This window comes from Daldinia loculata, assembly GCF_022478755.1.
Source record: "Daldinia loculata strain CBS 113971 unplaced genomic scaffold F4817scaffold_88, whole genome shotgun sequence".
Lineage (NCBI taxonomy): Eukaryota > Fungi > Ascomycota > Sordariomycetes > Xylariales > Hypoxylaceae > Daldinia > Daldinia loculata.
In genome coordinates, this window is record NW_026054942.1 from 47,379 (window position 1) to 119,467 (window position 72,089).

At 22.2% G+C, this 72,089-nt stretch overlaps 10 protein-coding genes across 10 annotated transcripts; 4 read left to right on the forward strand and 6 right to left on the reverse strand.

Annotated features, from left to right (window-relative positions):
- Positions 1-16,423: 16,423 nt before the first annotated feature.
- On the forward strand, positions 16,424-17,825 carry F4817DRAFT_295644 (uncharacterized protein). Its single transcript, XM_049299738.1, has 3 exons — positions 16,424-16,449; positions 16,506-16,845; positions 16,898-17,825. The coding sequence occupies exons 2-3, from the start codon at positions 16,581-16,583 to the stop codon at positions 17,740-17,742; spliced, it is 1,110 nt and encodes a 369-aa protein (XP_049154189.1). The 5' UTR covers positions 16,424-16,449; positions 16,506-16,580; the 3' UTR covers positions 17,743-17,825.
- F4817DRAFT_295618 (uncharacterized protein) lies at positions 17,605-18,561 on the reverse strand. Its single transcript, XM_049299737.1, has one exon. It carries the CDS (start codon positions 18,451-18,453, stop codon positions 17,908-17,910), a length of 546 nt encoding a protein of 181 aa, XP_049154190.1. The 5' UTR covers positions 18,454-18,561; the 3' UTR covers positions 17,605-17,907.
- Positions 18,562-19,481: 920 nt separating this feature from the next.
- F4817DRAFT_362252 (beta-lactamase/transpeptidase-like protein) lies at positions 19,482-21,608 on the reverse strand (the record flags this gene model as incomplete). Its single annotated transcript, XM_049306509.1, has 9 exons — positions 19,482-19,516; positions 19,547-19,549; positions 19,759-20,333; positions 20,448-20,540; positions 20,597-20,715; positions 20,749-20,852; positions 20,913-21,026; positions 21,083-21,437; positions 21,471-21,608. 9 exons carry the CDS (start codon positions 21,606-21,608, stop codon positions 19,482-19,484), a joined length of 1,536 nt encoding a protein of 511 aa, XP_049154191.1.
- A 1,233-nt stretch (positions 21,609-22,841) lies between these two features.
- Positions 22,842-23,171, reverse strand: F4817DRAFT_320794 (uncharacterized protein; the record flags this gene model as incomplete). The annotated part of the gene is made up of 1 exon (XM_049301222.1): positions 22,842-23,171. One exon carries the CDS (start codon positions 23,169-23,171, stop codon positions 22,842-22,844), a length of 330 nt encoding a protein of 109 aa, XP_049154192.1.
- A 2,458-nt stretch (positions 23,172-25,629) lies between these two features.
- F4817DRAFT_320795 (uncharacterized protein) lies at positions 25,630-26,051 on the forward strand (the record flags this gene model as incomplete). The annotated part of the gene is made up of 2 exons (XM_049301223.1): positions 25,630-25,786; positions 25,843-26,051. The coding sequence occupies 2 exons, from the start codon at positions 25,630-25,632 to the stop codon at positions 26,049-26,051; spliced, it is 366 nt and encodes a 121-aa protein (XP_049154193.1).
- A 1,577-nt stretch (positions 26,052-27,628) lies between these two features.
- Positions 27,629-30,846, forward strand: F4817DRAFT_352894 (glycoside hydrolase family 92 protein). Its single transcript, XM_049305280.1, has 6 exons — positions 27,629-28,163; positions 28,224-28,237; positions 28,368-28,802; positions 28,851-29,814; positions 29,871-30,020; positions 30,081-30,846. Exons 1-6 carry the CDS (start codon positions 27,958-27,960, stop codon positions 30,718-30,720), a joined length of 2,409 nt encoding a protein of 802 aa, XP_049154194.1. The 5' UTR covers positions 27,629-27,957; the 3' UTR covers positions 30,721-30,846.
- F4817DRAFT_352896 (uncharacterized protein) lies at positions 30,847-31,744 on the reverse strand. Its single transcript, XM_049305281.1, has 2 exons — positions 31,524-31,744; positions 30,847-31,464 (listed from the first exon to the last, which is right to left on the reverse strand). Exons 1-2 carry the CDS (start codon positions 31,566-31,568, stop codon positions 31,012-31,014), a joined length of 498 nt encoding a protein of 165 aa, XP_049154195.1. The 5' UTR covers positions 31,569-31,744; the 3' UTR covers positions 30,847-31,011.
- Positions 31,745-39,242: 7,498 nt separating this feature from the next.
- On the reverse strand, positions 39,243-40,524 carry F4817DRAFT_352899 (uncharacterized protein). The gene is made up of 2 exons (XM_049305282.1): positions 40,258-40,524; positions 39,243-40,170 (listed from the first exon to the last, which is right to left on the reverse strand). The coding sequence occupies exons 1-2, from the start codon at positions 40,438-40,440 to the stop codon at positions 39,370-39,372; spliced, it is 984 nt and encodes a 327-aa protein (XP_049154196.1). The 5' UTR covers positions 40,441-40,524; the 3' UTR covers positions 39,243-39,369.
- A 543-nt stretch (positions 40,525-41,067) lies between these two features.
- On the forward strand, positions 41,068-41,283 carry F4817DRAFT_352900 (uncharacterized protein). The gene has a single exon (XM_049305283.1). It carries the CDS (start codon positions 41,085-41,087, stop codon positions 41,241-41,243), a length of 159 nt encoding a protein of 52 aa, XP_049154197.1. The 5' UTR covers positions 41,068-41,084; the 3' UTR covers positions 41,244-41,283.
- A 103-nt stretch (positions 41,284-41,386) lies between these two features.
- F4817DRAFT_352901 (heterokaryon incompatibility protein-domain-containing protein) lies at positions 41,387-43,988 on the reverse strand. The gene has a single exon (XM_049305284.1). It carries the CDS (start codon positions 43,916-43,918, stop codon positions 41,843-41,845), a length of 2,076 nt encoding a protein of 691 aa, XP_049154198.1. The 5' UTR covers positions 43,919-43,988; the 3' UTR covers positions 41,387-41,842.
- Between the last annotated feature and the right edge of the window lie 28,101 nt (positions 43,989-72,089).

Genomic DNA, 72,089 nt, shown 5'->3' on the forward strand with positions numbered 1-72,089 from the left:
GTAAAAAATTAAATTTAAAAGTTTAAATAAATTATCTAGTAAATTATTTATTTATAAATATTTATTGTATTTAAAATTTTATAATTAATAAAGTTATATTTATTTATAATATAATTTTTAATAAAAATAATATATTTTTGGAAAATTTAAATAATTTTAAAAATAATTTATTATATATTTTTAATAAAAAATATATAATGTTTTTATAAAAAATTTAAAAAATCGTATTTAATACAATAAATATACATAATGTGTTTAATTTATAAAAAAAAAATAATAATCGTAAAATTTATATAAAAAATAAATATATTTATAAAAATATATTTAAAAAATAAATAAATATATAATATAAAAATTTAAACGATAAAATTTTAAAGGAAAATTATAATAATAATTGTAATTAATAATTAAAAACTAGGTTTAATTAATTATAATACTTTAAAACACGTTTTAAACTGTTATTAACTTTTAAACCATTGTTTTTTACAAATTTTTTACACAAATTTATTTAAAATATAATATACGTTAAAATAATAAAGCCAAAAAAAAAAAATAATCTTTTAATCACGTATATTAAAACCTAACAAACCACATTTAATATAAACTGTTTAAAAAAATACATAAACTAGGTTAAAAATAAATCAATTAATAAAACTTAATTTTTAAAACTATTAAAAAATTTAAAGTTTATATATAAAAAAAACCTTTTTTTACCTTTTAAACATTATAATTAAATAAAAACTCATTTAATAATTAATCTTTAAAATTAAATAAAGAAAAATTATTTAAAAAGTTATAAAATAATTAATATATAAAAAAAAATATTATAAAAAAACTTTTAATATAAAAAAAAAAAATTTTAAATTATATATAAACGTATATATATAAAACTAATAAATATAAGTAATTTATTAAATATAAAATAAAAATAATAATTAAAAATAATTAATAATAAAAAATTAACGCCGAAAAAATATATATATTAATTTTAATATAATTAATATTTTTATTAACGTTAAAATAAAAGGAAATATATTTATAAAAATGTTATTTAAATATAAAAAGTTTAAAATAATATTTAAAATAAAAAAAGCGATTTATAATATAAAAAAATTTTTAAATTTATAATATAATAAATTTATAAATAAATTAAAATAATTAAGTTTTTAAATAATTTTATATAAATTATATATTTATTGTAAAAATAAAATATTATTATTTTTTTATGTAAATAATTTGGTTTTAATATATAAAAAAAAAAAAAATTAATAATATAAATAATAATTAATTAATTAAAAAAATATTATAATATTATTAAAAGAAAAGATTTTTAATAATATTTAAGTATTATTATTTTAAAAAATTGTATAAAGTAATTAATATAATTATTTTAATTTAATTATTTTAATAAAATTAATAATTTAATTAAAAAAAATATAAAACAAGTTTTATTATATTTTATAATTAAAAAAAAACTATTATTATGTAAAAAAAAAGTAATATTAAAATTTATACATTTATACCAAAAAAAAATCGGCTTAATATTATACGTTATAATAATTATTAAACCAAATATAACTTTTATATATTTTTAATTAATACAATTTTTATTAAACTTAAAATTAAAATATTATAAAATAATAAATAAAATTATTAAATATTTTTATTACATTAAAATATTAAGATTTTAATTAAAAAAAAGTAATAAGTTTAAAGTGGTAAATAATGCGTTATTTATTAATAATATAATAAATTATAAAAACTTTTAAATATATGTAATAAAATTATTTAACGGAGTCATTAAATGGTAAACGAATAAATAAAACACAATTACCACATTAACCATAAAAACAAAATTATTAACTTTATTATAAATAGTAAAAAAAACTATGTTTATTTTTAAATTTATTAAAAAATTGGAAATATTTTTAAATAATTTTACAATTACCATATAATGTAATAATTATTAAACCATTTAATTAATTTAAAAAAATATTAATAAATTATAAATTAAATTAAAATATATAAACATTTACAATTATTAATTATGTTAAAAAGTATATAAAAGTACGATACGTGTAAAATATATATTATTAAAAAACATAATTATAAATGGTTTTATTAAAATATTTATAAATATATTTTTTATAAAATTTAAAAAGTAAATAAAATTAGTAAATATTAAAAATAAATTAAAAAAAAAAGTTTTAAAAAATTTAATTAATAAAATTAAATAAGTTTTTTAAAATTTTATAAATTTATTTAACGGTAATATTTAAAAAAATATATAAAATGTATTTTAATATATTTTAACACGTGATTACTCGTCACGTATTATTTAAACATTTAAATTCATTTTAAATATTTATAAAAAAAATAATAATGTTTAATTTTAATAATTAATTTAATAAATCAATTTATTTAACAAATATATATTACTTTAATTGTGTACACAAGGCAAATAATCGAGTTTATACTGTACCCTTAACGTTACTATTACCGTATTAAACATAGTGTTACCGGCTTTTTCGATTTTGGCACAAATGTCCTAACCGTCCACCATAAGTTGTTCAAATGTCAAACACCAAACTATAAACAATAAATCGATTTCAACGGTTTATTGTTTTGCTGAACCCTGTATAAACCCCAACCCAGCTGATGTGTGGGGGATCGACAACTGAGACAAAGAAGAGTAGAGCTCTAACAACATCTTCTATAACAATAACTTACAATATATTTCGTTTATGGAATCATTTAGTTAATGCTACTACGTACGGTACCATGCATAGGTACTCAGTGTTCAACTGTTAGGTAATATGTGGCACGGCAACTTATAGTACTGCATAGCCTGAGTCACACAGGTTCTATGCCGTACTAATAGAATGTGCTGACAACACATACACCTAAGAGTAGGTAGAGCCAAGGAGTATAATTTTGATTGAATTAAGCACCCGGCGGTGACGCGTTGGCCGCCGGGTCCCAGGGGGAGTGGCAGCGCGGGGCGTGAGATTGTGACCATTACCCCAACGGCCTCACGTGTCGAGGATTTAACAGTCTTATTCTCACCTATGCCAAGTTTTCCGCTAGGATCGGGGACTTCTCCAGCTCACGACAATCCGGGGAAAGCGTCGATGGCTTCCGGACTAGGTCGACTAGATGTCGCACATGAGGTGTAAAAAGGCGGTTTTAGACGAAGATCATGGGATCTTAGCGTTGCATTGGCGCCGCGCGTCCAAGCCTTTTCACAGTCCCTCTTCCTGGTCCCTCTGACTAGTTTCACGATATATGTTAGTATTCCGTGTAAATTGCGCCGATTAGATGCCGCCTTCATGGATAGAGTGTGCCACACAAGGTCTAGCCGCCCAGGTGGCCTCGGGATGACGGAGTGGCCCCAACTGTCGGTAAGCCTACCCATGGGGAGCTACTACTATATGCCGTGCTACCCCGCAATCTAATCATACAGAGAGCAAGGTCCGATGCTAGGGATTCCTATAGATTTCTCTGCGTTCTAACTGGCCTCGTGGTTGCCTTCCAAGACCGAGCTGTCAGCAAGGCGTGGCCCATCATGTATGGGCGGATATTACACCTGAAGATATGAAGTCATTACCGTATGCCTAACCAACGCCCACTTATCTTGCTTTGTGGCAGGGCAGGAACGTTGCAAGTCCACTTGACGAACCAGCCTCAGGTCGTAAACGTCGCATGCCATAGCCCTTGAAAGGCTCTAACCTCGTGTTTCTTCCCAGGGTTGCCCTTTTGTCCGAACAGGAGGTTCTGGGCGGTTGCAGCCAAGAGACGTCAACCATGAAATTCTATGCTGAACTTATGAGCTAGAGACGGTGCCCATATATCCTCTGAGGACCTGCCGTATTGGGCTATTTCGTGTCGGGGTAGTAGACTGTCGACATATTGTTATACAAAATATAGTGGTGTCTTATAAGAACGCTGGATCTAATGTTCACATGACGAATAGGTAACTAGTAAGAAGTAGGGTAGTATTTCTGCCAACGCCGCTTCAAACCTCATTTAGATGACAGATGTAAGAAGTTAACTCCAAGTCAACTAGCATCGCTAATTATGATGCTGAGGGCTTATTTTTGGATTATTGGTTATCGGGCTTCGGGTTTTAGAAATAAGATAAGACGGTAGCAAGCAACTGAAACGGACGTAGGATGCTTGATACTCTGCTGGCTAGCGAGCGTTGTAATTGCAGTGTAATGTCTCTGATGTTGCGCAGAAGCCGCCAAACGAAGTCAGCAACAACGCATTGTACCTACATTGCATTGCATTGAATCTGAACTGACGGTGGGGGCCATGCAGCATCTTCTTGCATCCATGGGCCATAATTTTGACCTTGCTGCCGGGAAATATTCGTGCCGCCGGTGCTCCAGCAAATTTCAAGGGTGAAGAGGAAGCATCATAACATCTTCCATGTGGGTTAGAACATCTGACATATGAAACCCCCGCGAGCAGTTACCATTCGGAATGGGTCCAAGTGGAATTATGCCTGGCAGTAGGGATATGTGCCCTGAATACTAAGAACTTTATCAGTTAAGTTTTCACATGTCGAGCTGAATCGATGAATCGATACGTGCCAGTTCTGATTAGTCCGTCATACGCCTGGTTACTGTGATGTACGCTAGCAGAATATGTTCCTGCTTCTCTCATCCTTCAAAGGCGCTCTAGTGCTCAATAGCAGTAACCCTAATAATTGAATCGCATATAATTATTACTGAGTGGGAAAAGCAGATTCAGGGGTTGATATTCTCCGAGGATCTGTAATACGCCATTGCCGTAGATCAAGCTAAATAAACCCCGTTAAAATTCCCCGGCACCGGCGTGTATATTGTTGTCTACTCGACTACAAGCATGGTTGAGTGAGCGTAACAACTCGCCTCCGAACTATGTTCAGTTCAATGTCGAAAGCCTCGTCGTGTCGAGATGCAACGTGCCACAAAGCCAGTCCGACATGGAGCTGAGCTTTATGCTTGCCGCATTATCCAGCATCCCGACTCATCGAAGAGAACTTGCGGTAAGAGGCTCGGACAAGAGGCGGTCGATTAGCAAGGAACATACCTAATGAATCAGAGATGATCAGGATGCGAATGCACGAATAAGATACGGACAAGAAGGCTACATTATGTACTAGATAAAGTTAAAATAGTAGACATTAAAATAGTAAATGCGGCTTTGTCGCGCTACACAGTGACGACGGGTGGCTTGCTTGTGCGCATTACATATGCAGGTAGGTTACCGCGCCATCAAGTTTTAGATGATGTTCTTAGAGAGAAATACGGGGGTGGCTTTGCTTGGCTCATGTATGAGAACGTAAGGACGCATGAAGCAAATTAATGCCGTTGCAGGTAACAATTATCGAGAGGGATAACAGGATCCTTTATTTTAAAACTTGTGAAGAATGTTTTGTACTCGAGTTGGAGAGTTGTTCGAGAAAAAGTTGGTTGAGGATTGAAGATTGAAGCTTACTATGGTGGACCATTAGTGCAACTGTGCCAAAATCAAGAAAATTGGCTGCATTATATCTAATAAGGTAATATAATACATTATGGGGCTGGGGGGGTCTATTGACATTATGTCAGCAATGGTGTCAGTATAATTACATAATTACAGGCCCCGATACTATGTCAAGACCATGTCAACAGGTCGATACAATGTCAGCAAGACTTGTTGTACCGATTTCATTGCAGGTATTTACAAGTCAGTATTAATAGATAGTATGTCAAGGTATTTATTATGTCAGAGGTACTGTTTATTTCGCCGTAATTGCCAGGCCTGTTAACGATGTCCAGGTAGCCATTATGTCCACAACAATGTTAGGAATTTAACACGATGTTAAATATTTAACATAATGTTAGCCCCGGGTATATACAAGTTAATTAAAAGTTTATAATATATATATATATTGTAATACGGTAAACTTTAATCGTAATAGCCTTGTAATGTAATGGTAAAACGCGTAATTTATAATTTTATTAATATATAATTTAACGTAATTTTTTTAATTAATTTTTACATGTGTTTATATTTATGTTATATATATAAATATGTTAAAAGTTTTATAATTTATTATTTATTATAAAGTTTTTTTATTTTTTTATTTTTTTTTAATATTATTAAACTTTTAAATAATAACGATAATTTAATTTAATATAATTTTATATATAATATATATCGATTAAATAACCGTGATTACCGTTAATAATAATGTTTAAAAAACCATTTTTTTTTAATATATTAATATTTTAAAAATAATATAATTATAATAAAATATAATCGTGTACGTACGGTAATTATTTTAAATTTAATTATTTTTATAATTTAAATATAATCATTTTTAAAAGTGATTATATTAAAAAAAATAATTAATTAACCGGGAAATTAATTTTTAACTATTATATAATTAACATTATGTTTATATTTTATTATTATTAATTTAATTTTTAATTATTTTATATATAATATATAATATATTTAAATAATTTTATAAAAATAATAATTTAAATGTTATAATTAATATTATTTTATAATTATAATTAATGCAAAAATAATGGATTAAATTATATGTTTATATAATATATATTATTATTATATTATTATTAAAATATTTAAAGTTTATTTAAAATGATTTTATTAAAATGTTTTTAAAAAATATTACGTATTTATTTTTTTAAATAAATGTTATTTAATTTTATTATAATATAATAATTAAAAAACTGATTTAAATATAATTTAAATTATTATTTTTATATTAATTAAAATTATAAAATTGTTATAATTATAATATGCGTTACGATGTTATTTAACGGTTTATTAAATAATATTATAATTTAATATTTAAATTAAAACTTTCATTTTTTTATGTATATAAATAAAATTTTATTGTAGTGATTTAATGTTTTAAGTTTTTTAAAATATTATTTTTTAATAATGATATTTTTTGGTTTTAATTTTATAATAATATAATGTTTTTTTTTTAAATATAAAGTTTATTTGTTTTTTTGTTTAATAAATGAAATAATTTTAATAATAATTTAAAGATTTAAAAAAATTAAATATATAATTAAAAGATTTTAAAAAATTAAAGTAATTATATATAATTTTAATTAATTTTTAAATTTATTTTAATTTAAAAAATTATTTAAAAATTAATTTTTTTTGGTAAAATTTTAATATTATATTTTATAATTTATATTTATAATAATAAATTATTAAGTTTTTTATTATAATTAAAAAATATTATAATTTTAAATTTTAAAAAATTTTAAATGTTAAAATTATAAATTTTTAATAAATTTTATTATTTTTTAACTTTTATTTATAAATTATAATAAATTAAAGCAATAATAATAATTGTATAAACGGTTTTTTTATAATTTATAATATGTTAAATTAAGTTAATATAAATGGTATAATTATTTTAAAAAAAAATTTTATAAAAATTAAAAACGTAAATATTAATTTAAAAAATGTAAATAAAATTTTTAATTGGTTAAAAAGTAAATTATATAATTTTTAAATATAAGTTTAATAAAAAGTAAATTAATTAATAAAAGTTTTTTTTTAAATATAATAAAAAAAAAATAAAAGTAATATAATTAAGTTAAAATAATAATAATTTTTACGTTAATTTTTATAAGATATTTATTTTTGTTTTTATAATTAATAATTTAAAATAATTATATGTTATAAATTTATTTATATTTTTTAAAAACGGGAACGGTAAAGTAAAATAATAAAAATTTAAAATTTAAAGTTAAATTTTAATTATTAAATTATATATAAATTATGATTTTTATATTAATAAAACTGATAAAATTTTGTATGTAATTATTTATTTGTTAAACGATACGGTTATAATTACCGGATTTATTTTTAAAGTCATTAAAAAAAAAAAGTTTAATTGCGTTAATTAATTTTAAAAAACCTTTAAAAAATTAATGGAAAATTTAATTATTACATACGATTTTATCAATATTTGCGTAATTAACGAAGTAATATTTTAATAGTTATTTATAAAAAATTTTATTTTTTTTTAAATTTTTTTCCAAATTTATAATATTAATTTTTAACTTAAAATATAATAATTTTATAAAAGTATTAGTTTTTTAATTTTAAATTAATAATAAATTAATTAATTTAATTTAAATTTAAGTTATTTTATTTAAATTTAATAAATTTAATAAATAAGTAAATTTATTTTTAATATTATAAAAAAATGTAATAATTTATAAAATATATAAAAAATTATAAAATAGTTTTTTTTATTTAAATAATATAATAACGGTTAAAAATTATATAATTAAAATTAAAATTAAAATTAAAACGGTAAATTTATAAATTTAAATTTTATATAAATAAAATTTTTTAAAATTAAAAAATAAAAATAAATAAAGATTAACAATTGTTTTTATTGTAATAATTTAAACTATTACGTTTAAAATTGTTTAAAAAAAAAACCGGAAGTTTAAGTTATTAAAATTTAAAAAATAAATAAAAAAAATAAAAAAATAATTTAAAACAAAAATAAAAAATAAAACGAAAATATAATTAAAAAACGGGAAAAGGTTATTTTGGTAAATAATATGGTAATATGTATTTTTTTTAATAATAATAATATTTTTAATAATAATAATATTTTTTTTTTTTAATATTACCCGAATTAAACCTTTTACCAGTTTTAAAAATTATTTTTTTATTAATTATTTTTATTTTAAAATTGTTACGTTAATTAATATTAAAAATCTTAAACTAGCATTTTTTTTTTTTTAAATATTAACGTTTTTACCGAAATAAAATAAATTAAAAAATAAAAAAATGTTTAACTTTTTAATAAAATTATATAAAAAAGTTTTAAAAATTATTATTAATAAAATTAAATAAACTTTTAATTTTTAATATTTTAAAAATAAATAGTTGTAAATTATTATTATTGTTAAATATTTAAATAATAATAAATAATTAAATTTATAAATATATTATTTTATAAATTTTAAATATTTAAAAAAAGGTTTTATTAACGTATAAAAAATACGTATAAAAAAATAAAAAATAATAAACTTTTTAAAGTTAAAAATATTATTATTAAAAAATGGTTAATTTATAATTATAAATACAATTACTTAAGTTTTATTTTAAGTAATTTTAAACTTAAATTCGTTTTATAAATAAGTTATGCCCGTTTACGTTTATTAACGCCATAAACGCCACGTAACGCATGGCCCGTGTAATTATATTTATAAGTTATAAATAAAACGTTTTACAAATTTAAGTTTAAAGTTACTTTAAACCCGTAAAAAACATTTGGCATAAAATTGTTAATAAAAAATAAAAAACAACGTTTTTAACAATTTAATAAATTATAATAACGTACAAAAAAGCTTTTTTTTTAATGATTTAATATTATTATTAATTATTTTTTATTTTTTTAATTTCTTTTATATTTATACAACGTTACGTTATTATATATTAAACTTTAACATTAAAAAAAACATTTGGTAAAAAAAATGGTAAAAAATTAACATAATTAATAACAAATACAATTAACAATAAATACAATTAACAAATTAATTAATAATATAATATTATGTATAAAATATCTTTTATTTTAACTTTAATTTAATAATATTATTATCCAAGCTTTTTTTTTATATATTTATATAACTTTATTTTTTTAAATACCATGTTTTAACGCGTGTTATAACGCATGTTACGACCGATACAACCGATGTTACGGTTAATGTTATAATTAATTTTAACTTAAAACATATATATTTAATTAATAAATTTAATAATAAAGTTAATAATAATAATTATATAATTTATTACTTATTATAAAAACGCGTTAACATTATAATAATTATGATAATAATTTTAATGATTTTTTATACCATAAATTTAATTTTTTAAAAAACGGGTTTTAAAAAAACTTTAAATTAAAGTTAAAATATTTAAAATGTAAAATAAAATAAAAGTTTAATTGGTTAAAAAATAATATAATTAAAAAAATATAATTAAACGAATAAATATTTTAATTTTAATTTAAAGTTATTTAAAATAACTTAAGTTACTTTTGTTATTATTTATATAAATAATTATATAAAACTTATATTTTTTTATTTAATTTAATTAAATATTAATATAATATTAAATATATTATAATTACGTAAATATAATTTAAAAATTAATTAAACCATAAATACCGTTTTATTTAATTTTTCGTTTTATATAAATTAATATTTACCGTTAAAACTTTTATTATAAATATAAAACATTTTAATTTATTATTACATTAAAACAACTTTTAACCCCGTTTTATAAATTTAAATAATTATTAAATTAACTGTTATAAATATTTTTATAAGTTTTATAAATATACCGATTAATACATTTATAAATTTAAAAATATATATTAAAATACTTTTTAATATATAACCTTTAATTAACTTAAAAATTACAAAAAGAAAACCCCATTTTAAGCTTTTTTTTGTCGAAAAAAAAACAAAATAATGTTGTTTTTTATAGTTTAACGTTTTACGCGGAAGTTTTACCGGTTAAACTGTTAAAATTTTTGCATTAAACGGAATAAATAACGAAAAAAACCTTTAAATTCGATTATTATTTACTATTAATATAATAATATATTATTATTAAAAAAGCGTAAAAATTACTTTTGTAAATTTTAATAAATTTATACAAGATTTTATAAATAAAATAAAGTTTAATAAAATACCGGAAAAATTATATAAAATTATATTTACAAAAGTTATTAATATAAAAAAAACCAAAAAACAATTTAATTTAAAATTATACGATTTTATAAATAATTATATAAAAATGATATTTTTAAATAAAATTTTAAAAGAAAATATAAATAAATTTATAAAAGGTAAATTATATTACATAAATAACAAATTACGCGAAAAAATATTATATAAATTTTACGATTTATTATACATTTTTTAAAAGAAAATTATAAACGAATTAATTTTACATTATTTTAATAATGTTAAAATTAATTTAAAACTTAACGTAAATTTACTTTATTATAAAATTTAACCATATAATAATAAAAAATAAAAAATTATACAAAAATATTTACAAAAATATTTAAATAAAAGATTTATTTAACAATTTATTTTACTTATTGCATTTAAAATATTTTTAATTAAAAAATTAAATAAAAAAGTTAAATTATACGTAAATTATAAATAATTAAATAATAATATAATTAAAAACCGTTTTTTAATTCCACAAATATAAAACATTTTGGAAAAAATAAAAAACGTTAAAATTTTTTTTAAAATTAATATAATAACCACATTTAATCGTATATAATTAAAAGAAAAAAACAAATAAAAAATAACGTTTATTATAAAATATAAATTATACAAATATAAAATAATATTATTTAAATTTATAAACGCTTTAATATATTTTTAATTATATATTAATTAAATTTTATTTAATTTATTAAACGTAATATATTTGGTTTATTTAAACGATATAATCATTTATTTTAAAACTAAAAAAAAATATATAAAATATATTTAAAAAATCTTATAACGTTTTAATAAAATAAACTTTTAAATAAATATTAATAAAAATAAATTTTTCGTATAAAAAACTAAATATTTTAACTTAATTATTATTATTAATAATATTAAAATATATTTTAATAAAATTAACGTTATTTTTTAATAAAAAAATTTTAAAAATTTAAAAAAATTAAAAAGTTTTTTAAATTTTATTAACTTTTATAAACGTTTTATAAAAAAATATTTTAAAATTATTAAACCATTAATAAAAATAATAAAAATTGGTATATTTTAAAAATAAAAAAAAAATAAAAAAATATAAGTTGCATTTACCGCATTAAAAAAGGCATTTTTAACAAAATTTATTTTAACGTATTATAATTTAAACTAAAAAATTTTAATGGAAATAAACGTTTTTAATTAAACGTATAAAAATGTGTTTATATAAAAAAATAATAATAAAAAATAACATTTTATAGTTTAATTTTTATTAAAATATTTAATATAAAAATATAATTACAAAATTTATAATAAAAAACTTTTAATTATTATAAAAATTTTAAAAAAATAATAATTTAAATTAAAAAATTTAAAAAAATTTAACATATTTTTTAACCATAAAAATTTATAATATTTTATAACCATAAAATAATTAAATGTTAAATAAATTAAATAAACTAAATTTTTTAACCGTTTTAATTTTTACATTATTTATTAATTTAAATTAAAAGTAAATAAATTAAACGTTTTAAATTGTTTTTCCGGCACCGTATTTAAATTTGTATATAATAAAAAGATTAATAATAAATATTATATAATTTTTATAAAAAATCGTATAAATAAAAAGATTTTAAACAAATTATTTTAATATAAATTTAATAAAAATTTTTCCTTATGTTAATTAAATATAAACACGTTTATAAACGCATTAATAAATAACGTATATATAAAATTTTTTTTAATTTAATAAATAATTTTTATTTTAAAAAACGTAATAAAAAAAGCTTAATTAAAAGATTTACGTAATAAATTATAATAAATATAATTTTTAAATTATAAAATAATTTAAAAAAAAATATATTATTAAAATTGTTTATTTGTTTTTAAAAATAAAAATCTTAAAATTTAAATTTTTTTTTAATACCACGATTTAACCCCGGTAAAACATCTGGGAAAAATAAAGATTTTAAATTTAATATCATGCTTTTATATTTAGTTAAAATTATATAAAAACGTTATTTAATATGTAAAAAATTATTATTATTACATTTGATTTAAACTATTTAAAAGTGTATTTTAAAAAAGATTTTAATTTTTTAAAATTTTTTTTATATTATAAAAAAATATAGGTATAAATTATATAATACTATTATTAAAATATATTAAATTTGGTTTTATATATAAACATATTTTAATAATAATTGATAAATTTATAAAGATAAAGTATTTTATTTTAATTACGTTATTAAAGGTAAAAAAATTTATAAACGTTTTTATTTATAAAGTTTAAAATTTATATGGTATTTTAATATTTATTATAAATAATTAAAGTATTTAATTTATATTAACCTTTTAAATATAATTTAACCGTAAATTAAAAATAAATCTTACTTTTTTTTTAACGTTTTATCTTTAAATAAATAATTAATTAAAAAGTTTTAATATATTTATAAAAACGTATTTACGTTATTATATAATATTTTTATAAAATAATTAAAAAAATTAATTATTATTAATAAAATTTACAATTAATAACTTAATATTAAAAATTATAAAAATATTACCTTTTTTTATTAATTATAAATTTTATTTATAATTAAGTATTAAATTTATAAAGTCGATATTATCGGAAATAATTATTTAATAATAATAAAAATATTTTATAACAAATACATTAATTGTATGTATAAAATAAATTAATATTTATTTTAAAAAAATTATAACTAAAATATAATAATAATAAACTTGTTACGTTAATATAAAAAAATTAATTACCTTAAATATAAATTTAAAAACAAAGTTTTTTTAAACATTTAAAATATTAAAATTAAACAACCGGCTTAAAAATTAAATAATAAATAATAAAGCTTATATAAAGTTTTAAAAGTTTATAATAATATTTATTTGTTAAAATTATTTAAAAACGTAAAGATATTTTTAATATTTTATATATTACTTTTTATAAAAGCTTTTAATAATCTTTTATTTAAATAAGTTAAAATAAATAATTATATAAAAAAGTAATATAAAAATAATAAAATATTAATATAAAATAATAATATTAAAAATAATTATTTAAAATAGTTTTTTAAAAAAATATTAAATATAAAGATTTTTAATTAATTAAAAAAAATGTTTAGTTTTTTAATTTAATAAATATTATATAAATTTACTTAAAATCGTAAAGATTATATAATTAAAAATAAAAGTTAACTTAAAAATTTTTATTATAAAAACTTAAAAAAGCTTAAACTTTAATGGTTTATTAATTGGAAAAAATTAAAAAAAAAAAACTAAAAAAATAAAAAAAATTATAACTTAAATATAATGGAAGTAATAAAAATTAAAGCATTTAAAACAAATGTTTTATTTAAAAAAGGAATATTATTACAGCTGTAATATACGTTATAATATTATTTAACAATTTGTTAAATAATATTATAATTTAATATTTAAGTTAAAACTTTCATTTTTTTATATATATAAATAAAGCTTTATTATAATGATTTAATATTTTAAGTTTTTTAAAACATCATTTTTTAATAATAATACTTTTTGGTTTTAACTTTATAATAAAAATAATATTAATTATAACGTTTAAATTATTATTTTTATAAAATTATTTAAATGTATTATATGTTATATATAAAATAATTAAAAATTAAATTAATAATATAATTTTTTAATTTAAATAATAAAAAAAAAAAATTTTAAATATTAATATTTAATTTTATTAATTAATTTTTTAAATTTATAAAAAAAATAATTATATAATAATATTTATATAATTAAATATTAATTAAATTATTATAATATAAAATTAAAAAAAAATATATATTATTTTATAAAAAATATATAATGTAAATAATTAAATTTATATTATATATTTAATGTTATTATTATTTTATTAAATATAATATAATTAATTTTTTTAATTTTAACATAATTACATTAATAGTTTATTATATTTATTTATTATAACGAAAAAAAAAAGTTTAAAAAAATGATTTTATAAATATAAAATTATTTTATATAATAATAATAATAATAAAATCAATTTAATGCATTTTAACATTATAAAATAATTTTAAAATGTAAAATAATTTTATAAAATAAAACGATTTTAATATTTACGTGATTTTCACGTGATTTTCACGTGAAAAAATAAGGTAAAAGTTAAAAAAAAGTCGAAAATTAAAAAAACTGGTTTTTAAACTTATAACTTTTACGTTTATATAATTATAAATTTTACGATTAATTATAAAGTTTAAAGTTTTAACGTTTAAATTAATAAAATAAAATGGTTAATTTTATCGAATTATTTCGGAATAAAAATTATTTCGATTTTAAACTTTATAACTTTTACTTTGGAAAAAGTAAAATTTTAACATATAAAAAAATAAAAATTTTTTTTCGAAATTTTTATAAAATTTTTTTTTTTTTAAATTAAAATTAAACAATCGTTTTTAAAATAAAAACAATTATATAAAATGAAATAATTTTACAGTTATAAAACGGGTTTTGTAAAATAAGATTTTAAAAGTGGGGACTACGACCCACTATTCCCAAATTCTGACCAATTAAAGCCTTTAAAACCCAAAAACGTTGCGCCGTACGGAACCATTCCAATTTTGGAATCATTCTCCCAAACCCCCCTCTTCCGCTATGGTATGTACCTAGCAGTTACCCGGAGTTTAGAGTTGAAATATCGGGGGCAGGTACATTAGGTAACTTACAGGTACCTAATATAAGGTAAGCATGCTTTCTGTTGCTTCCTACCTTTGGGGTAGAGGTTAGATGTCCGTAGGTACGAAGTACATCTATATAATACATGCTTTCAATACGACGTCCGTCCATTGATCCTCATCTATCTATCTATCTATCTATCTATCTATCAACGTCAACCCTAGAATCGGCCTAGACCTCTATATTCCTACCTAGAACTCATCGTAAAACATCCGAGTAAATGTAAACAAGACTAGCTGAGGTTGGAAGATGAATGCGACTCGGGCTTCTGTGCCCGGGAACTCCCAAATCTCAAACGAATCCTCCTATTGCTTTTCGGTATAGCTTCAGCGATGGATTCGAAATGCACTGCCACTATGAAACAGTTATATAACAATAGGCCCATCTACACGTTGCCAGTTGCCTTAAATGGGGTAACGCCACGAATTTACCTAATCCTTTCACTCCTCGTAATAGAAAATGAGTCTCTAACATCTAACTTATAGAATGATCTTGTGCGGGTTCCCTATCGTGATATCTCATCCGTACGATCCGCGAATCAAATAATGAGGCACGATTGATCTCGCAATTGGCTTTAGCTAGAATAAGCCGCCGCAATGCTGTTTATAACATTTTGTGCCAGACTCATACAGCGAATGCTCGATTCGACCCGGGGTACAGGTCTGGGTTAGATTGGTCGTCGACGAGACAGGAGACTCGTCCTCTTCACATTTCTTACTCGGAAGTTTAAACCTAACGACGACCAAGAGATCCAAGAGATACGATACTACTCTATCGAACCCTTGGCTACCACGGTTCCCCATGTTCTAGGTAGATATTTTAAGCTCATGGAGCAAGTAGTTCGTAAATTTGGGTCAACCACAGAGCGAGACGACGAGGTCTTAAAACGCCAGAGACTCCCCTCGTCCTATCACTTTGTTACACATCACGGGTAGGTGTTTTCTCTCATTCATTCATTTCTCTCAGTCTTGAGCTTTCCTTCTCTAGGGCTCGGCTAGCCATTCCTTTCCCCTTTTTTTTCGTCACTCCTTTTCAGGATATATACACCGGTTTGTTTTCAATATGCTGTTTAGAAGAAAAGATGCTTTGGCCGTCGCCCTCTTTCTGCTTGCGGATAGAGCAGCGGCACGACGGCAATTCCCGCGATATATCACATTCGTGAACTCAACCACAACCGTAGCTGCCCCGAGCACAATCACTACGTCTGTATTCGACTCGTCCACCTCTGCTTCTGAGACTAGCAGTAGTATTATTACCTCTTCTCCCGAGGTCAGCAGTAGTATTACTACCTCTGAGTCTCTTACTTCGGACACTCCGACAATAAGTGGTACGAACCTTTCGAAGACTAACGAGGTGAATTAAGCTAACAGGGAGACTAGAATCGACTTTGACAGAAAGCGATATCATTAGCAGCACTTCGTCAGTAGACATTGCCACATCAACTGTGACAATCAGCAGTAGTTCATCGACAGGTGCTACTACTTCAACTGTTACAGTCAGTAGCACTTCATCAACAGACATTATTACCAGTACTTCATCAACAGACATTATTACCAGTACTTCGTCTACGGATGTTGTTAGTAGTACGTCGTCGACAGACATTACCAGCTCCGTGTTGGCAGCCAACAGCACTACGTCAACCGACGTTGCTGGCCCGACCATCACGTCTCCGCCGCTCCTAAATACAACTGCTCCGTTCCCTACGTTCGGAAATGCCACATTCAATGGAACTGTCCCCTTGACGACGCTGACGGTCAGCGTGACTTCCGTCTCGACGATCATCTCATGCGCATCTACGGTCACTAACTGCCCGGCTGCCACCGATACCGCAGGCCTTACTTCGCTCCCACCAGACGCCTACTCGACTGTCCTTATAACGAGCGTCATCGGTGTGACTACCACTGTCTGCCCGGTCACCGAAGCCCCATCAATCTCATCGTCTATCATGGAGTCTTTTACCGCAACTCCCCCCGCTGGCCCTACCGACTCTGTTGTTACCGTCACTGAGACGGGATCTAAGCCTTCTGGAAGCGGTGATAATGGCGGTGATGTCCCCAGCGTCACTACCACTACAGATGGCGCTTCGCCCACAAATGGTGGCGGCAACGGTAATGGTAATGGTAACGGTAGCGACAAAGGTGGTAACAAGCCTTCCGTCATTACCGTGACTGTCTCTGATAGCACCGGTATCGTTACCAAGACTGTAAGTTTTAGATTACCCTAGGCTTCTCGAGCAGTTACTAATATTACATTCCCAGGTGACTAACTCTGCCTCATCTGAGACCCCTATTGAGACGGTTATCACTACTACTTTGAACATTGGCTCCTCGTCCTCAGCTGTCATTCGTACCGTAACAGTCTCGAACCCTAGAGAGAAGTCTTCTGCTACTCAGCCGCCTGTCGTGACAATCACCGTCGGCAATGGGGACGGAAAGGGTGAGGGTGGTACCAAGACTAAGACTATCACCCCTCCGACCGTTACTGTCTCGGGCCCCGCCCAATCAGTTGTTACTAAGACCGTCGGTGGTGGTGATGTTAAGACAACCGTCATTACCGTTTCCGCACCAGCACCCTCGGTTGTCACTAAGACTGTTGGCGGAGGTGGTGATACTACTGTCACGGTCTCAGCACCTGGTGAGTCCGTGGTTACCAAGACCGTCGGCGGTGGCGGCGAGTCGACCGTTACGAAGACTGTTGGCGGTGGAGAGGGTATCACAACCATCGTCCAGTCTACTGTTACGGTCTCCGCGCCGTCGGTTGTCACCAAGACTAAAACCATCAAGCCATCCACCGTCACCGTTACTGATTCGGTACCATCAACGGTCACTAAGACGGTCGGCGGGGGTGAAACTACCGTCACCAAGACTATTGGTGGAGGTGGCAGCACCACAACTGTCTTCGAAACCGTAGGCGGTGGTGCTACGTCTACCATCATCAGTGTAGTCACCTCTACAGTGACCTCCACACCTGAGGGATTGTGTGCATGCACAACTGCCAACCTTAAGTTCTAAACGAACTAAGAGGCAGTGACGCAGGCGCCACATTTTCTGCGGGACAGTGTCCAGACACTTCATTTCTAGGCCCATAGACTAGATTGTCTTATGGCCATTTCTTCTATATCAGCGATATTATTCTTCAGGTGTATATATTCTAAGAGCAAGTCCTCCGATTCATTTCTCTATTGGGCGCTCGGGAGCGTCTTTTTCTCCCCTCAAATAAGAGAAGCAAGATAGCCAGGCTTGTCCGCCTGGCATGGGATGAGGGAAACACGCGAACACGTTGTACATATACGATTACAGAGAAATTGGGGGGTAAAAAAACACCACAAGAGGCCTGGGACTCTACTTTGGGCGGGATACCCGGGCCACGGGATGGCCATTTGCAATACATGAACAGACTAGCTCTCCAAAAGTTCAATACAGATTTTCTGCCAAATCTTTCGAATATTCGTGATCATTTCTGACTAACTCTTATAGACTACAATAAAATGCTGAAGTTCCTGCCGGTACCCGGTTACGATATGCCGAGAGAGCTAGGTGGGTAGCATTTCATGCTCGTATAGACCCTGCATGATGCATTATCATACTATGCAAGAAACTGGAACCCGGCGGAAGCACATATCCGGCATAACAGGTAATTTATTTACGGCTACCGGCAGGGTTACATCAAGTCTGCGCGGGATATATATATTAGGTACTCAAGGTTTTATAGAATGCTGCGAAGGTGGTCACAGGGAGTAGAAAAGCGCGGTACCGAATTTTTGTTTCTTGGAAGTTGGGAGTGGTGATTGCGAGGTAATAAGAAACCAAGGAATTGCCAAGTCAACAGGATCTGGTGTAAAAGTCAACTGAGCACCCATCAATGCGCACGGAGAAAACTTGTGAAGGAGCTGCTTGTGCGAAAATATTTGATAAGTTTATGCTGGGTGGATGGTGAGCTCAACGTAGTCCTTGAAGCTAGATCTTACTCTAGGGGATATCGGCAGTAAGTTAAATAGTCTATTAGAGGGGTTTAGAAAGCAGACCTACTACCTAAGATAATAATAATAGCCTCTTAAACTCATAGGTGAGTACACCAAAGTAAGGTGAGTCCCAACTGTACGAAATCTTACATAGATTAGACGAACTATGTTCAAAAATCGAGCTCGGTATCCTCAAGTTCAAGCACACCTGCTCCGGATACCATGTAGTCTTCTGCAACGTCGTCCGAAACCCAACCAAGTCAACACTCGCAGCAGTACTTCCCGACTCTGTATCAACCAAGTTGAAAACAATCTCCTCGAGCGCACTGAACTCGTACACGGCTCTATCCGTCAAAGCCCAAGTCAGACAGCTACCCTGCGGCCAGAACAAGAGCGCCTCCATCTGAGCAAGCTGCTCCGGCATTGCGAGCCGAGCTACCGCCCGCCACGCCGTTCTCGAGCCAGTGCTCAGGCCGGACGGATACAGCCGCATTGACACGTAAATTCCCCCGGTATCGTCGGTTGGAGAGGTAAGATAGCGAAGCCAATGTCCACGCACGTCCTCGCCGCGAACCGTCCAATGCGCAACACCAAGGCCCGGCCCATCATCATCAACAGCTAGCGTAATACTAGAGTCTCTCTGCTCGTCCCGGTAGGTACCCGCGAACCGAGCCAAAGCATCTTCCTTGCCAGCGTCTTCGATAGCCGGGAGTAATAGTTGCGTCACAAGCGAGCTTATGATCTGTGTAGTTCCAGGGCCGGCCCGAGACCCGGTAATAAGCACGCTTACGACGAGGTCGTAGTCTGGAATCAGACTGAACATCGCATGGTGCGAGCCGAGGTCGCCTGCCTTGCTATATACGTCGATCAGACGTTGGTCTGAGGTAAGCTTGTCGCCGCGCGCGATCTCCCATGGTGTGCCGATGAAGAGGCCCGATGAGGAGGTGAATGTCGCGGGTTTCAGCTACTGGCGGGTTTGCGATGGTGAGAGAAGCTTGTAAGTTAGTATTGCTTCGCCAAAGGCGATGAGGTCCTCCGTGCTCGAGTAGAATCCCCCAGCCCTGTTTCCTTTAGTCAATAACCAGTCAAATGCACAACATCACACATATACACTTACGGATCGTCGATTCCCAGAATATCGTCCCATGTCGTATAATTTGGGAAAATAGCACCGAGCTTGTCGTCCGTCTTCGCCAACGAGGTCCTTGTCATGCCAACAGGATCTAAGATGTTCTTCTAGACGAAGTCGTTGAAAGGCAGCCCGGATACCGACTCGATGACCAAGCTGAGCAAGTAGAAAGCCGTATTTGAATACATAGGGGTGGTATATGGTGCAAAAGTAGGATCCCGCTTCCCAAAGTTTTCCCAGAAATCTAGTGCGCACGTATGAGAGCAGTTACCTAGGGGTAAGGCGGGTTATACCGTCTACTGACCTTCTTTATTACAAGGGGCAACGCCTTGGAAACCACGGCAGCCAAGAGTTTCACGAGCTTGAGGAAGTCCAAGCTTTGTCCAGTCGGCCTCGAGGCTTGTCATGTCGGTTACAACTTGACCGATATATTAGCTAAGAGAGTGAGTGCAGTTCTTCACATGAGATTCTTACGGTCCGGTCCAATTCCACTCATGTGTGATGCTAGAGCTCGAAGCGTAATATCTTCCCAATCAACAGTAGCGAGCTGATCTTGCGTGCTTCTTTCTCGCTTCTCAAGCTCCTTGAGTCGTGGTAGGTACTTGGTGATAGGGTCTTCCATTCGGACACCCTCGGTCTTGAGAGCCGCCAGCACCGTAAACAGCTTGGACACACTTCCAACTCGATAGACGGTCGAGGCATTTGTTTGCTTCGTTCCTCGCGGATCTAGATCCGGCGACTGGTAGTGTATATCGACCAAGGGTGTTGCTTCGTGAATAGACTTTACGCCGATGGACACTGTCGTGCCGTCAAAGAGTGCCACAGCGTACTAGTCTAGGGTCCCCTTCAGTACTGCCAATACTTGCTGGACTACCGGGTTGGAGCTCGGACTCGTCGGCGCCGGGAGGACCGGTCCCAGAGGCGGACAGTAGCCATTTTTAGCCGCGAGGACATCGCGAGCCAGCACCGCCAATAAAGGGGATACTCTTAAGAGTCGCATGGTGTATCCGGACTCCGGTGTCTGTACCTAATTGCAGGTAGTTACATAGGTAAGGAAGATATATAAGTGCCTCAAGCCCAAAACTTGTGCCTAAAGAGGAGAGATTCCATCAACTACGTGGAGAATCAAAGAGCGAACATTGCGTATTCGTAATTTATTCTCCGAGAAGACACGGATCCGGAGCTGAGCCATGAATACAACGTACGACAAGCTTGGAGTAGGATGAAGCTCTAGCCAATTGATAGCTTTGCTTCTACTAAAGTGCCACTAAGCTACATTCCTACGTTGGGTCTCGCTGGGAATATGACGAATGGGAGTGTAATGGGAGTTTTGCGCGAGTCTTTACTTAGGTAGCTATGTAAGGAATGGTAGAGTCAGCTTTAGCTAAGTAGTATGCTCCAGCTTGTTACTCCTTCGGACATAAACGTCCAGATCGTACTACAGATTTTAGGCACTTATATTCTTCTTAGTTGCTAAATTTGATGAAGGAATGTTCTCACCTATTCGTAGCCTGTTCATCCGAGAACCGAGAGGTACGAATTCGGCATGGCCTTGGGTAGCGGTCTTGACGACGAAAGCGAATCCAGTGAGAACGAAGCTCAGCTTTTTCTAGTGATCAACAGGGGTTGCTTACCGCCCAGTCGACCCGTTCGCAAGGTAGCAATAAGGTAAACGATCAATTCTAGAACCATTTTGTAGATCGAGTTCTTCGGCTTTGAAATAGGACCCAACTATTTTATGAACTTATAAAAATATACACGCTTATAGTTTACGGTTCTTTAATGAATAAAAATCGATCTTCATAAGGGGTATCTCAATATTTTATTTGATTCAATTCTGCTTGCAGATATAATCGTAACAGCCATCAGACATGCCAAAGCGTCCTCCAAGACCGACCCTGCCGTCCTTAAAGTACAGTACAAATACAATCCAAATGAATGAGGTCCACATCTCATCCGTGTTCAAAAACTGCGGACTCCGTCTAGTGGCCGAAACCCCGAGTTCCATAGAATATGTCTCCGGTTATGTGAATGCTGCTGCTTAAACTTGGAAGATATTCGGGGTCTAAACAGACAACCTTCCGATTCCGTTCCATCGAATGGCGGTTTAAATGAGGGATATGTGAGTTGTAGTTCCGTCTCTTCCTCCTTCTGAGTAATCGCATTCATGTCCTCGGAGAAATAATTCAAATTTCTCTGATCTTTCCGATCCATATAACGCTCTGCGGTAGCTTTACAGACAGAATTCTTGGAAGCACACTTCGGCCTCCCGCCATTCCATCACTGCGCATTGGAGGAGGTTTTCTTCGGTACATTGGTCCTCTTGGCGTTTGGTTTTCCTCGGTGTTCCTTGTACGCCAGCGCATACTTGCTTGAAACATATCGTGCTCTCGAGCCCCGTATCGGCAACACATGCTCTTATCTTGTCCATAGAGCAGTCGTTGCTTGTGGTACTCCGAATTGTGTTGATTGTGTTTGCTTCGGCTTCGAGAGGTAAAGCCACGACAAGTGAGGCGCTTACGGCGAGAATCGTAGCGACGTTAGGGAGGGCGAAGAACTTCATGATGGCGATGTGACGGTGTATTCTCACTCTAAGTTGTTTAAATGAGTGGATCTTGACGAAGAGTGGCTCAATGAGAGAAATATCAAGTATCGTGATAGTAAACGAGAGTGTTTTGCGAGATCTTCAATAGATGCGCGGTTGAGGATCTACATATAGCTAGAAGTGATCTTCCCAGTTTTTTTCATTTATACAAGGAACATGATCGATAATCAGAGGAAACATCTTAAGGAGACTGGGAGACCAGACAGGGGTATGAGATCGTGAAGCAAAAGAGTCTCATATCGGCCAGTCATAGCGTGGATCTGAAACCAAGTTCCTTGTGTGAATCAGTGCGCCAAGGCGATGCGATACAATATCAGAACCCCTGCAACAAGACCTCACATCAGACCAAAACGAACTTACGTATTTCTCGAAACGCTTTCGTATACTATTATCAAAGTTCACCTGAATGGCTTATTATATCGTTGCAGAAGACTACATGATGCAAATCCTCATCCATACGCATTCGAATAAAATCACATGTAGTCAACTTCATATCGACAGCCTTAGTTTTATGTTTCTACGCTGAAACGCCATCGCGGCCTCAACCCCAGATCCAATGTTACTCCACCAGCGTTCATTCGATTAAGAAACAGAAAAGATAACGAAGCCTGCGTCCCTGTCCGTCAGAGGATCTGCAGCCAGGTTAACAAAGCTCGGCCTTGTCGCAACTAACGCACCCAGCTCGGTGGTATTATCCATGTCTCCACGTCGCGGGTCTCCCCCGATGTAGTCAGCACTTACGACATCGCGTATATCGCGCTGGGGCCGACTTTGTTAGAATATTGCCTACGTTCGTCTGATCCGGTGGCCTGCTTAACCAAGGTAAAGCTCTAGCCTAGTGGAGACGACTTGTTTTTATTCTTCTATCGTTCGTTTCGTCGTTCGACGGATAACCCGCACGGACGTTACTTATCCACATCCACACGTGGGCATTACGAACTCTTCCGGGACCTAGGACCATTACCAAATTAAGGGTTCCGAGACTAGTTTATTGAGGCTTGACGTTTCCATTTACAAGTCCTATTACCTAACTTAATATCCAGGGACGGTACGAAGCGAATGAGATAATCTCAGCACTAGTAAATACGCATTCACACGGGGAACTGAGTGACCCGACCTATGCCCCACTCCCCACCCTACCTGTGCAGGGGCAGTTTGTGTGAGAGACCTGACATGACCTGACCTGTGTAAAAGTTCAGTAGACCTATGGAATAAAGTTCATCTTACCTATGGACCAACTTAGCCATTTATAATCTAATTGATCAGTACTCACTAAATACTCACTAAATATTCACTTTCTTATAGACCAACTTAGCCATTGATCAGTACTTACTGAGTACTTAGTGAGTACTCACTCTACCGATATTATTTTATTTTTTTACAGCGGCTATTATAGTATTTATTTTGCTATACAGCAATTACGCCTTATATATAAATATACCTTATAAAAATTCGCTAAATGGTAGGGGTTTATGGTAGGGGTCCATAGGTAAAATGAATTTTATTCCATAGGTCTACTGAACTTTTACACAGGTTAGGTCATGTCAGGTCTCTCACACAAGCTGCCCCTGCACAGGTTAGGTGAGGTCAGGTGGGGAGCGGGGCATAGGTCGGGTCACTCATGCTCCCCATTCACACAAGTATTATCTTTATATATATCCACTAGGAAGTAGAATACGGAATATAAGATTGCTGTCGTAATTCGGTTACTGAATTCACCAACGTTATTACTTCGTAGTCTCAGAGATCTTTCACATTTACCTATCATTCGTTAGCTATTCAATAATTTAATAGCTAACCGCTTTTCCTACCACTCAAGATTTTGTCTACGAAATATCTGGCATAGAAATGTTAAAAGGTTATGTTCTCTTATGTAAGATCATAGGTATGGAAAACAGGATCAGATGGTAGAATGGATCTATATCTTATCGGAAATCCCATACACTAGGTAAAAGTGAAAGGATATCGACACGCGTATCATTACTGTTTCTACCGTAGGATGGTCGAAAATGACATTCGTCAGCTGTGAGGCTGTAACTGCAAGTGGACCGAAACCATTGAGTAGTCCAGGCTACAGTTTCAAACAATGGAATCATCAACGTAAGAGTACCTTGATCATCCTAGCTATCAGAGAGCACAGCCGAGATGCTTTTCATTCAGTTTACTTCAGTTGTAAGAGTTTAAGCAAATTAACGGCCATCAATTCTCGTCTCTGGAACCGGATTTTAGGTGTGGACCCCGGCATAGCTGTTATCTCCGGCGTCTTGCCATTCCGAGTAATATGTTAGACCCGGCCACGTAGCTAACCCCTATTATTTCCTATCCCAACATATAGAGGCGGCGCGACTCGACACGATGTAAATATTCCATATAGTCCACAAAAAAAATTTTCGTGAAGAAATAAACCGGATTCAATATGCCATCTCCGTCACCTATACTCGTCTACGTCATCGGGGCCGGAAGTGTGTTTCTTGGCATTCACTGCTTCTTAACGCCCGGAAGTAGAATACCGCCGCTTCGGCTTACCGCTAGAACCCCGCGCACCGGCGAAAACACAACACGGGTGATGAGGAGTACGCATCCCCAGTACTTCATTTAAAGGGCATCCGCGAAACCACATACGGTTTAGCATTAGGAGCTTTGCAATATCACGGATACGACGACGCTGTCACGATCATGACGGGCGTCATGTCTCTTGCGGGATTGGGCGACGGTATCGTAGTCTGGCTTTACGGCGGAGATGAAGCTAGGGGGGAGGCCTTCGGTCATTGGGGCGCTTTTGCTACTCTGGCCGGATGGTCTCTATGGAGGACATACGGAGACGTCCGCGGACAGTGAGCGAAATTCCGGCAAGCTGGTGTTGAGAACCGGTTATAACCGATGGGCTGTGACGAATAGAAGACATTATGTCGCCGTCACGTATCTTAACCCACCCGGGATGCGACGCGGTGACGACAATTGGAGAGGATGCTATTTGCTACCTACACATCACCTCTAAAAGGTCAGAATATCTATACGGGTTGTGCTACATGGGAGAAGTCCCCATCAGGGAAATATAGTAACTCCGAGACATGGCCGAAAAGATATCGTCGGTATCAATGAGATTGCTAATGACATCGGATGTGACGGAAGTCGCTCGGACCCGATGCTGTGGGACAACTCGAAGACATACCCCGCGATGCTTAATGCTGCTATCCATAAAGTCGTAACACTTAAGATTTGATTGCTGAGGCTAAGGACTATGGTCCTTTGATGTGATAGGACCCCACGAAAGGTAGTATACGTCAATAATTGAGATTTGCTGTCCGCTCGGGAACTAAGTCATGTAAGACGTTCCAATTTCGAGGAGAGGTTAAAGACAAATCCAGAATTTTGGTAGCGATGAAAGCCGGAAGCGGCTTAGCGAGGATCTTCAAAGGCAAGGGGATGTATGGTGGACGGTTAGGACATTTGTGCCAAAATCGAAAAAGTCGGTGGCACTATGTCTAATACGGTATAGTAGCGCTAGGGGTATAGTATAAACTCTACTATTTGCCCTGTGTACACAATTTACAAGGTAATACATACATTTTGTTTATTTTATATTATAATAACTTAATAAATATTTATTTAAATCTTTTGTAAAAAGCATTATTATTTTAATTGAAAAATAATAAAAATTACGGTTTAAATTATATGTAATTTAAATTAAAATTGGTAAAAATATTAAAAAATTATGTATTTTTATATAAATAATTATATAGGCTTTATTATCCGGGCCATTTTTATTATTAATTTTTAATATTAACCAATTAATTGTTAATTTAATCTTTAATTGTTTTATACATATAACATAACATATTTAAATAATTTTACAAAAATAATAATATAAACGTTATAATTAATATCATTTTATAACTTTAATTAATGCGAAAGTAATGGATTAAACTATATGTTTATACGATATGTATTAAATATTATATTATTATTAAAGTATTTAAAGTTTATTTAAAATGACTTTATTAATTAAAGTGTTTTTAAAAAATATTACATGTTTATTTTTTTAAATAAAAGTTATTTAATTTTATTATAAAACAATAGTTAAAAAGCCGATTTAAATGTAATTTAAATTATTGTTTTTACATTAATTAAAGTTATAAAATAATATTAATTATAACGTTTATATTATTGTTTTTATAAAATTATTTAAATGTATTATATATATAAAATAATTAAAAATTTAAATTAACAATTAAATCTTTTAATTTAATTGGCCGAATTATGCTTATTTAATAAATAATAATGAAAAAATTATATATTTTACTTTATATATACCCTGCATAATATACTGTGCACCTGCTATATTACCCTTTTTGGAAAGCCCCGACCTATTTTCTTGATTTTGGCACAAATGTCCTAACCGTCCACCATAAGATGGGAGAAGCTTGGGGGTATTGCGGGGAATTTTATGGAGTCATCTGGGGTAGCATGGTTGAAGAGTTAATTGAGATTGGAGATTGTATGAAGAGAGCATACAACTTGCATGAGTCCCGTCATGGGATCTAAGGGAGCAGTCTGAACAAAGGACCTCGATGGTATGATACACATGGTTATCGGTATATAGATTGGAGCTCTACGTAATAATTTCGTCAAGGTCCTCCCTACCAGACTTAAGTTGTGACAGGTCTCGTTACAGCATTAAGATCTGTGCTACTTGGATTCGTACAACATTTCCATTAGGCATTTAGGACCGCAGCCTTTAGCAATGAAGTTGCTCTGGAGTCTTGTTGCTGTCGTCCCGGTGCTTACCACTAAGCACCTCGCAGCCGGCGCGGAGGACAGGACGCAGCATGTAAATCTCTTCATTGGCACCGAGGGCCCAGACCCAGGCACATCCTATAATTCTGGCAATGTATTTCCCGGAGCCAGTCTGCCTTTTGGCGCTGTTAAAGTTGGGATTGACACTGCCGAGTATGTATTCTTGTATCGTGAGGAGACCTTGGCGTCGACCTTTTGCTAATGCCGAATTAGGTTGAATGTCTCATGTACGTTTACCTCCAATAGTGACATTTGGGAGATATACGCAGAACGAGATGGGCAAGAGAAAACCCTCTATAATACATAAATTGGCTTCTCAGCTTGTAATTCATTGATTTCTCACTTTGATTCCTTCAGTTACCGCGAACGGCGGCTATACTCCAGACTCAAATGTCACCGCCATCACGATGTTACACGAGAGCGGCACAGGTGGAGCACCAACCTACGGACTTATACCTCAAATGCCCCTTACGAGCCTTGACGGTGTGAATATACTAGATAATATGACCTATATGCAACCGCGAGTTTCCCCAGACGTAGCTGAGGTCGGATACTATAAGACCCAACTGCAGAACGGTGTCACTTCTGAGATGAGTGCTGCTATGCACGCTGGAATAATTAGATACACATACCCTAACAATTCAGATGGACGCTATATTCTGGTCGACATTAGTCATTATCTCCCCAGCACTGGAGACAAAGGACAGTTCTATAGCAATGGGAAAATCGACCGTAGCGATGACGGTACTTCTTATTCGGGTTATGGTGTATATCGAGGGGGTTGGTCTACTGGTCAGTTACTGCGAAATCATTTATACCTGATATGCTAACAAGCTTTAGGGGGTGATTACCGAGTATACTTCTGTGCTCGATTCGACTCTACCCCATCACAGTCTCAACTCTTCTCGGGTAAAGCAACAGACCCATACTGGCCCAGCACAAAGAATGCCACAGCAACTTTCACCAATGACACTAGTATCGACGGTGGAATCGTAGGATACCAATATGCAGACCGGGTAGGGGCCCTGTTCGAGTTTCCCCCAAACGTCACAACAGTTAATTCCAAAGTTGGCGTATCTTGGGTCTCGACAGACAAGGCGTGTCAATTCCTCGACGAAATCCCGCATTGGAATTTAGAGCATGTTCGAGATGCCGCGAAAGACCAGTGGAACTCGGACGTCTTCTCGAAGATCGACGTCACATCGATGAACCACACCCAGTTGGAAATGTTTTACACGGCTATGTACCATGCCCACCTACTTCCTTCGAACAGAACCGGAGACAATCCATACTGGGAATCAAATGAACCATATTATGATGATTTCTATACTATCTGGGACACATTCAGATGCCTCCACTCCCTCTACGTGTTAATTCAACCGAAGACACAAATTGAGATCGTTAAAGCTCTAATAGACATCTGGCGGTTCGAAGGGTTTATGCCGGACGGGAGAAGTCACAACTTCAACGGACGAGTACAAGGCGGTTCTAACGCCGATAATGTGCTGGCCGACTCTTATGTGAAGGGCCTTCGAGGCGGTATTAATTGGACAGATGGTTATGCGGCCATGAAGAGTGACGCAGATGACTTGCCCTTCAATAATTTCGACCCAGAGGATTTGACAGGTAGTACGAAGGAAGGCCGGGGCGCACTTCGAGACTGGAGGCAATACGGTTATGTTAGCCCGAACTTTGGACGATCTCTGAGTAAGACTGTCGAGTACTCATTAAACGACTTCTCGGTATATCAAGTTGCCAAGGGAGAAGCGCCGGACGACGCTACGAAATATCTCAATGCTTCTGCGTAAGTTACTGCTGCTGCTAGGGAGAGTTAGTAAAAGCTGCTAATCTGATTAATAGGGGTTGGCAAAGAACATGGGCCTCGGACGTAACGTCGCTGAATTTCACCGGTTTCTTAGCGCCCACGTGGCCGAATGGCAGCTATCAGGATTACGATCCAATATCATGCGGTGCCTGCGAATGGAGTAGTATAACCTACGAGGGTGTTCCGTAAGTAACCCTACGCATCTCCTAATAAAGCCATATATATACTAATTTCATCGTTCAAAGGTGGGAATATAGCTGGACCGTCCCATTTGACATGGAGTCATTGATCTCTCGGATGGGGGGCCCAACGAAAGCGGAGTCAAGACTAGACACCATGTTTATACCGGGTCTTGCAGGGTCTAATGTAGGCGGGAATGGCGCCGGCACGACTATCTATAACCCAGGTAATGAGCCCAGCTTCATGACGCCGTTCTTGTATAACTACTTTCCAAAGCGGCAGCATAAATCAGTTCAGCGATCACGGGAGGTAGTAGATGAATTCTACAATACGGGGCCCTCTGGGATCCCTGGGAACGATGATGCCGGCGCGATGAGCAGCTGGTTAATCTGGAATTTGATCGGTCTCTACCCGGTTGTCACGCAACCGGTGTATCTAATCCTTTCCCCACGATTCGAGAATATCACCGTGAGCGTTGGGGAGTCTGGCGCTGTTTTAAGCATCGGAGCTACAGGGTTAGACGAGGGGCCGTATATACAGAGCTTGAAAGTCAACGGACAGTCGTGGAACCAAAGTTGGGTCAGCCATGATGATATAGTCCGGCCTAACGGAGAGGACAGCTTTCTGGAATTTAAGCTTGGTGCCGAGAGGACTGCGTGGGACTCTGGCGATGTACCACCCAGTCCTGGTCATTATGAAATTTGACATGTCAACGCACACGGGGATGAACTTGGTGAGAGAAATTATCACACTCAAGACTTGCAACAGTTATATATCCCTGTAAAATAGGCATAACATATCGTCCTAGTCACCTGCATGTAACACAGTTACATGAAATAATTCCTATCTTATTTAGAATATAGGAAATGGGTAGCTTAGGTTAGTTCAAATGTAGTGATAATACACTTCGGCTCCTGCAATAGCATTCCCAAGTAAGCAGCAATCCCTCCTATCCCAAACACAGCATGGAGAAATCCTATTCGCTTCTTATCCCCATCAACGAGACGAAAGCATTTTCCGGGGAGCCGACCCGCCCTTCCTCCTACCCTCGGGCTTCTCCTGTTTATAAACACCTCCTTCTTTAGCCGCAATGTGTTGGATTTCAGAGAAACCTAAAGTACCGATGTAGAATGAAGTGAGTAGAGACTGAGCCGAGTAGAAGGTGACTCGAACGGTCTCAACTTTACCGTCTCTATGCTCACCCAGGATCACCGTTTCATCCTGCGCGGATCGCTCGTCTAGGATAGCGAAGTATGTAGCCCCATTCAGTTGACGAGATATATCTTCTATAGACTGTCCTAAAAATGGGGAGGTAAATGGTTGCAATGGTGGCTTTGATGCCCCAGAGGGCACGTCATCTGCCATTGTAATAATGGCGAGACAAGGATCGCTATTTGGGGCCAAGTCATTGCTTCCAGCAAGTGCATCGCGAAGGAACTTTTCTACTACCTTTCCACCCGCGTGACATCAGTAGGTATGGTTCAGCTTGAGATAGTATTAATGCTCACTGGAATTGGCATCTCGGCAGTGCAGTAAACTGAGAAGACAGGCATGACTAGCCGCAGATTAACAATGTTACATAAGGATCTTGACGTATATCAAGCTTCGTCGGCGCTAGGAGTGGGCAAACTGGGTAGGTAAATTATAAAGATTTTTATTAATAGGTACCAGATGATTGGAGCCTATTTAAGAGCATCGCTTAAACAAAAAGAGGGCCTTAACACCTTTCATTATAATGAGCAAGCTAAGTATTTTTTAAAATTACTTAAATGGTTTTAAATAAAGTATTTACTTTTTTAAAGTCTTGATTTTTTATATAAATAAACCACGTTTATTTTTTTTTATATTAATTAAATATTAAACAATATAAAAATTAAATAAATATTATTTTAAAAATAAAACTTTTTTATTATAATTTAAAAATTATAACTTTATTATAATTTTAAATTTAATATATATATATATATATAAAATAATATATTAAATTATATAATATATATAAAAATAAAAAATTTATATAATTATACTTTATAATTATATTATTTTACAATAATTATATATAAATTTTAATATAAAAAAAACATTTTTTTATATTTTTTAATATTTCCGGTAATTTTTTTAAAAAACGTTTAATAATAAATTATTATTTATAATAAATAACCATTTTATATATAATTATATAATTTAATTAATATATTTATTTTAATTTATAACACGTAATTTAATTAATTTATTAAAATTACGTTATAATATAATTAAATTAAAAAAAGTAATAAACATTAAATTATTTAACCGTTTTATATATAATATTACAATATAAATAAAGTTAATAATAAATTTTTTTTTTAAAAATATTTAATATAATTTAATTATAAATAATTTTTTAAACTTTATATGTAAGTATAACAAGGTATTTGTACGGATTAAATAATAAAAAAAAATAACGTAATAAAAAAAAAAAAAAAGGAAAAAACCAATACGAAATAAAACTATTATAATAACTGTTATTATATTAATTAATTAATTAATTAATGTTGTAAAAATTACGAATTATGTGTATAAATGTTATTTAAAAAAAATTGCCTTTTGTGTAAAAAATAATCACGTGTTACCACGTGATTATTTTTACGTAATAATATCCCATTATTATAAATTATAATAATAAAAACAATTATTAATAAAAATTAATTATATTAATAAAACTTATTATTAATTTCGTATAATTAAATTAAATAAAAAATAAAAACTATTATTTTATTTTATTTTATATAAAAAAATAAAAATTTAATATAACCGAAAAAAAATTAAAAATAATAAAAACAATAAAATAAATAAATTAAAACTTTTTAACCACGTTAAATTTTTAATAATATTAATAAATACGTTTATAAAACTTTAATTTATTTAAATATTTTACGTTAACATATATTATATGTTAATAATTATAAATAATTAATATTTAAAATTACCGGTTAATTAAATATTAAATAATTTTTAACTTTAATTAATTTTAATTATTTTAACGTTTTTTATTAAATAATTAAAAAACAATAAATAATTATAATTATATTTATTTATAACGTTATATTAAAAAAAGATTTAAAAAATTATATTAAAATAATTAACTTTATTAAAATTTAATTTAATTTATATTTTAATATTAAATAACTGTTATTTAAATTAATTTATATAAAAATAATAAATAACTTTTAAAACTTAATAAAAAATGTTTTAATTAAAGCCGTTTTATTACATAATAATAAATAAATAAATTATTTAATTAAAATACTTATATATAATATAATTAATTATATCGTTAATATTAATAAAATTTTAAAAAAATAATAATTAATTATTAATAAAAAAAAACTATTAAAAATTATTTAATATAATTATATTTAAACCGTTTATAATTATATTTAAATTTATTATAATTTTTTTAAATTAAAAATTAATTTAATAAATTTTTTTTAAATTAATTATAAACTTTTTATTAATAAAAATATACCATATAACATTAAAATTATATTAAATTTAATTTAACATTATAATTAATAAAACATTAAACATATTTTATATTAATAATTAAAAAATAAAATAAAAAATATAATCGTTAATAATATTAATTATTACTTTTATAAATATAATATAAAAAATCAAATTTTATATATTATATTTTCGCGTTAATTGTTATAAATATATTAAAAAAATATTTAACATATATATTTTTTTATTATTACCCGGCCCATTAACATTAATTAACAATAATAATAAATTTTTATAAATAAAATAATTTTAATAATAATTTATATATAAATTATAAAACTTTTATTATTTTATATTTAATATATTTTTAACATTATTAAAAACATTTATAATATAAACATTAAAATTATTATATTATTATTAAACCTTAATTTAATAATTAATTTTATTATTAAAATTTAAATATTTATTAATATAAAAAGTTTAATTATATTAAATATTTTTAAACTAATATTTTAATTAATTTTAAACCGTAATATATTTTTAATTATTTAATTAAAAATTAACTATATTATTTTATAAATTATAAATTATTTTAATAAAAATATTTTTATTTTAAAATTTTTTATAATTAATAAAAACTAAAATTTCTTTATAATAATTTGTAAAATAAATATCATAATATTATTTAAAATTTTATTAAAACGGCCGTTCGCAAGCTTGCGGGCCGTTTTTACGTGCGCGCAAACGCGCACGTGATATTTTTCCGAAAGCGCGTTTGCGTTCCGCGCGCGCGCGTAATTACCGCGTATTTTTTACGTAATTACTTTATTATTTACTTATTAATTACCTTATTAATTACCTTATTAATTAAAAAAGTTTAAACGTAATATTTTTTCGGAAAAATTATATATAATATATACATTAACATATATTTTATATAAAACATTATTAATAATTTTTATTTTATTAATAAAATTTTTTAAAAAAAATATAATATAAATTTAATTTAATAATAATTTTTATATTAATTTTTATTTAATTTATATTTTAAATTATATATAAAAATATAATTTTAAATTTAAGGTTAAAATATTAATTTATAATTTTAATTATATTAAATAAATTATTTAAATAATATCATTTAAAATAATATATTAAATTAATTATAATATTTAATAAATAAAAAATTTATTTTTAAAATTTATTTATTAATAATTATAAAACGCTAAATATTTTTAAAATTTAATTAATAATTTACTTAAAACGTAATATAAAAATTTATTTATAATAAATATTTAAATAATTTATATATTAATTTTTACTTTAAAATATTATATTTATTAAATATTTTATTTATAAACTTTACTATAAATAATAAAAATAAAAACCGATTATTAAAATAAAATATAACTTTAATGGTTAATATAATAAAAACTGAAATAAATATTTTAATTTTAAAATAATATTTAATAATATAAATTTTTACAATATATACGTTAATATATAACATTATATCCGTATTAATATTTTATTTAATTATAATAATAACATTATATAAATTTAATTTTAAATTATTTCGTTTTATTATAAAATTATTATAATTAAAATTTAATAATTTATTAATTTTAATTAATAATATTAATAAATAAAAATAATAAAAATAATAAATAATACTTATATTAAAATAATTTAATACCTTTATTTAAAATACGTTAAAAAATCGTAATAAATATTTAAAATCTTTAAAATTTTAATAATTAAACCGTTTTTTTGTTTAAAATTTAAATTATTAACGCCGTATTTTTTTTTAATAATTAAAAATAATAATTTAAATTATATATATAAATTTATATAAATTATATAACCTTTTATAAATACGTAATAATATATGGCTTTTTACCGATTAAAAAATTAAACAAATTATTTATAAATATTTAATTTAACGTTAAATTTATAATTATAATATATTTAAATTAAGTTTAAATAAAGTTTTTTTTAACTTTTTAACATTAACATATTATAAACAATAATTTATAAATTTTACTTATTATTTTATAATAATATATAAATATATAAATTATTTGAATTTTACCATTTAAATTAATATCAAAAATTATTAATTTTAAATTTAATTAAAATTTTAACTTTAAAAAACTTTATAAATTAAATATAAAAATAATAAATAACAATATATAAATATAATTATAAATTACTTTTAATTATAATAATTTTAAAGATTTTATTAACATTTTACCATTTTAAATATTTTAATAAAAATTAATAAAAACTATTTTATTATATATTAATAATATTAAAAATAAAAAATAATATTAAATATTTAAATATATTAATTTATAAATTTAACTCCGTCCGTTAGTTTATTTAATAAAATCAAATATTTAATATGTTAACAATATATTAAATTATTAAATTAAATAACGTTTACATTTTTAAAATATTTTTATTAAAAATAACCCATATATTATTAATATTAATAAAATTTATTAAATTTATTTAATTAATATAAAATATATTTTAACTATTAATTTAATAACGTTATAATATATTAAAAACTATATAATAAAAATAAAAATAAAAAATAAATTTATTATTATATTATTAAAAGATATATTTAATATAATTTACAAATTTAATATTATAAAATTAAAAAATTATAAATTTACTTATATTATATAAATAAAAAATAAAAAATAAAAAAAATAAAAATAAATTAAATATTAAATAACTTAAATAAAATATTAAATTTATTAATTAAATTTTATATAATATTAAATTATAATTATAAAATAATTAAATTAAAAATAATAAAAATATTACATTTATTTATAAAAATAATAAAATTATTATTTAAAATATTATTATTAATATTTTTATTATTATTATTTAATTAATATAATAATAATTATAATAATACATTATTATTTTTTAACAATTAAAAAAAATTAACTTTTATTTATTAAAATATTTTAATAATTAAAATAATTTTTTTGTAAAAAACGAAATTATTATATAATATATTTTTAATAAATACGCAAATTTTAAAAAATTTACCGTTATAATTAAAAATTAATTAATTATAATATAATAATATTAAATTTTTTAAATAATTTTAATAATTATTAATATAATAAGTTAATATTTTAAAAAAATAATAAATATAATTTTTATAATAATATTATAAACTTTAAATTTAATAAATTTTAATAAAATAATAAAATTAAAATATAACCATTTTTTTTTATATTAATATTGGAAAAAACTCGGATATAATATTAAAATCGAAATTATTTTTAATTAAAAAAAATATACATTATCCGGTATTAAATTTATATTATAAAACCTATAATTATAACATATGTTATTTTTAAACCGTATATTAAATTACCGTTTTTTACAATAAATATAAAATTTTCGGATATTTTAAATTAAATTATTATAAAAAACCTTAAATAAAGTTAAATTTACATTATTAATAATTAATAATTTAAATATATTTAACGTTAATTATATTAATAATAATGGTAATAATAATAAAAGGTTATTAATGCCGAAATTTTCCCGTAAACCAGTTTAAATAATATATAAAAAAAGTAAAAAAAAAAAAAAAAACGTATTAACATTTTAACGTTAATTTTAATGGGTATGTTACGTGGTTATATGTATTTAACGCATTTTTTAAATGTTATTAAAGTTTTAATTGTTAAAATTTTAACGTTAATAAATTAACGGTCATATGTTAATTATATTTATAAACCGTTTATATTAATAAATTATTATTAATTTAATTTATAAATTAATTAAAATTAAATTTATTAATAATAAAAATTAATGTATTTAAATTTATTAATATATTATATAAATAATGACAATTTAATTTATATGATTAAATTTTATAAATTTAAATTTAATTTATAATAAATTTTAATAATATTAAATATATTATTATAAACCGAAAAGAAAAAGTTGTTAACAAAGTTAATTATACCGTTTTAAAATTTATACGTTATTATTACTTTTATTATTAAATATTTTAAAAGGATTTTATTAAAATAAAAGTAAAGTTTATAATATTGTTTTTTAAATAATAAAATAATAAATTTATAATGTTAAAAAAAGTTAAAAAAAATATAAAAAAAAAGTAATTAAATAATTAAAGGAAAAAAAACGTTTTATTTATAAATAATTTTAAAAAATAAAATAAGTAAATAAATTATACTTATAAAAAAAAAAATAATTTGGAAAATATGTATTTAATAATAACTTTTTTTAAAGTTGTATAAAGTTATAACAAGTTTTTTACAGTTTAAAAATAAAGTTAATAATATTGTAAAATTAATATGTATAAAAAAATTGTATGGTGTTAATAAAAAAAGTTGTAAAAAAAATAAAAAAATTAAATTTTAAATAAAAAAATGGTATAATACAGTGACTCGAAAAAATAAACGTTAAATGGCTTTTTTACACCAAAAAATACCATGTTTATTTATTTATATTTATTAAAAATATATATAAACATTTTATATTAAAATGGAATAAATTAAACTAATGTAAAACGGATTTAATGGCGTTTTTACTTTTATTTGAAAAAATCTTTTAAATTAATTAAAAAATGTTAAAGTAAGGTATTTTCAAAAAGTGTCGATTTTGTATGGGAAAACCGTTTGATATATATGTTTTAATAAAATATTTAAAATAAAATTAAGTTAAAATTCGAGGATTTAATTTAAAACTATGGAAATTTTATATTTATAACTGTTATAAATTAAAACAATTATGGTAATATTTTAAATTTAATTACTTATAAACGTAATTAATTATATTTATTTTAACCATTTTATTTTTAAAATTATTTATTAACTTATTTTTTATATTTTATGGGCTTTTTAAATAATAAAACTTAAAGAAAATATGGATAAATTATATTATTAGTTTAAGTATTTTATCATATAAAAAGTGAATTTTTACTTATATAATATAAATAGTTATTTAATTTACAAATCGTTATACACCATGTTACATTACCATTTAACGTTTATTTTTTCGATTTATTATATATATAAAAAGTTTTATTTAAAAAATTACGTTAAAGCTTTTTTTTATTAAAATAAATTTTATTAAACTTTATTAAACTTTGTTTATAATTAATTAATTAATTAAATTAAATTTATATATATAAGTTAAAATTAAAAAAAATTACGTAATTTACTGTTATATAAAATCGTATTAATATATTAAAATAATATAAATTTAAAGTTATATTTAATATAATTGGTTTATTTATTAAAACGTAATTTTAAAGTTTTTAACGGGATGCGTACGTTTTATTTAATTAATTAAATTTTTATAATTAACTTTTTTTTTTAATTTTAAAGTTTTTTAATATATTTGTTTAAAATTTAATATATTATTTAATTAATTAATTATTATAACCTTTTATTATAAACTTATATTTTTATATATAAAAAATGTTTATTAATTATACGTTTTATTTTATTAATTTTAATATTAATTTAAATATATTTATTTTTTATTAATATTATTATTAATGTTATTTATTAATTTAATTAATTATATTAATCGGTTAATTTAAATATATACCATTTAATTAATTAAAAATTTATTTTATTTATTTTATTATTAATTAATTTATATTTATTAAATTTAAACCTTTTTTTTTTGGTTTAAATTTAAAAGTAAAAACTTTCCTCCAAAAAAATGTTATGTAAGCAAGTAAGGAAAGTTTTCTTAATTAACTAGGTTTAATTCCATAATAGAGTCACAAGCTCAAGGGGGGATAAGTTGTAAACTGATACGTATATTGGATTCAAGCCCCACTCCTTCAGCTCAAATGTACTCGCAAGCGAGGACGCGAAGATGGGGTATTTTCAAGAAGCGCGAGACCCGATTCCAATCGGCTGAACTCTCATGCGACATCAGCCGGGCTTCTATAACATCTAGCTGATGTTCTATAGCCTCTTCCATAATACGGATGAAATTATCGCAGCTGCTGTCAATTTCGGCCTTGTCTTCAAAGGCTGTCTCCCACTTGTTTCCAAGTACTTCCACAAAGCGACGATCGCTACCATAGAAGATTATGGGATCCCGTTCCGTAGTCTCTTCCTTGGTTGGCACATAGTGTCTTCGCTTGATCCTGTAGTCGATTAACCAGACATATGACAAGCCCTTTGCATTGAATAAGGGTTGGATGATTGACTCGACAATTGACAACCGATGTCTCATTCCCAAATCAGCTTTCTCTACCGTAATTCCCCATGCTGGATCATACTCCAAGGCGATATTTTGTAGGCCATGGAAACCCCATCGTGTAGATCCAAGAGCGACGCCATCCGGTTTGCTGATATCTTCACAATTAAAGTAATCAAGTATTTCTGGTTGGAGGCAAAAGAGATCTCGGTATGGTACAACGGTGAAGTAGCGATCAGTTGAGTCGTCACCCCGAAAATAGCCCGTTGCCGGCATTAGATGCTCGCCCTTTACCTGGACTGGGTTCCCAGTATGAGACCGCAGACGTCTATCCCGGACTGCATCCCATTTTTTGCTATCGAAAACGCGTTCGATGAGAAGTCGAGACTCTTTACAGGCGTTCCAAAGGCCCCCATCAATAAGGTACGTTGAAAAATTGTGGTATGTCCATGAACTAGCCACCTCTTGTCCAGAAGTGACAATCAAGCCGGTGTCAATAGATCTGGGCTTACATTTCGGGGCCGCCAGATGAAACTTGAAGCAACTGGCAGCTACTACGACGGCCTTGTCAACGTCGTCTCCGCTTCCGTCATAAATGCTGAATATGTGTGCACCCCGTCGAGCAGGGCCACCAGGCCTAATTGCAAGCTTCCAAATCTTATCCCTCAGCTCCGGTGGGAGACGGCCAAATGAGTGGAAAGTTTCAGGCATTGTGGACGCCGTGAGATGGCTGGTGACTAAATGGCTGATGTCCTTGCTAAAGATAGGATGTAAATAGGGACTTTCGTTCAAGGAGACTATTTAGAATATAGTTTAATAGTATGCTTGTGTGTGGCATCAGAGTATCATGATGAAGGGTGAAATGTTGTTGTAGATACTATGATAGTGTTGGAACTGAGTGTGGGAGTGTGGGAGTGTGGGAGAGTGTTAAAACACAGCAAATACTGCATCTTAAATACACTTCATACAGCAGCGTGCCTTCCTTGGCCGCACTCTCTATCATATGAGAGATAGAAGCTACGTCACAGGAAGGTGTGAAAGACGCCATAGTGTACCTAGGTACCTATACTTCAAATTGGATGTTGTACTAAACAGGTACTTTCACTTTCAGATGAGCGGCCAGGGACCTTACTGGGGTCAATGTGGCTGGTTTCAACATCTACATTCAAAGAAGGTCCCGTCAGCCGTCGAACGCTATGGTAACGAGATCAAGCGCGTGCTGGCTGTTCTGGAGGGCATATGGGCCGCTAAGCCTGCCAATGCCCAATGGCTTGTAGGTGAAAAAATGACATTCGCGGATATGGCCTGGGTGCCCTGGAATTTCCGACTCCAAGAGGTGCTAATCCAGCCTTGGGATGAGGTCTGGGAAGGCACCCCTCATGTCCGTGCCTAGCATGAACGTATGGCCGAATTGCCCCTCGTGGAAGAGATGCATGGAAATTCGTGCTCGTCTGATGGAAGAGCAGGACTTGCAGTGGAATGGTGTTCCCAAAAGGTATCGAGACTTTTACTGACTATGAGTCTAAGATCGCCGCTGGTCAGGATAGTACAGCGAAGTAGTGATCCGTCTATCATACTTGTCCAAGTAGCGCAATAGTACTACGGGAAGGCGGTAGCAAACGAAAATATTATTTCGACTTGCAGTATTCTTTAGCATCTCTTCCTTTCGACCTCCTTGTTGACCTAACTAATATTCCTACTATGTTGAACTAGGTACCTAGGTATGTATCTATCTTATATGCGCGGACAAGATTGATACCATGCGCTCTAGACAAGCAGTTGATTTTCGAAGACTGTACTGTAATATAGTACGAACATACCTTCTAAAACTCCGTATCTGGAATATATAATTCCCCTACGAACCCCAAAATTGTTGGCGTCCGATATTGACATGGTAGCTTTGGTTCCGCTGGCACAGTCTACGCAATGATTGCTTTAGCTGCCTTCTGCACATCGCGGTTCTTACACTCTCTGTGGTGTTATTCACGTGGAGTGCTCCCAGGTCCCGATATAATTTTATGTGTATATCGGCATTGTGACTTTTCTTGATTTCGTGTGAGCCTCTTAGAACTAGCAAGGTCCTAGCCGATGGCAAGTTCCAGTAAATTAGATCTCAAACGAATTTGATAAAGCGTTCACCCAACGTCCCTAGTATTCTTTCATATCCGCTGTTAAGTCCGAGTGTTTTCCAAGATTCTCCATCCCTAGACTTAGAAGCTTTATTCATAGCATCCAATTTAGCTGGTGTAGGGTTAGGTTTGCAATCGAACTCTTCAATGAGACACCGAGCCTCATTCACCATCATCCCATGGATAAAACAATCTCCAATTAGTTCAAAGTATTCTGGCTTCTCCATGGCACCCAGGTTTTTTTTATGACATTGTCCGCTGTTCTCGCGAAGCGAGGGTGGCTGCCAAGGACGAATAACCACGCCTAGGCTATACCCTACCAAGATGCTCACTGCATCATGAAGCCGTGTATCTCGTGGCACTAGACAGAAATACCCATAGTTCGTCATCGCAAATCGAAAATTGACGGAAACCCCTGAAGCCTCCATGGAACACCCAAGAATAGGCATGCTATCACGGCCGCGGGATGGATCCCGTATCCACGCCATCCAGGCGTCCCAATTGTTCCGGATGTATTCAGAATCTACAATCTCCTGCTGGTCGTCGAAGCAGAGTATTAAGGTGAGTTTGTAGGCCTCCACGAGATTATCGTTATTTAGGTACGTCTGCGCCTCTAAGTTCGCAATATAATCTAGATCTTTTTGTAAGATATCCTGCATACCTTGGACATCGAAAGGGTCGTCAAGGCAATCAGCTATATATATGATCTCATCATATAGTAAGGCCTTGACATTGGCATAGCTTTGAATCAAGGCGTTTCGAGGGTCCTTGAAATTCTTTAGCTCGTCAGGTAAATCTAGTCGTCTTCGGTGGCGTTTGGGAAGACTCTGTACGCTTCCGGCACCTCTTGGGGGATCATGTGCCCAGTTATATTTCGGACCTCCAGCCATCCAACTCGGATGTTCCGCCATCGCCTTACTGCCCCAGCTTTCATCTGCTCTGAGATCGAAAGCCCATGACGGCATTATGCCCCCACCTGGTTTCTGTCGAGATCGGCCAGCATTTCTCAAAAATCCAAGGAGGCCATGCTGTAGAAATTTGCGAGATACGTCAATATATAGTAGTTGCCAAGGTACTCCATAGTCTACTCGGAACCACGTGCTGGCATCTTGGGCAATGTGTTGCAACGCGTAGAGTTTATCGCGTGGGTCTGTAGAACCCAAGCGGCTCGTATAACTCAGGCAGGTCACCAGAGACCAAGCTAATTTATTTATTCCCTCGGTTATATCCTGCAACAGTCGTTTTCTTCGACGCTGGATATACTGCACAGCCGTTATATTGTTAAGTGTTCGGTCAAGATCATCAAGTATATAGTCAGGATAAAGAGTTATGTTACTCGGCAAGATCATCCATGCTAATGAAAAAATATTGTCCCAGTCGACTTCTTGGTTCCCACAAACGACTCTGGTCTGGGCGCATAAAGAAGCTTCTTGCTGAACCCAAACACGATTAAACCATGGGCGATTGACGAATTTAACTAAAGCAATCCCGAGGTTTTGGTGCTGGAGTGATTCTGCCTCCTCCCCCGCTTCGAAGAAATAGGACTTTTTCGGCAATGCCGGGCCCAACGTATATATTTCCCCATTTTCGCTAAGTAATTTTGCCGTGTCAAGTGTGGCGGCATAGGCCATGGCCAGAGAGCTATACTCGTCTGATTTGCCGAGCCAAACTACAACCTTATGTGCCCGCCGATATATATCATCCATAAAGGAAACTTGAAAACTCCGTTCCTCGATGTTAGATTGATCGATGCAGATGGCATCGATCCAGATGATCCTAGGCTTCTCTCGTAATCTCAAGTCATGTAGCATATCAAATGCATTTCTCTGTATTGTTATCGTGAAATCGTTGCAATGCAGGGAACATGGGCTTTCAGGTGAGCCCCACGTGTAGCTCGTGGCTTCATATGTTCCAGAGGCCTCCTCGATGGTCGTAGGGATGAGTTCGGCGCAGAGCGGATCGCGAGGCTCACCAGGGTAAAGGCGGAGCAACCGAATGGGCTTTCTACCGTGGAGTGGATGATACACCAAGGACGCAACTTTGGCATTCCAGGTCTCCATTACGGCCTTGCACGCAGCTTGCTTAGGTTTATCTCAGGTGACTTTAAACCTGATCTTACCATGGTTATATGGGTATGTTTAACGAGTGGGCCAGGTATTGCGGCCCGTGCTGTATTTATTACAATATAATGCGATTTTATATAATGTTAAACAGTTAATACGTATAATTAAATGATAAATGAAGTAATTATTAATGTTATTATTAATGATTTAATTAATTAATTTAAAATTGTAAAAACGCGTGAAATGTAAGTAATTATAAAAAAATTAAAAATTAAAAATTATTTAATAAAATTAATTAATTTAATATATTTTTTTAAATGTAACCGTAAAATTAATTTAATTTAAATAACTTTATTTTTTAAATTATTAATAATTTTATTTTATTTTATTTAATGTTTTATATATTTTTAATTTTTATTAATATAATTTTTTTATTTTAAAGTTACTTTTTATTTAATTTTTATAATTTTTTTATTTATAATTATTTTATAATATTTGTTAATTTTATTTAATTTTTAAATTTTTTATATAATTTTTTAAATAACGTTTTTATAAATCCGTTTATAATTATATTTTTTTAATTTAACGTGATTTATTTTTATATAATTTTTTTTAACTTTTTATTATAATTAATAATTATATATATTAATATATTATTAAACACGAAAAACGACGCCGTAATTGTTATACAACAATTACGCTTTATATATATTATGCGTTATTTTAATAAACTTAAATTAAAATTTGTTAAAATCGGGTTTACGTTTAATTGTGTTATAAACGTTATAAAACGTTTAATCCGTGTTATTATATTTATAGGTCATAAATGTAAGTTTTAACGAATTTTAATTTAAAACATGTTTAATATATTTAATTATACTTTAAAAAGTTTTTTTAAAAATTAAACCTTATATTTATAATAATTTAATATTTAATAATAACGTATAAAATAATTTTTATTTTTATAATTTAAAGTTAATATTATGTTTTTTTTACTTTTTTAATTTTTTTATATATTTATACGGTATTACGTTATAATATTATAAGCTTTAACGTTTAAAAATATACGTAATAATATTAAAAATATTATATTATATTTATATTTACATATTTACATTTATAATAACGTATAAAATAATTTTTATTTTTATAATTTAAAATTAATATTTTACTTTTTTTACCTTTTTATTTTTTTTATATATTTATACGGTATTACGTTATAATATTATAAATTTTAACGTTTAAAAATATATAAAAATATACATAATAATATTAAAAATATTATATTATATTTACATTTATATGTTTATATTTACAATTATATATAATATATTTTATTTTTTTTTAATTTAAAGTTAATATAATAATTTTTTAAACCTTTTATTTTTTTTACATATTTATATAACATTACGTTATAATATTATAAACTTTAATATAATATATTTTTAAAAACGTTATAATTAATGTTATAATCGGTATTATAATTAATATTATAATTAATTATTATTTTAAAATATTTAAAACACATATATTTATTAATAATAAAATTAATAAATATTTTAAATTAATTAAAACTTATTTTAAACGCGTTAATATTATTATTTTTAATATTATTTTTAATATTATTTTTAATATTAAATAATTTTTTATAAGTAAAATTGTTTAAATTACTTTAAACTAAAAATTTAATATTATTTTAAAAAGTTATTTTAAGTTTTAATTAATTAAAAAGTAATGTAATTAAAAAAAGTATAACTTTATAAATAATATCGAATTTTTAGTTTAAGTTTATTAAAATACATTATATAACACATTTTTTAAATAATTATATGTAATAAAATTACTTAAAATTATAACATTTTAACGTTTTTAAAGTTTTTTATAACATTAATTTACTTTAAAGTTATTTTAACAGTTATAACTTTAAAAAATTCTCGGTTTTTTAAAGTTTAATATCGTAATATGTTATTAATTATTAATAAAACGTATTTTTACTTTTAACGCGGTGGTTTTAATTAATTTTAAAAACTCGGAAACTTAAACTTTTAACTCATTAAACGTAATATTATACAATACTTTTAGTTTAATTTAAACTTACGCTTTATTGCCAGATTTAATTTAACTTTAAAGCTCGTTAAATTTAAAACTAACGTAATCACTAAATGCAAGGAATTGTGGATGTTATTATTGCACGAACCGGGCTTATAATTGTTAAACACGAAAAACGACGCCGTAATCGTTATATAACAATTACGCTTTATATATATTATGCGACATATATTTAAGTTTTGTTTTTAATTTTTTAATATTTTTATTAATTAATTTAATTATTTATTTATTATTATTTATAATAACGTTAATAATTTAACTTTTATTATAAATATAATTATTATATTTTATTTATTTATTTTTTAATTTATTATACTTTTAAATAACTTTATTATATATATTTAAAAGTTTTTTTAATTATTGGTATTATTAACAAATAAAATATTATTAATAATTTTAAAAAAATTATTATTATTTAATTATAACGCATATATTTATATATATTTAAAATAATATAATATACGGTTAATTATTTTATAATGTTTTAAATTAAAATTATTATTAAATTTTAATAATTTTAAAATTATAAAAATAATGTTTATTGGAAAAATAATGTTTATTGGAAAAACAAGGTTTACATGTAAAAAACGGTATTTAAAAGTAAAAGTATTTTTAAAAAGTAATATATTATTTATTATGTTATTATAATTATAAAAGTTACGTTTTAATGGTTAATTGTTTTATAAAAATGTAAATGGTTAATTAAAGTTAATAAATTTTATAATCCCATTTATAAATTAATAAATTATTATAAAATAACTTTACGGTTAAATAATTAATCAAATATTATTTATTAATAATATTTTAACAATGTTAAAACGTATAATTATTATTATGTATAAAAAACTTTTTATCTTTTATTAATAATAATAAATAATTTTTTAAAGTTATTTTATTATATAAAAAAAAAATTTTATCATTAATATTATAAAAACTTATATTAAAGGTTTTATAAAATTAATTATTTTATTAATATATAAAAATTAATTTAATTAAATTAATTGTTTTTTATAATTTTTTATTATTTTAATCTTTAAAAACTATTATAATTTATTATTTTTAATAAATTATTACTGTTATTTTAAATTTTATATAAATTAATTTATTTATGATTTTTTAATTTAAAATATGTAATTATTATATTATTAATATAAATGAATAATAATATTTTTTTATTTATAAATATATATGGTTTTTAAAATATTGGTTTAAAATTCAAGTTTTTTAACGTTATTATAAATTTTTATTATTAAAATAAAAGTAATTTTTTTAAATTATATAATATTTTAATTAATTTTAATATATTATTTAATTGTTAATAATTTTAAAGTATTTTTATAAATATTTCTTTTTAAAGTTTAATGTTAATAAAAACGTTTATTATATTATATTATATTAATTTAAAGTTAAATCTTATAATTATTATTATTAAAGTTTTAAAGAATTTTTTATTAATGTTAAAACGTATGTTTTTTTAATATTTAAAATTTATTAATTATTTTTAATTATTAATTTTATTTTTTATTTTTATAAATATTTATATTTATTAAATTTATATATATATATTTATATATAATTAAAAATTTATTATTTATAATATTTTAAGTTAATTTTTAAATTTCTTTTAACATTTTTATTTAACGGTATTTTTTTAAATATATTTTTTTTATTTTTTTAAATATTATTTTATATAAGTAATTTTTAAAATTATTATATTTTTTAAAAAATTTCGGAAGGTTTTTCCGATATACCTTTTTAAATTTATTTTTTTATTAATAATTAATTTTAAATTATTTTGTTTAAATAATTAAGTTATATTAAAATAATTTATAAAAAAGTTAAATTTTTATTATTTTATTAATTGTTTATTTTTTATACGTTTTTTTTTAATTATTTAATTTATAAATATATAATTTATTAAATTTTAATTTATAAAATTTATATTTTTAATAAAATATTAACATTAAGTAATATTTTAAATTATATTATTGTTATAAATAAAATTATAAATGATAATATATTTAAAATCGATAAATATGTAAATTTTACGGTTATATAAAAGTAATTAATTTTTAATAATATATTTATTACTTTAAACTTTTTTAATATATTATTTATTTATAGCTTTAAATTTAACGTTAATATATTATTATTTATAATTAAATTAATTTTTGGTTAAAAACTTTAAATAAATTATAATATTTAATAATATTATTTAATATTTATATATATAAAATTATTATTTATTATTATAAAAATATAAAAATAATTATATAACGTATGTTAATTATACTTATTTTAAAATTTATAATTATATAAATTTTAAACTATAAAAAATAAAGTAATTTTACGTATAATTTTATTATATATACTTTATTTTTTATTACCTTTTTTAAATGTTTAATAATATCGTTCTATATTTAAATATAACTTATTAAAATTTTTAATTTTATATATTAATTTTTAAAAAAGTTTTTAATTATTAGTTTAATTTAAATAATTTTTTAATTTAATTTTTATATGTATAATATTACGTCGTATTAAACTGTTAATAATTTTATAAAATTTTTAAATATTATAATTATTATTTTAAATTTTTTGTTATTTAAATAATAATTAAAAATTATTTTAATTTAATAGTTTATAATTAACATTAAGTTTATAATATTGTTATTAAATATTTTTAAAAAATAAAAATTTAATATTAACTTTATTTTAAAAAACTTATTAATATGTTATAATATATGTTTTATTTATCGTTTAATTTTTACCATTTTATATACCTTACATTTAATAATAATAAATTCTTTAATATATACTTTTTTATTAATGTTTATAAAATGTTTTAAAATTTAAAAATTTAAATGACTTAATTTACAATGTTATTTTAAAGCATTAATTATATTTAACAGTTTTAGAAACTTTAAATTTAAATTATTATAATATATATAAAAAACGATTTTAAGAACTTTATAAAATGTATTTTTAAAGATAAATTAATCATAATAATTAATAAATTTGGTAATAATAATACCGTTTAAATGTTTTAAATAAATAAATTTATATTAATTATCCCATTAATAACTTTATTTTTTTAATAACTTTAATAATATAAAGTTATAAATAAAATTTTTATAATAAATAACGTTTATTAATTATATTTATATATACTTTTTTAAATATATAATATATATATTAACGTTATTATAATTTATTATTTTAAATTTTTTTTTAACAATTATATAATTACTTAAAAATGTAATTTTAAAATTAAAAATTTTTTTTTAATTAAATATGTATATAATAATCTTTAAATCTAATATTATTAAGTTTTTTAAAAAGTATTAACTTACATTAAATAAAGCGTTTAATAGTAATATTATAAAAAAAATGCCAATTTATAAACTTATTATTTAACAGCTTAATTAATTATTTTTTACTTTATTATTTTAACATCATTTTTCTTTTTTTAACGCTTTTATTTTAGTTATTAAATCTAAGGTATATTTAAAAAAAAATTTTACCAATTTAAAAATTATTAAATTATTTTTAAAAATTATAAATTATTTTAACTTAAAAATATAATAACATTCCATTATATTATAATAATTTTAACAAGTTTTACATTTTTTTTTATTTTATAAAATATATTATTATTTAATTAATTGTTAAAGATTAATATTAACTTTTTTTTTTATTTAAACTACTTTTTTTTAAAAAAAATATTTAAATAGTTATAAAAACTTTTTTTAACGTTTTAAATTAATTTCTAAATTGGTATTTTCATTTTTATTAACGTTATAAATTAATTTAAAAACGTTTTTATATATTTTACTTTTATATTTAATATTTTTAAAAATTTAAATATACTTTTATAACATTATTACCATTTTATTATATAATAATATTTTATTGTAAATTTTATTTTAAAAAATTATAATTTATATAATTATTTATTTTAATATTATAAGTTTTAAAGTTTAAACTAATGTATAAAATTATTTTTGAAAGTTTTTAATAATATTTAATTTTTATCGTTTTATTTGTAAAAAAATAATTTTTTAATTAATTATTTAAACCTTTTAATTTTTAAATATTTTTATAAAAAATATTATTGTTTTCGCATATTTATTTTAAATTTTATATTTTAAAATGTAAATATTTAAATAATTTTTAAAAGTATTATACGTATTATAAAATATGTTATAAATTTTTACAATAATTTTAATATATTTTTTTAATATGGTCTTTATAATAAATTATTTAAATTTAATTATTTTATTTTTTTAATTATTAAAAAAGTTTAATAATTTAATATAAAATGTATAATTTTTAAAATATGATTTATAATTTTTATTAATTATTTTATTTATTAATTAAAATAATTTAATAAAGTTATTATTAAAAGTTAATAACTTTATATTTTATATAATTATATTTAAAAAATTTACTTTTATTAACATTTTTAATAATTAATAATTTAAAATTTAATTTAATAAGTTTTTATTATAATTATTTAAATAAATATTTTTAAGATAATTAAAAAGTTATAAATTAAATTTTTTTTTTATTATTATTAAAATTAATTTAATTTTAAAACTTATAACTTTTTATTAAATTAATAAATTATTTATTTTAAACTTTTTAATTATTAAAGGAAATTAATTTAAACTTTTTTACAAGTATAATAATATTTATAATAAATATTATTTTTATTAATAATTTTATTAAAATTTATTATAATAATATATATATATATACAATTAAATAATACCGGTTAAAATTATATCTTTAAAGTTTTTACGTTTAAATATATAAAACTTTTAATTATTAAATAATGAATATGTATAATTAAATAATAAATAAAGTAATTATTAATATTATTATTAATAATTTAATTAATTAATTTAACATTGTAAAAACGCGTGAAATGTAAGTAATTACAAAAAAATCAAAGATTTTAAATCATTTAACAAAGTTAATTAATTTAACATATAAACATAATTATATAAAATTTACATTTAATTTAATAAATTTAATGCGATAAAATATTAAAATTTTAAATTATTTAAAAATTATTTTAATATGTTTTTTTATTAAAAACTTTATTAATTTAATTAAAAAATGGTAATATTTTATAAGTTTTTCGATGAATTTATTTGTTTTAAACATAATTACAAGTATTTAACTTATTTGTTAAACTTTATTTTATAATTATAATATAAAAATAAACGTAATTTATTTAAATTTATTTTAATTTTTAAATTAAAATTTATTAAAGTAAATTACGTTTATTTATGTTATAAAACACATGGTTTATATATTTATATTTGTAAAACACGTGCGTAAATTTTAACGAATTATAATTTAAAGTTTATTTAAATTTAAACGTTATTTATTTTTTAATTTTAATAATAAATAATAAAAGATTTAATTTATAATAATTTACTATATTATAAAAACGTACGAAATGATTTTTTTAATTAAAATGATTTAAAATTAATAATATATTTAATTTATTTTTTTAACTTTTTTACATATATATATAACGTTACGTTTTTATATTTTAAATTAAAACGTTAAAAAATATTTGATTTTTAAAACATTATATATGTAAAAAAACGCTTTTTATTTTAATTTTAATTTATCATTAATGTTATTATTTAAACTTTCCCGTTTTTTTATACATTTATATAACATCGTTTTTTTATATATTAAACTTTATAACGCGTATTATAACCGGTGTTACGGTTAATATTAACCATTTTTATTAACATTATAATAACATTTGTAATTACGTATAAAATACTTTAAAAGTTATTATTTAATTGTTTAAATGTTCCCGGTTTTTTTATATCCGTACGGTTTTATTACGTGTTATAACCGGTATTACGGTTAACGCGTTATAACTGTTATTATAACCATTTTTAACGTTTTAAAAAACTTAAAACGCGTAAATTAAATTAATAAATTTAATGATAAAATTAATAAAATTATATAATTAATTACTTTTTATTATACGGATATAAAAATGCGTTAATATTATTATTTGTAATGATTTTATTAATTTAATAATATTTTTTTAAAAATAAATGCGATTTTTAATAAACATTTATTTAAAATAACTTTAAATTAAAGTTTTAAAATTTTTTAAAAAAAGTATATAAAATTATGATTAATTAAAAGGTTAATATAATTAAAAAAGTATAATTTTATAAACGAAATATTTTAAAAATTTTTAATTTAAAGTCATTTAAAATAAATTTAAATTTATTTTAATAAATTTAAATTAAAATTTATTAAAAAATTAAATTTACGTTTAATTACGTTATAAACGTTACATAAACGTTTAACCCGTATTAATATATTTATAAATGTTAAAAAAACAAGGTTTACATGTAAAAAACAATATTTAAAAATAAAAATATTTTTAAAAAATAATATATTATTTATTATATATTATTTTAATAAAAATTAAGCTTACGTAACCGATTACGTTATAAAAATATAAGTAATTAATTAAAGTTAATAAACTTTATAATTTTATTTATAAATTAATAAATCGTTATAAAATAACTTTATAATTTAATAACCAATTAAATATTACTTATTAATAATATTTTAACATTAACAACTTTTTTTTTTAATAAATAAAATTATCGTTAATCTTTTTAATTTAATTATTTTTTATACTTATATATATATATATATATATTTACTTTTTAATTTATTTTTATAATTACATCGTTAAAGTATTTATATTAATAAAGATTTATAAACCTTTATTTAAAAAAGCTTTTATTATCGCGTTAATAAAGTTATTTTTATTATATATTTAATAAATTTTATAAATTTCTTAACGCTTATATAATTACCGTAACGCCATAATATTTATCATTAAACACTTTTTTTTATTATATTTAATTTAATAAAACATTTATATAACGAAAAAAAAGTTACATAAATTATAATAAAAACTTTAAATAAGTTTAATTGTTAAAATATTAATTATGTATTATGTTATATAATTAAAGTTATGTTAACACATATTGCCCACGTAAAGTTTACATATATATATAAATAAATATTTTTTTTATTTAATAAATTTTTTACTTTATTTAACTAATTTAAATTAATTAAATAATTTAATTTAATTATTTTTTCTTTATCATATAATATATATAAAACTTTATTATTTTAATATTAATTAATAATTAATTAATAGGTTAATTATAAAATAATAAAAATTATAAAAAAACGTAAAATATATTACATTTTTATTAACTTTTAAAGTAATATTTACAAAAATAATTACGTTATTTTCGGTAAAAAAAAAAATATGTTAATATATTTTTATTGGTTTTTAAAGTAATATTTATAATAAAAACTTATAATTATATTTATTTTATTTTATAATTTAATATTTTATATATTATTTAAAATATAACGTTTAATTGGGAAAAATATGTTTATAAAAAGTATTTTAATATTAAAATTAAACCGGTTTATATAATAAAAATAATGTAAAAAAAATTTAATATATATATGGTTAAATTTTTTTAAATGTATAATAAAAATATATATAATAAAAAATTGTAAAAGTTTTTTAAAAAAGATTTTAATAAATAAAAAATAAATAATTTTAAAAAAGTAATATATAATTTTTAAATAATAATTTTAAATTATTTTATCACTTATAAAATATATATAAAAAATAAAAAAAATAATTTTAAAAAATTATATAACGTAATTATTATTAATAATTACTTAAGATTTCCGGGCGAAAAAGTTGTAAAATTAACAATATTTTATTTAAATATTTTTATATTAAAAAATAATTATAAAAATAATTATATTTAATTTAAAAAATTCGAAAGTTTTGGTAAATGTTAAAATACCAGTCATGTGCCATGCCACGTGACTAAGGTTGTGTTAACACACACCGCCCACGTAAAGTTTACACACACATGTAAATAAATATTTTCCCCATTTAATAAATCTTTTACCTTATTTAATTAACTTAAACCAATTAAATAATATAATTCAGTTACCTTTTTTTTATTACGTAATACATATAAAACCTTGTTACTTTAACAGTAAAAATATTATTTAAAATATAATAATATAATTTTAAAAAAATAAAACTTTTTAAAATATTTACGTAATTAATAATGTTAGTTTATATTATATAAAAATAATTAATAATAATATACTAAACATTGTAAAAACATTTAACGGATATATAAAAAGTAATAATATTAAACCAAATGTTATAAATAATATGTATTTTAACAATTGGTAATAATATTAATTAATTAATTAAAAAAAAAGTATAAAAATATAATTAAAAATTTAAGTAAAAATCGATTTAAAAACTTACAACGTATTTAAAACAAAAAGTATTAATATTTAAAAATAACTTTTTATTATTTAAAGATAATTTTTTATTATTTAAAACAATTTTTTACTGTTTTAAAAATTATAATATTAAATAAATTTAATATAAAACCTTACCAATTTTATTAAAATGTATAATAATAATAAATATAAGTTTAATAATAAAAAATATGATATTTTAAGTAAAAAGATTAAACTTCTTAAAGAGTTATATTAAAAAATAAAAGTAAAAAAATAATAATATTATAAAACTTATTTAATAATATTAAAAAAATGTGTTTTATAATATTATTATAATTATTTTATTAAAAAAACTTTATTTTTTATAAAATAATAATTTAAACCAAAAGATTTTCTTATATAATTAAAAATTAATAAATATATATAAACGAATAAAAAACGATAATTATTTATATTATAATAAAAAATATTTAAATAACAATTTTTTAATATATTTAAAAAAAACTTATTAAATAAGTTTAAAAGTAATATTAAATTAATTAATTAACTTTATTTAACTGCGTTTTATTTATTTTATATATATTAATCGTGTTTTTTATCCCGTAAAAATAAAAGCCTTTTCATTAAATACATTTATTTGTTACTTGATTATTTTAGTTTATTTTTCACAAAGTTTAATATATTTAAAAAAAACTTTTAATTAATTACTTTAAAAACGTTAATTTTAAAAAAAATATTTAATATTATATAAAAATATTTAAGGTTTAATATAATTATTTTTTAATTAATAAATACATTTAAAAGTATATATTTTAACTTTTATAATATAATTGAAATTATATATTAATATAAATGTTATATAAAATTAAAATTAATATTTAATAATTAATATTAAATTAATTGTATATATTAAAATAATAAAAATTTAAAATAGTTTTAACATTAAATAAATAAATTATTAAAGAAATGTTTTAATAATTAACGCAATAACGGCAAAAAATATTTTATATATAAAAAGTAAAAATATTAATTTATAAAATATTTTATAAAAAAACGGAAAATAAAACGCATAAATTAATAGAAATATGCATAAAAATAAAAATTTGGAAATATAAACGAAGATTTTAAATTTTTTTTATTAATTATAAAAGTATTAATATCAGGTATAATAATAATAATAATAATAAAAATGGATAAAATTATAATATTTAAATAATATAATAAAATAATAAAAATAATTTACAAAATAAATATAAAGCATTATTGCCTTTTAACCAATATTTTATAAATTATGGAAAAGTTAATAATAATTAAATAATACATATTTTAATAAATTAAATAACATTTTATAAATTTATAAAATTAAATACGTTTAAAGTAAACTTTTTAATTAAAAATATTTATAATAAATATTATAAATTTCTAATAATATTTTACTTAAAAACCCGGTATTTACGGATATTTTAAAGCATATTACTTAATATTAAAGCTGTTAAAATCTTAACAAAAAAATTCTTAAACTAAAGTTTTATAATAAATATATTTTTATATAAAAATAAATATAATAATAGTTAAATAATATATAATTTGTTTTAGTAATAATTTAAAATAATAAAGTTTAAAAAAATATATGTATTTATACCGTTTAAAATTATCACATTTTAAATAATAGCTTTAAATATTTTATTTTTATTTTGTTTTAAAGATATAAACTAATTTAAAATATTCTTAAATAATGTAAAAAATATATTAACTTATAAAAATAAAAATAATTATATTATTTAAAAATACAAGTATTTATAATTTTTATTAAATAATTAAGAATAAACGGTTATATATTGTTATTTTACAAAAATTAAACTTTACTAAATCTATTAAAGATTTAATTATTTTGCAGCGGAATAATTTTATAAAATCTTTAATAAAATAAAATATAACGAATTTAATAAAATTATTATTAAAAAAATTAATAAATATTACCATTAATGCCAAATGTATAAAAACATATTAAAAAGGTTTAAATTTATAATAAAAAATATTATTAATTTTAATTATAACATATACGTTAATGTAATATATATTAAAAATAAATTGGTATTTTATGTTATTAATAAAACAACATTATTTTACATAGTAAAATTTTTAAAAAATATAACTATTAAATATATTTAAAATATATTAAAAATAATATAAATAAATAATTATTTTAAACCGTGTAATAAATTTATATTTAACGTTAATATAAATTTTATAATAAATAAATTTATGGTTAATACGAAAGAATTTTTAATTATAATTAAAAAAATATTAATTAAAACGTATAATTTAATTAAATAATTAAAAAGATATTATAAGTTATTATAATATATGTATAAAATTATATTAAAAGATTTTTAAAGTATTTAAATAAATATATATTATATTTTATAAATGGTTGTTAAAATAATTAATAATATAACGGAATTAAATAGTTTAATTTTTCGTTATTTATATTTGGTATATATTTCAAATTAATTAAAAGTTTATTACTTATTTTTTTAATGGTAATATATGTTATAACTATGTAAAAAATAAAAAATAAAATATGTAAACTTAAAATATAATAATAAGTAAATAATATATTAAGTATAAAAAATGGCTTAAATATATTAAATATATTAAAACTTTTTTTATAATTAAAGGTACAGATTTATTAAAAAAATCAAAAATGGATAAAATTTTATAAATTTATTACATATAATAATACAATATATATTATTAAAGTTAATAATAAACCAGTTAAGTTTTAAATTATTATTATGAAATTATATTTTTAAAATAAAACGGTTAATATTTTAAAAGATAAAAATAATAATTTATATTTTAACCTTGATTTTAATAATATAATTAATAATTTTATATTAAAAATTAAAGCGTAAATAATTAAAAAGTTACAAAAATAATTACTAGGTAATAAAAATAAGTTTAAAAAAGTAAATAACGTAAATTATATATTTTTAAACAAAATTGTAAACGTAAAACTTGCGGTAAAGTTTTATTAAAAAAGTAAAATTATTATATTAAAATAATTGTTTAAAAAATTCGATAAATAAAAAGTCGAAAGATTTATCGGTAAAAAGATATTTTTATACAAATAATATAATAAAAAAAATATAAAAATATTTATTTATTTAATTTAAAAATTGTTTATAAAATTAAAAAAAATAATAAATAAATTATATAAAAAGTTAAAATTTATTATATAAAAATATAATAATAAAAACAAAAGAAAAATATTTATTTAATTTTTAATAATATAACGTTTTAATTAATAAATTATTATAATATTTATCTTTTTATTAATCGTAAAAAATAAAAAAATTATGGTATAATTATAAAATATAACTTAAATATACATATAATTTAACATAAATTTAAACCAAATAATTATTATAAAATTATTAAAAGAATTAAAATATATATTCGCTAAAATAACGGTAATAATCGTAATTAAATTTTTTTATAAAATTTTCGAAATAAAAATATACTAATAATTTATATATTTTAAATATTATAAAAAAAAGCTTTTTATAATTATATTTATATATGATTTATATTTTTTAATATTAAATTTAATAAAATTATTTAAATTAATTATAATATAAATAAATAATATATTAAAAATATTTAATAAAATATTTAATAAATTAAAAAATAAAAAATAATAAAAAGTAAAATTAATGGTAAAGTTTAAATTATACTTTATAAACAAATATAATAATTTTTAACGGATATATAATATTAAAAAATTGAAAAAGTAACGTTTATTTGCGTTAAAAAATTAAAATAAAAAAATGAAAGTTGTAAAAATTAATACGGATATATTATAATAATACGTATAATAAAAAGTTCGCGGTGTTTATATAATTAAAATTTCATCGACGGACAGTCGCAAGCTCTTGATCCGTCTCGAAATTTTGTTATGGGAAGTGGGGGCCAAAAAAGGGGGGGGCAAAAAAAAAAAAAAAAAATTTTATTTTTTATTTTTTATTTTTTTATTATTTTTTATTTTCTTTTTTCTTTTTTTATTATATTTATTTTTTATTATTGTTTATTATTTTTTATTATTAAAAATTTTTTTTTTTATTATTTTTTATTATAAGGTTATTGTCATTTTGGTTAATTATGTAAGCATATGGCTGTAAAGTTAAAGGTTGTAAAGTTAAAAGCTGCAAAGTTAAATGTTATAAAATTAAAGGTTAAAAGCGTTAAATAAATGTATTTAATTAAAATATATTACCGGTGTAAAGGTTAAAAGCGATATATTTAATCAATTAATTTTAAAGTGTAAAAGTTAAAAAGGATATATTTAATGAAAATATTCGGATAATGTAAAAGCGATGTAAAATACAACCAATTAAATTTATAAATGTTAAGTTTTATTAATGATTTCATTAATTTCCGGGTATTTTTTACGTAAATATATATAATTTTTTATTAATTACTTTATTATTTATTTATCATTTATTTTATTAATTACTTTATTAATTACTTTATTAATTAAAAAAGTTTAAATGTAATATTTTTTCGAAAAAATTATTTGTTAATTAAAAGTAATATTTAACATATATAAAGTAATTTAACATTAAAAATTAAATAAAAACGAAATTATTAAATTTAATAAAAAATTACAATAATAATAAAATAATATTAAACATAATTTTTAATATATTTTATTAAATTTAATAATAATTAAAATATTTATTTTTATAAATAAATTATTTATAAATAATAAAAATTTAAATTTTTAAATTAATTATAAAATATTTATTATTAATAAAATTACCGGTAATAAAATGTTTATGATAAAAAGTAATTTAATCCATTAAAATTTAATAAAATATAAATAAATTATTAAAAACGTTTTAATAAATAAAATATATATTATAATTTACGGAATAAATATAATTATAACAATTAACATAACGGTAATATTAATCTTTAAAAAGTTAAAATTTTTATTTGCTTTAATAATTATATATATTAATTTATTTTTATTTTATAAATATATTATTAAATTTAAAATAATAAAAGAAAAAAAGTTAATAATTAATATAATGTTATTATGATAATTATATAAATAATAAAAAATAAATAATATTAAATAAATTTATAAAACAAATAACTTAATTAATATTATAATTAAATTAAATATTAATAAAATATTAAAAATATTTATTAATATTAATTACTTTATTATAAAACTATAAAATTAAATTAAAAAAATTAAAACGCAATTAAAAATGCTATTAAAATATTAAAATTTAATAAAACTTTTATTTTTAATTTTTTATTACAATAATTTTATATTTAACAAAAATAATAAAATAAATAATAAACTTATTAAAAAATAATTATAAAAATTATTATAAAAATTATTTATTTATTAAAAAAAAATCGTTAATAAAAAAGATATTTACAAATAATCGGAAATTTACCTTAAAATATATCTTGAAAAATTACGTAAAAAACGTTTTAATTATTTTATAAAAAAATCAAATGTTTGCAATAACATTTTTTAATTTAACATAAATATTTTTGATAATATTTATTAAATAATTATTTCATTTTAAATAATTTTATAACGTTACCAAACCGTATAAATTTTATTTATTTATCTTTTGCTTTTTATTTTTTATAAATATTCTTTTAAATTTTATTACATATTTTTAATAATATTTTAAAAATATTAACAAATAATTATATAATATATATTATAATACTTATTAAACAAGTATTTAAATTATTAATTTAAATTTTAATAATTACTTTTATAAATTTACAATAATAAATTAATATATTAATATATAATTTCCGGCTATTAATATAACGTTAATACTTTATTAATATAATTATTATATATTAAATAAAAGGTAAAATAAATACCTGAAAATTACTTATTATTTATTTTAAAATAATAAAAATATAATTTTTTATTTATAACATTAAACTATTAATTAATTATAATATAATAACATTATTAATATAAAATTACTTGTTTTATAAATATGTTAATTTAATATTTAATAAATATTATAAATATATAAAAAAGATTATTATTTAAAAAGATAATATTAATTTAAAAAAAAAAAATTTTAAAAAAAAAAATTACAAAAAAAAACCAAATTTATACCGCATAAAACTTACGTTTAAACTTTTATCTTAAAAAGCATGATCACGTGATAATGTAAAAAGAAAAAGTTGCTAATATTAAAATACCAATTATATACCATGCCACGTGATTAAAATTATACCAATATATATTACTTACGTAAAATCCATACATATATATAAATAAATATTTTTCCCATTTAATAAATTTCTTATTTTACTTAATTAATTTAAACCAATTAAATAATACAATTTAATTACCTTTTTTTATTACATAATACATATAAAATTTTATTACTTTAACATTAATTTTTTAAAAATAATTATAAACGTAATGTTTATAATAATAATTATATTTATTTTATTAATTATAACGTATATTTTATTTATTAATATGTTATATATAACGCATTTAAATTTTATTAAACTTTAATAAATTATATTATTTATAATTATAAAAAATTTATTGTTAAAACCGTTATTTATTAACGTAATTATATATTTTAATTACAATATAAAGTTTTAATTATTTACAAATAATACGTTAATAAAAACGTATAATTTAACAATTTTAAAATTTAAAAGTAAATATTATAAACTTTATTCCGCGTTATTTAACTGCCATTAAAAACGGTAATTTAATTTATTAATTTATTTGTTATTAAATTTTCGGTATTAAACTGTTTTTAATAAGTTAAAAATAACTTTAAATTAATAAATGATAATTATATAAACGTTTTTAACACGTTATTTAATATATTATTACGTTATATTTTTACAGTTATAATTAATTAATGTAACTTTTTAATTTTATTTTTATAATATAAATAAAAGTTACCGTTATTATTTAACGTTAAAATATAACGATTAAAAATAATAAGTTATTTATAATTAAATAATTTTTTAATTTAACAATAAAATTAACTTTTACCAGTTTAACTTTTTTAAAATTATTAAAAATTTTATTAAATAAATTTAACGTATTATTTATTTATATTATTATAAAACTAAATTGATTTTTATTCGTTATTATTAATAAATATAAGTTATATATAAGTATTATTATTTTTAATTTATTTATATAATAACATATATAAATAACTTATTAATAAACTTTAACTTTTAATATCTCGTAAAAAAAACTGAATTATTATTATTATCGTATTTATATAATATTAATATATTATTATTTAAACTAATTTTATTAATATTATACGCGTTAATTTTATCTTTAATTACATATAAATTTATAAAATATTTTATATTTATATAATTATTTTATTTTTTAATAATATAAATGTTATAATAATAAAAGTTTATTAATTAATATATTATATTAATATATATATATATTTTTAAATTATTATAACTTTAAATAATTAAATGTAATTTTTTATAAAAGTTATTTATAATTAATTTTTTAATTTTTTATATAATATATGAATTATAAATATAATAGTTATTATATTTAATTACGTTATATTTTTTAAATGAAAAAACTTTTTTACTTATTAAAACTTTTATTTTAACTTTATTAAAAGTTTTAAATAATTATTTTTGCGTAATAATTTTACCTTTTTAACATAATTTAACAATAAATGTTTTATGTTTTTTTTTACATAACATTATGTAAATAATATTAAAATTAATAATTTTAAATTTATTTTTATTATTAAAAAACTTATTACACTTTTTAATAAATATTATTAATTATTAAAGGTTATAAATCTTATTATTTACCTTATTATTATTATTAAAATTTAATTATATAATAATATTTTCCTTTAATATAATTATTATTTTATTATAATTATAATTTAAAAGTTTATAAACTTATTATTAATTTTAATAATACATATATTATTACTTTTAATAAATAATTTATAAAATCCATTTTAACCGGTTTTTTTACCATATTTTAACCTTTAATTAAAATAATAACTTAAACGTTAATAACTTATTTAAACTATTATATATAACCAAAATATTATTAATTTATTATATAATTTTTAATTTATATATTTCCGCCATTACTTTTATAATAATTACCTTACATATTTTTAATAAAAATACGTTTAAAAAACTATTTACTATTTGTAAATAAACGTTAAATATTAATAAAATAAATATTAAACTATTAAGGTTTATTACATTATTAATAGTTTTTATAATTATTTATAAAATATATTTAAATTTAATATTAAAACAATTTTTTATTATAATTTTATAAACTTGTTATAATAATATATAATATTATTTTAATTTACCAATTAAATTATAAATTTTTATAAAGATTTTTTTTAAAATAATATTTAATAACATTAAATTTATTTTAAATTTATTTTAAATTTATTAAACGTAAAACCTTTACCGGTATTATAAACCAATTTATTAAAAATTTTTAAATAAATATTTATTTATATTTTTTTTAAAAACGTATCAAATATTTTTAATAATTATATTTTTTAAAAATCTTATTATTTAAAAGAAAATAATGTTATTAATTATATATAATATAAATTTAATACTTATATATATTGTATTAATTATTATTAAATAATTAAAATCGATATTATTTTTAACAATAAATTTAAATTTACCAAATATTTTATTATATAATTAATATTAATGGTAATATTTTATTATTTTTTTAATTAAATTTTTATTAAAATTATTATATTTAACGCGTTTAATAATATCATATAACTGCGCTATTATTAAATAATTAAATCGTTTATATATTTAATATAATATAATTTTTGTTAAATAATTAAATCGTTTACATATTTAATATAATATAATTTTTATTAAATAATTATAAATTATTATTATATTATAATTATTAAATAAAAACTAAAAATACCTTTATTTATATATTATAAAATATTATTTACCTTAATATATTAAAACGTTTTTAATATTATTTAAATAAACGTTAAAGTGGTTTGTATTTTTAATATATATTAAAAAAAGTATATTTAAAAATATTATATAAAATTTTATAATATTAAAAAAAGTTGGTACGTATATTATTTTTAAGTTAAATAATTAAAGCTTATTATTAAAAGATATAATATATTAACTTATTATAATAATATTTAATTTAACGATTAAATATATTACTTGTAATGTTTTTAATTATGGTTTTTTTTTAAAAAAAATACCTGTAACGCTTATATTAAACAATATACTTTAAAAGATAAAAGTATATCGGTTTTTTATTAAAGATATTAAGTTTTATTATAACGTAAAAAATAATTTAATTAATTAAAATATTAATCATTTTTTTACTATTTATAACATTATATAAAATTATAAATTATAATATATATCTTTTATTTATATTTTTAATATTATTATTAAATTAATTAATATTATCGGTTTAATTATTAATTAAATAACATAACTATTTATCGTATTTCTTTTAACGTTTTTTTAAAAATAATAAATAAATTAATACTTTTATTTATTAAATATAAAACATTTTTTTATTATATTATTTTGTTATATAAACTGGCGTAATTAATATAAAAGTGTATTATTTTTATATTTTTTATTTATTAAATATTAACTATTATTACTTTATTACAAAAATATGCCGTTAAATAATCGGTAATGCGTATAAACGTTTACTACGTTTTGTAAGTTTAAATATAAAATATTAAAAGTATATTTAAATTTAATAATAATTATTTTAAAAATAAAATAAACTGTTATAAATATTTTAATGTTTTAAAATAAATAATATTTTAATTTTTAATAAATAATTTAATAACGTTATATAAATTATTAAATATTTATCATTTTTTATTAAAATTATTATACTTTTTATTATTATATTTTTATTTATTATTATAATACAATTTTAAAAATATAATTAAAATTGTAAACGTTAACAAATTTATTAAAAAATGTTAATATAATAAAGTATATTTAAATTTATTACTTTATTAAAACTTAATTTTATTTGGGTAAAATATATTAATATTTTATACCTTAAAGTTTTATTTATATAAAGTAAATAAATCTTTTCGTACGTTATTAAATAAAGCTATTAAATAACGTAAAATAATAATGTGGTTTATAAATTTTTTTAAAAAATTACATATTACAATAATTTATAATAATTTTATAATTTTATAAATATAAATAGTTACATAAATTTAACTATTTATAAAAATACTTTAAATTTAATATTAATTTTTAAACCCGTTTTTTTAATTTTATCTTATAACTATTATAAAAAATTATTAACGTTTTTATTAAATTTTAAACATTTTTGTTAAAAAATTAAAGTTAAATTAATGTTATAAAAATCTTATGTAAAATACTAACATATATATTAAATTTATAAAGAAAAATAACATTATAAATTTTAAAAAATTTATAACTTTTTACTAATAAATAATAATTAATAAACTTAAAATAATTAAATATTTAACTTTAAAAATTATTTTTATAAACTTTTTACAAATATTTATCATATAAAATATTTTCGTAATATTAAAAAATTTTAATAAATATAATTATAAAAACGTTTTTAACGTTTAAAATATTTGTTAAAAATATTACAAAATTTATATAATAATTTTTATATTTAAAATTAATATAATTAAAAAAAGTTTCAATTATTTTAAATAATTATATAAATAATATAAAATATATTAAAATAAAAAAATAAAAAAAATAAAAAGATAATAATAAAATTATTAAAAAAGGAATTTTTGCGTACGTAATAAATATAAATAATTATTTTATAATATTTAACATATATTAAACTTAAAAATTATCCGTTATTTATTATTATTAAATAATTTTAAAATAATTTAATTTACGTTAAAACAAACATATTTTAACCTTTTTTACTTTAAATACTTTAAAACAAACATATTTATTTTTTATTAAAACTTTTTATTATTTATAATTATTTAATTAACTATTAATTAATATTAAAAAAATAAAGTTTACATATAAAACGTAATATTTAAAAATAAAGATATTTTTAAAAAATAATATATTATTTATTATATATTATTTTAATAAAAGTTAAATTTACGTGGTTAATTATTTTATAAAAATATAAATAATTAATTAAAATTAATAAACCTTATAATTTTAATTATAAATTAATGAATTATTACAAAATAACCTCGTAATTAAATAATTAATCAAATATTACCTATTAATAATATTTTAATAATAAATTATAAATATAAAATTTAAATAAACTTTAATTTAAAATATATTAAACGTATTTAATTAAATTAAATTTTTTTTTTTTAAAAATTAAACTTTATATTTACAATGATTTAATATTTAATAATAACATATAAAATAACTTTTATTTTTATAATTTAAAGTTAATATTATATTTTTTTTATTTTGTTATTTTTTTTATATATTTATATAATATTACGTTATAATATTATAAATTTTAACGTTTAAAAATACATAATATATTATATTAATATTTATATTTACGCGTTTATATTTATAATTACATTTTTATATTTATAATTACGTTTAAAATATTTTTTATTTTTATAATTTAAAACTTTTAATTTAATTATTTAAATTTTTTAATTATTTTATATATTTATATAATATTATATTATAATATTATAAACTTTAATATAATATATTTTTAAAAACGTTATAACCAGTATTATAACCGGTATTACGGTTAATTATTATTTTAAATCGCTTAAATCGCGTATATTTAAATGTTTATTAAAACGGCCGCTTACAAGCTTGCAGGCCGCTTTTACGTACGCGTAAACGCGCATGTAATATTTTTCCGAAAGCGCGTTCGCGCTTCGCGCGCGCGCGCAATTACCGCGTATTTTTTACGTAATTACTTTATCATTTACTTATTAATTACCTTATTAATTAAAAAAGTTTAAACGTAATATTTTTTCGGAAAAATTAATAATAAAATTAATAAATATTTTAAATTAATTAAAACTTATTTTAAAATAATATTAACTCGGTAATAAAAAGGGTTTTATTTAAATAATAATTATATTTAAAAGTAAAACGTATTAAAAATATATACCTCATTATACAATTTTATTAGTATTTTTTTATATTATATATGCACTTTTTTATTATATTACCTGGTAGTATTTAAGGTAATTATATTTATTTTATTTATTTTGGTTTTTTATTAATTAAAACAATTTTTTAATTAATGTTAAAATTATTACCACGTCGATTTTAATTTTTTTAATTATAGAAATTATTTTAAATCTTTTTTTTAAAAGGCTTGGAAAAGGTTTTTTAATAAAAACGATAAAAAAATTATAAAAGTTTTTTTTAAATATATGTTAAAAAATATAATTACGGTATGATTTAATAAAACGTTAATAATTATAAAGTTAATTTATTAATATATTATTTAATTAAATGTAATCGAAAAGTAAAAAAAGTATTTAAAGTTTAAAGTTATACGCGGGTTATTTATTTAAAAAAAGTTAACTGTATTTAACAAAGTTATATAAAATATATTTGTATTATTAACAGTTAAGTTTTTCATTTATTAAATATTTTAAATATTTATATAAATTATATTATTAATAAAGTATTATATAATAATCCATTTTATTAACAATTTATTAATTAATATTAATTTTATATTAAAAGTTTATATGTTATTAAAGTTTAAACGTTTTAAATTATGAAGTTTTTTAAAGTTATTTTTTTTAATATTATAATTATAATAAAAAATATTTAAAATTATTTTGTTAAAACTTGTTTTAATAATTTTAATAATTTTATATTTATTTAAGTTTTTGTAAAAAAATTTAAAGATATAGCTAAAAACGAGGATAATTTAATTTTATATATTTTTAAATAAAATGATAAAAATTATAAATATTTAAAAGTTACGTTTTAAATTTATTCGAAATGTTTATAATTATTTAAAAAGTTTTATAACGTGGTTAATTTTAATTGTATGTATAAAATTAACCGTTTTTAAATATTATTTATAAATATTACGGCAATAATTAATATTAGTTTTATATTTAACGTTATTTTTCCGATAATGTTTAACGAATTACGAGAATTCTTTGTTTAAGTGATAAAAAGTTTTTTTTTTAATAGTTTAAAAGTTGATTTTTTAAACTATATTATGTTAAATTTTTAAAAAGAATTTAAAGTTATTTAATTTAATGTTTTTTAATTTTTAATAATTAATTTATATTTTTTATATTAATAAAAACGTTATGTTTTAAGTAAAAAAAAATTGGTAATTAATATTAAACGATAATAATAAAACCGATGAGTTTATTATTATAATTATTAATTAAAATTTTCGATTTAATATTAACAATATATTTTTAAATGTAAAAAAAATTATTATGTTAAATAAAAAAATTGTTTATAATTTTGTTAATTTAATAATTAAATACGTAAAGACTTTAATTTTTATAACTGGTTACTTTTTTAAATCTTTTATATTTATTGCGGTTTTTTATTATTATGGTTTTTTATGGTTTTTTTACGTATCGAGGTTAATTTTAAAGTTATTTAAAGTTATATAAAAGATTAATTTGGTAAAAATTAATAATTAATAATATTTTATATTTAAATTAAATACTTTTTTTATTACGTTTAATGGGTAAATTGTTAAATTTTTTGTTATAAAATTTTTAGTGTAAAAATTATATTTTTTATTAAATTTAATAATAGTAATATTAAACGTTTGTTTAAATTAATAAAGAAAATTGATTTTATAAGGTTTTATACGGTATTTTAACGTATGGTGTATTATTAATTATTTTAATATATTAAAACGGTAGTTTAAAAAAAGGTTAAAATTAAATAATAGTTTTTAAAAATTAAATGGGTAGGTGATATACCGTTAATTTATACGAAAAAGGTTTTTAATTTAATATTATTTTATTATTAAAAGGTTTGTTTGTATTTACCATAATTAAGTAATTTAATTTCCTTTTGTTTGTTTTTTTACAATTACTTTATTATTTATTTTTACGGATTGTTTTATTATTATAAGATTTACGTTTAAATTTAATTAATTAACAAGAATTTTAAAATTAAAAGTACTTTTTATTAAAAGATAAATTTTTTTTATTATACGGGGATTAGTTTAATTAATAAATAATTTATAATTAACGATATAATTATTTATTAATAAAATTTTAAGTTAAATTAACTTTTTTATTAAAGATATGTAATTTTTATGTTGTAAAATTAAATTAAAATAATTAAATATAAAATATATATATTTACACGTAAATTATATAATAATTAAAATATTTTTAATTAATATTTGGTATATATATATGGTATAAAAAAATACTAATAAAATTGTGTAATAAAGTACGTACTTTTAATACACTTTATTTTTAAATGTGGTTATTGTTTAAATAAAGCCTTTTTTATTATTAAATTAATGTTACTTTTATTTTAAACGCATTAATATTATTGTTTTTAATATAATTATAAAAATAAAAGTTAAAAACCTTAAATATATTTAATTAAAATATATTACCAGTGTAAAGGTAAAAAGCGATATATTTAATTAATTGATTTTAAAGTGTAAAAGTTAAAAAAAATATATTTAATAAAAATATTTAAATAATGTAAAAATAATATAAAATACGGTTAATTAAATTTATAAATGTTAAAATTTATTAATTTATTAATTATTTACGTAATTATTAAAGTATTTTACAATGTATTTTACAATGTATTTTAAAACGTACTTTTTACGTAATTAAAAAAGTTTAAATGTAATATTTTTTTCGGAAAAATAATTATAATTTATTAATTTAATTTTTAATTTTTTTATAATATTTTATAATTATAAATAACGAAAAATATAATATAATAATAATATATTTATTTAATAATTATAATTGTAATTTTAAATTTATTATTAATTAATAATAATAATAATAATAATATTTTATTATTTATATTTTATTAAAATATTATAAAATATTATAATAAATAATATTTAATTAATTATTTAATTATAAAAGTATTTTATAACGATTTATTATTTTAAAAATAAAATTATAAAGTTTATTAATTTTAATTAATTATTTATATTTTTATTAAAATAATAATATATAATATATTATTTTTTTAAAAATATTTTTATTTTTAAATATTGTTTTTTATATGTAAATGTTATTTTTTTAAATATTAATTAATGGTTAATTAAATAATTATAAATAATAAAATATGTTAATAAAAATAAATATATTTGTTTTAAAGTATTTAAAGTAAAAAAATTAAATATATTTATTTTATGTAAGTATGACAAGGTATGGGTGGTGGTGTACATTAAATAAAAAAACGAAACATAATACGAAATAAAGTTATTACGATGATTGTTATTATATTAATGATAAATTATGTGTGTAAGTGTTATTTAAAAAAAATTGCCTTTTGTGTAAGGATTAATCGCGTGTTACCACGTGATTATTTTTACGTAATTATATTTTAACATTTTAAAATAATTAAATTATTTTAAAATTATTTAATAATAATAAATAACGGAAAACTTTTAAGTTTAATATATATTAAATATTGTAAAATAATAATTTATATTTATTATATATAAAAAAACTTTTTTTAATGGTTTTATTATTGTTTTTATTTTTTTATTTTTTTATTTTTATATATTTTATATTATTTATATAATTGTTTAAAATAATTAAAAATTATTATATAAATTTTTTAACATTTATAACAAATATTTTAAATATTAAAAATGTTTTTATAATTATGTTTATTAAAATATTTTAATATTATAAAAATATTTTATATAATAAACGTTTTTAAAAAGTTTATAAAAATAATTTTTACAGTTTATTAAAATGATTTATTTTAAATATTTTTAAATTTAAAATTTTTAAAATAAATTACGTTTGTTTAAACCACGTAACGCGTGGTCCGTGTGTTTATATTTATAAGTTATAAAGTCACGGGTAAAACATTTAAAAAAATTTAATATAAAATTATATAACATTATAAAAGTTTTTAACGTTTTCGTTAATAATAAAAAAATTAAACATTACATTTTTATTTTAATAAATTTAAACCATAAATTCGAGATCGTTTATACGGTTATACCTTTTTTAACCACATAACTTTTTAACTAATTATAATTTTAATATAACTTTAAAAACAATTTTAAATCTTTAATTTAAAACAATTTAAACAATTTTTATTACAATTAATTATTTAATATTAAAAATAACAATAATATTAACACGTTTAAAATAAGTTTTAATTAATTTAAAACATTTACTAAGTTTATTATTAATAAATATACGCGTTTGTTTAACTTTTTAAACGTTTAAATATACGCGTTTTAAACGTTCCGAAATAATAATTAACCGTAATACCGGTCGTAACACCGGTCGCAACACCGGTCGCAACGTTTTTAAAAATATACCACGTTAAAACTTATAACATTATAACGCAATGCCGTACGGACATACAAAATAACTAAAAAACTTAAACAATTAAATTAAAAACTTTAAATTATAAAAATAAAAGGTATTTTAAATATAGTTATAAGTGTAAACACGTGGTTATAAATGTAAACGCGTAAATGTAAATGTTAATATAACATTTTTACGTATTTTTAAACTTTAAAACTTATAATATCACAACGTAATACCGTATAAATATGTAAAAAAAATAAAAAAGTAAAAAAAACATAATATTAACCTTAAATCATAAAAATAAAAGTTATTTTATACGTTATTATTAAATATTAAATTATTATAAATATAAAGTTTAATTTTTAAAAAAATTATTTTAATTATGGTTAAACATGTTAAACATATTTTAAACTAAAATTCGTTAAAACTTATGTTTTATATTACTTTTTTAAACTTATAAACCCATAAATATAATGACATAAACCAAGCGTTTTATGGCGTTTATAACGTGATTAAACGTAAACCCGATTTAACGAATTTTAATTTAAATTTATTAAAATAATTACATTTATAATAATTTAATATATTATAATAACGTATAAAATAACTTTAATTTTAATGATTTAAAGTTTATAATATGTTTTTTTTAACTTTTTATTTTTTTATATGTTTATAAAACATTATTTTTTTATTTTAATAAATTTAAATTAAAATTCGTTAAATTAACGGGTTATATTTATTAACACCCGGCGTTATAAACGCCATATAAACGTTTAACCCGTGTTATTATATTTATAAATTATAAATGTAAATTTTAATAAATTTTAATTTAAAACATATTTAATGTGTTTAATTATAACCGTAAATAACTTTTTCAAAAATTTAATATTATATTTATAATGATTTAATATTTAATAATAACGTATAAAATAACTTTTATTTTTTTGATTTAAAATTAATATTTTACTTTTTTTACTTTTTTATTTTTTTTATATATTTATATAATATTACATTATAATATTTTAAATTTTAACGTTTAAAAATACGTAATAATATATTAAAATAATATTTATACTTATATATATATTTATAATAACATATAATATTTTTTTTTTATTTAAAGTTAA

Bases quoted from the DNA above. Each gene is read 5' to 3' on its own strand.
- F4817DRAFT_295644 (XM_049299738.1), top strand. From the start codon at position 16,581: ATGCTGTTTAGAAGAAAAGATGCTTTGGCCGTCGCCCTCTTTCTGCTT. The intron at 16,846-16,897 runs GTACGAACCTTT...CAGGGAGACTAG, and splicing joins GGACACTCCGACAATAAGTG to AATCGACTTTGACAGAAAGC.
- F4817DRAFT_295618 (XM_049299737.1), bottom strand. From the start codon at position 18,453: ATGATGGTAGACGTAGCACCACCGCCTACGGTTTCGAAGACAGTTGTG.
- F4817DRAFT_352894 (XM_049305280.1), top strand. From the start codon at position 27,958: ATGAAGTTGCTCTGGAGTCTTGTTGCTGTCGTCCCGGTGCTTACCACT. The intron at 29,815-29,870 runs GTAAGTTACTGC...TCTGATTAATAG, and splicing joins AAATATCTCAATGCTTCTGC to GGGTTGGCAAAGAACATGGG. The intron at 30,021-30,080 runs GTAAGTAACCCT...CATCGTTCAAAG, and splicing joins ATAACCTACGAGGGTGTTCC to GTGGGAATATAGCTGGACCG.
- F4817DRAFT_352896 (XM_049305281.1), bottom strand. From the start codon at position 31,568: ATGCCTGTCTTCTCAGTTTACTGCACTGCCGAGATGCCAATTCCA. The intron at 31,465-31,523 runs GTGAGCATTAAT...GCGGGTGGAAAG, and splicing joins CTGCCGAGATGCCAATTCCA to GTAGTAGAAAAGTTCCTTCG.
- F4817DRAFT_352899 (XM_049305282.1), bottom strand. From the start codon at position 40,440: ATGCCTGAAACTTTCCACTCATTTGGCCGTCTCCCACCGGAGCTGAGG. The intron at 40,171-40,257 runs CTGGCGGCCCCG...TCATGGACATAC, and splicing joins CCAGTTGCTTCAAGTTTCAT to CACAATTTTTCAACGTACCT.
- F4817DRAFT_352900 (XM_049305283.1), top strand. From the start codon at position 41,085: ATGAGGTCTGGGAAGGCACCCCTCATGTCCGTGCCTAGCATGAACGTA.
- F4817DRAFT_352901 (XM_049305284.1), bottom strand. From the start codon at position 43,918: ATGGAGACCTGGAATGCCAAAGTTGCGTCCTTGGTGTATCATCCACTC.